A 72,089-nucleotide genomic window follows, 5' to 3' on the forward strand; every position below is an offset into this window, starting at 1 on the left:
TATATAATTCTGACTACAAATCTTATTTAAACATGAATTAAATAAACTAACAAATATCAAATACTAAACAATTAAGGTTTCGTACTACAACTTTGGATTAACTTTTCAACAATATATGCCAACTATTTCTCTTGTTTTTATCGTCCTCGAGAGTCATGTAAGAACATCTATAGAGAATTACTATTTTCTTATTTTAATAAAAATATTTAATTATCAAGTTCTAAATAACTAGAAACAATTAAGATTAAATAAACCAAACAAACTGAAATATTTTTGGCAAAATAAGAAAGAAAAAAATAAAGAAACATTTATTAGATTAAAAGATCTAGCCAAAGCTCAATCGGTTCTACCGGAATCCAAATTTGGAGCCCGGATCCGATTGATTACTCCCCAATTTCAAATCAGACATAACTATTCTCTTGCTCCGGCGAAATCGAGTTTCTAATTACACCGTAATCCATTTTCCGGCGAACTCCTCACGAAATGCTAGGAAAGAGAGTGTGCAGTGGGTGGCGCCCGTTCCTATTATGTTTGCCGTTGTTTTTTGTTTTAGCTCACATGCTCTCAGGTTAATACTGAGTTAGTTAATTCCCTTTTTCAATATTCTTAATCTAGTTCTTTAAAAAAAAGAATGAATGGTAAAATTGTCTTTTTTTTTTCTTTCCAGTTTTAGAACTACGGCAGCACTCAGCTGCAGGAGTTCCACAAAGGAAACAATACAAGAAATCTGATCATCTGGTTTTAGGACCTGCTGCTGGCCAAGGGTTGCCTGATCGACTACAATGCCAAGGTTTACATCTTTTTTTCTTTAATGTTTGTTATTCGAATTAACTATCTTTGTTGTTTCCTCCTATGAGAGGCGGATCCAGAATTGAAGTTAGAAATTTATGGGTTCCTATAACGGCTCAAGTTATTGTACAATAATAAAACTACTGGGTTCACATGAACCATAGGTTACAAGCTAGATCCACACGTGCTCCTAGGATATTTAATATTTCGTAGAACGTTGTGCTTGTGCACCTCTGGTTTCCTGTTGAGCCAGTTAAGTTGCTAAAATAATTTAGGAGAAGTGTACTCGAGGGTGTAGTCTAGTGGTTAATGAAGTGGGAGGAGAACCATGGGGTTTCAGGTTCAAATCACAGTAGAGGCAAAAACACTAAGGCAATTTCTTCCCATCTGCCTAAGTTTTGGTGGGCAGAGTTACTCGGTAGATACTTGTGCTGGTGGGAGGTAGCAGGTACCTGGTGGAATAGTCGAGGTGCACATAAGCTAGCCAGACACAACCGTCATTAAAAAATAAACAATTAGCAAGAAGCTCTAGTTAGTGGTTTAATTTGCTATACATGCATATTTTTTTTATAATCATTTCTAGCTCACAACAGCCTCCCTCAAATTGCAGTGTTTTACTATTGGCTTTCTTGAAGTGCATCTCTGGATTTTAGGTGCATAAATGCGCACAAAATCTAGCTTCTTACTAGTTTGTCTACCATCTAATTTATGTGTATATTCATGCATAAGCTTTATTAATCTAAATGATAGGCAACAAAGCTCTCAGCAAGACACATTTTGGAGCATCTTCTAAAGATTTGAAGGCTGGAGGCAATATTTCCATTGTCACTGTCTTTGCTACGTATAATACTGCTGTTGATCAGCAGGCTAGTGGTAAATCACCAGATTTGGTTACACTTGGGAACGCTTCCTACAACAAGGTGGAGAGGTCGATCGCCATCTTGAATGTCTTCATTAATTTCATTCAGGTAAATCCATGTGCAAGACAACATAGATCAATAATGTGTACTTGTTGAGATTCTCAAGTACACTTTGATGTCATAAGCTCCACATTGCTGATATGTAATGGATAATCGGACAAAAAATCAGCAGAAATAATTTTTAGAAAACTTCTCCTAGAAATGTTATTGTTTCCTTCCTACTTTATCCACAAAAAAGGTTGTTGTTTTCTCCCGATCGCACTTTGAAATAATCGGGAAGAATAATGGCAAAGGTTACTTGTAAGGCCTCTTACATCCTTCTTAGTGGTGTTTGGCTAGGTGTAGGGTAAAAACATCCATGATAAAACATTAAAAAAACACTAATGGGACATGAGAAGGTTGTTAAGAAACATGAAAAGTTATTAGAACTGCATTCTTCAATAGCCTTTAGTTCAAACTCATTGGAGTGAGCTTTTATCACTTACTTGGTGGAGGCAAACAAACATATGTGACAGTTTGCTTTGTCTCTTCTTTTTTTTTTAAAAATTTTATATTTTGATCTTCTCATGATAAGCTTGATATTCCTTCTGGAAATATTGCCATTTCACTTTCTTATTTTATTTCCGGAGTGCCTGTCATACTCCTAAATTAGAGTACCTGTGATAAAATCTCATTGCCAGCAAAAATTTACAAACTGTTACCAAAGGTATTATCTAGAAGTTGATTTCAGTTGAAATTTATTTGACTTGGATTTGATTCATGCAGGAGACCATGCCTCGGAGCAACATCGTCATCCTTACTAATCCATCATCTAAACTTCCAGTGGAGAGAGATAGACTGACCATTCTACCCATTCAAGGTGATTATTCACGAGAAATGTTGATGCTACAAAGAATCAGGTCTTACATTGTAAGAGCACAGTTCATTATTATGAAGGGTATTTTTCTTTTTATGTTGATTTTGGCTTCATAACTTCCCCAATTCCCACTATTTTTTCAGCATGCTAGGCGTGCTTCAGATTATTTCTTGTAACTTGGGAAAATCACCTTTCCACACTGAGATAAGCTAATTGGCAACATGTATATTTGCATTTTCCAATGCACGTAGGCCTTTTCTTCCTTGTACAGTTGAATCATCCATGAACATTTGTTGTTATCTGAGAAAATCATCATGTCCTTGTACTGTTGTATCATCCATGAATATTTTGTTGTATTTCTTTAGTGGAGCTCTCATTGCAGAGTTAATGCAGAATTGTAAATTTGATGCTTTCTTGTCGTGCCATAACATTTTTTTGTGTTTGTTTCCAGTTTTGGTCACTACAGTTTAGTGTCTGAGTGTTTCCAGAAAGTGTTGAGTGATTGCCTATGACAATGGGATGTAAAGATATCGTAAATGAATATAGTTAAAAATATTGTCTTTTGTATTTAAATGTTGATGTCCAGATATTATCTTACTTGGTAAATGTATTGCAAAATATACTATCATTTCTCTATTTCTGTCAATTTGTCGAGTCTAATTCCCTTAGGAAATTTTAGATGATTTGACTTTTGTATCATGCATGGTATTCTTTTTTGCTTATAGTTTCCCAATCCAGGTCTTTCTAGAAACACGAGCTATGGAGCATTCAAAATGGAAGGGGCAAGTGAATCATTACATCTTTACTGACTCGGATATAGCAGTGGTTGATGACTTGGGGCAGATATTTAATGATCACCCTGATTTTCATGTGGCTCTAACATTCCGTAACAACAAAGAGCAACCTCTGAATTCGGGATTTATAGCAGTGAGGGGCACTCCTGAGGGAATTCTAAGGTTTGTTGTTTTATATTCTATTCTCCCTGAATTTATGGGGAGGGTGCTAATAGGAGCCCTCTGTATCTTATAATGGTGCTTGGTTTGTGTGCTTGATAATTTTAGATCATGCATAGCAGCGAAGGGCGCTCCTTTGTGAATTCTAAGCTTGTAGGTGTTATAATCTGTAGTTCTGATATTTATTTAGGAGGACTGTCTAGTAGGAATCCGGTAGATTAACAGATGTTTCTTGGTTCATATGTTTGAAATTTTGAAAACCTGGGATTTTAGTATTGTCTGTTTTCTTAGTCAGGACGTACTTAGTTTCTTTTATTAATTTAACGGCAGAACTTGGAATTGCTTTTGTTTACTCCTCTTCCTAAAGCCATTATAACTCCTTAACTGTACAGAGCAAAGTTCTTCTTGGAAGAAGTACTAAAAGTCTACACGACAAAGTTCATGAAAGCTTCCAGAATGCTCGGGGATCAATTAGCTCTTGCCTGGGTTGTAAAATCTCACTCTTCCTTTGATGTTCGAAGGTTTACCAGAAAACAAGCATTTACGGACCAAATTAGTGGCGCTTCAGTGCTATTCTTGCCGTGTTCCATTTACAACTGGACACCACCAGAGGGCGCCGGTCAATTTCATGGGATGCCCTTGGATGTTAAGGTACAGTTTTGGTTTAAGCTTGTTTTGGGTTTAAGGAATATAAATTGGTAAATTTATAGTGAGAGTTTCCGAAATGACTCTTGAATTTCTATTTAAGTAGTTGTAATTTATTGACATATAAATGTGTAGATGGTTATCAACTAAACATACATATAACTGAAACAAAATGTCCAAGTGTATTCTCCATGTTAGAATTTCAGAAGTCTGATTCTCCATTACTTGATATATGTAGTAGATCTCTTGCAGTTTTATTGTTGCTAAAGTATAGTCAGACTCCTTAATCACTTCCACCTGGACCTCTTTAAGGGAAAAGATGCTGTTTACAGCTATTGAAAATCTGAAAAGAATCAAGAGTTGGTAACCTTCCAGTCATGTGATGAACAGCATACTTCATTAAATGAGATTATCAAAGGATGCCTGGTTTCATTCTGAACTTTCAATTTCATTTTTGGCCACAGGTAGTGCATTTTAAGGGATCAAGAAAGAGACTTATGCTGGAGTCTTGGAGTTTCTTAAAGTCATCGTCATTTTTAGATATTCCTGATATGTTATGTCTAATCCTACGAAGTGGCAGGACGAAGTATGATTTCTAGTTAGATTACCTTTGGTTACACCAGTCAGAGGGATCTATCTTGAGTAAGAATGTCCACACATGCATTCAGAAAAATGACCGGGCTGTTTGAGGTCGTTGGTAGTAATGTACAGTCAACATTCACCAATCATGCCGAATGGAAACTGAGCCTAAGTCAATGGTTCGATATTGCTGCTCAGTTTGTGACTTCAGAGATTCAGATGACTGATGGTTTCTAGCTATAATTATTCTTATGTTTTGTGTAACTATATGTAAGTTCTTGAATGTCAATAGTTCCATGTTTCTTTCTTTCTTCTCTAGAAATTACAACAGGATCAGTATTGATATTTAACTTTTGTGGTGTGTTCTATAGGAACTGCACCACTGAATTCTCCTTTTATGTTATGGAAAAGATACCACTACTCATACAAGTTTTTCACTTGCAACCTCACCTTAGCATTGTCTATTGCCAATTTGCCATACTGGCTTTTGGTTCTCGAGAATCTGTTTCCTAATCACAATTTTGCCTCGAGCATAATTTAGTTCTTCATAAAAGAAATGTACTTTATGTCTCAAGCACAGTTGTTTAGTTCTTGAGCATAAATCATTCCTAAACTTTTGAACTCGAAATATCTAATTAAGGGTTAAAAAAAATTCTTTCATTTAGAGGTAAGAATCTACCTTCAATTAAATGTCTTAAGCTATCTTAGGAATGAAGAACCTTTTGGTAGAAAACTTCTATCGTATGGGATTATAGTGCGAATATTAAATAATGATAATTTTTTTTAGTGGATACACTTTTTATTTATTTATAATTTTCACCTTGACTTTTTAAAAGACCTTGGGAGAAGAGTTTTGGAGAAGCTCAAATGTGTTGTTTCATTATTGGGTATTATCTCTCATAGAGTATGGTAAAAAAATTAATACTAAAATTGTGATATAAACAATTTCTAAATTACTGATTCGGAATAAAAGAAATTCAACCAAATACGAGGTAAAATAATAACACATTTTATTACGAGATTATTATCCCTTATCTTGTAACCTAAATGACCAATTAAGAGACTTTCCCGTGTGAATCAAATAAGTTGAATCCCTAGATTTTGAATATTTTGAATACTAGATGCTTAAAGCAAAATAAAAAGACAGAGAAAAGAAAACTACAATCATTTTTTTCCTGCAGCTCTGTTTATAGTACTCCATTTTTTTCAAATTAATATGACAATTGATGTTCCAAAACGTTTGACACAATTTATTTTTTTTTTTAATTTTTTACCCGATGTTCGGTACCCACATTGGGGACCGACTAAATTCGGATTCGCGCCGGAAAGTCCCACATTGGGGGGGGGGGGGAGGGGGGTAAAACGCTCCCTAACAAAGACGACTCCATACCCAGGGGCTCAAACCCGAAACCTTTAGTTAAAGATAAAGGAGTACTTACCACTCCACCACAACACTCGTTGGTGACACAACTTCATTGGTATGTAAACTTTAACAACTTTCAATATCATCAATCACTAATACATTAATACTATTTAAATCAAATTAACATTTTAAACCTCATTCTTACAGAAACACATAATATTAAGGCCAAATACATGGACATCCCCTCTAATTTGGCATCAATTTTTATTTTGGCACCCTATCCCAGCCTTGTTCCATTTTGGCACTCCAACCCTATTTTGTGATGACCCAAAGGGACATCTTATGTTTTAGAATTCGAATCTACACTCTTAAACCTTAAAAATCTTATTTTTACCCTTCTCGATTTACGTGCGCAGTCCGGGCATGTTTTCGGAAAGTTTTTATGTTGAAAACTAATGAAAATAAGAATTTTTGCCTTAAAAGTTGATCTTAGTTGACTTCGATCAATATTTTTGATAAACGGGTCCGAATCCGTGCTTTAACGATTCCGGTAGGTCCGTATAGAATTATGGGACCTGGGCGTATGCCCGGAATTGAATTCGGAGGTCCCTAACTTGAGTTATGAATATTTGATGAAAATTAAAAGTCTGAAAATTATTTATTTTTAAGAATTGATTGATACTTGGCATTGTTAGTATCGGATCCGTATTTTAGTTCCGGAGCCCGGTACAGGTTCGTTATGATATTTAAGACCTGTTTGTGAAATTTGGTGAGAAACAGAGTTGATTTGACGTGATTCGGATGTCCAGTTGAGAAAATAGAAATTTTAAAGTGCTCTTGAGTATTTCATTTGATTTGATGCTAAATTCGTAGTTCTAGGTGTTATTTTGGCGATTTGATCGCGCGAGCAAGTCCGTATGATGTTTTTAGACTTGCGTGAATGTTTGGTTTGGAGCTCCGAGGGCTCGGGTGCCATTCGGGCGATGCGCGAGTTGAGTTCAAACCTCAACAAGGCTGCTGGTGCACCAAATCTGGTGTGCCCGCACCTGCGAGCCTTTGGTCGCAGGTGCGACCCAGGCCTGGACTTCATTTTTCCGCAGATGCGGGCTTCTCTCCACAGGAGCGGGACCGCAGAAGCAGAACCCTGTCCGCAGGTGCGGCCCCAGTTGGCCCAGTCCTTTTCCGCAGAAGCGCACGTCCTGTCTGCACGTGCGGATGCGCAGGTGCAACCAAAGCACCGCAAGTGCGAAAGTCGCTGGGCAGTGAGTTCATTTAATTCGGACTCTAGCCATTTTTCTTCTCGTTTCAAAAGGATAGGAGGTCTAGGGTGATTTTTCAAAGACATTTTCTTCCCCAAATCATAGGTAAGTGTTTCTTAACTCGTTTCTTTCAATCTTTTACTTCAATTTACAAGAATTCAACCAAAAATCTAGAGTTTTCATTGTAGAATTAGGGGTTAGAGTGGAAACTAGGGATTTTGGAAATTTGAGGATTTAGACCTCAATTTGAGGTCAGATTTCAAAACTAATTATATATTCGGGCTAGGGGGTGAGTGGGTAAGTGCATTTTAGTCCGAACCTCGGGTTTTGACCAAGCGGGCCAGGGGTCGATTTTTGACTTTTTGGAGGAACAATTTGGAAAATCTGTAATTATTCATTAAACTTGATTCCTTTAGCAATGTTTGATATTATTGAGTCATTTTTGAATAGATACGAGTGTTTTGGAGGTGAATTCCAAAGGAAAAGTTGTGATTGAGAATTAAGTGGCCTTCGGAGCGAGGTAAGTGTCGTGTCTAACTTTGGCTTGAGAGAATAGGTATTATGTGTTCATTTGCTACGTGTTTGGTTGTTAAATACGATGTATAGGTGAGGTGACGAGCATCTATGCGTCGTTGTCAAGTCATAGCATGCGAGTGAAATTCTATTCTTATCTATTTTGTGGCCTTAAATTCTAATATCCATGCTTAGCGGGTTATTTGAAATGTTGGGTGACTCATATCTGGTTTCACTGAGATTTGGTAACTTTCGAATATTGATTCAAGGTTGAAATTACATTGTGCTATTGATTATGGGTAAAATACTGGTTTCTTTGTGATACTCTTATCTATCCGTTGTTATTAATTCTGTGATTGGTGAGGAGGAGTATAAAGCACGAAGGGTGATGCCGTGCATGCATTATTTATATTGTGAGGAATAGTATAAAGCACGAAGGGTGATGCCATGTATATTATGAGAGGTTTAAAGCACGAAGGGTGATACCGTGTATATTATGAGAGGTTTAATGCACGAAGGGTAATGTCGTGCCGTTTTATTTATTTATTTGGTGAGGTTGAGAGTAAATGCATGAAGGGTGATGCCGTGCCATTCTATTTATTTATTTGGTGAGGTTGAGAGTAAAAGCACGAAGGGTGATGCCGTGCAGTTTTTCTTGCTGTTTTAATTGCTCAATTTGTTTAAGGATTTTCGATTTAATTCTGTCTTTTCATTATTCTCACTCTTTGTGTTGTATTCCCCCACTGTATGTTCCCTTTCCCATTATTTCTGCATTATTTTTTTATTTACTGTTATTTCCACTAGCATGATTATACTGTTTAGGTTATATGTGGGTGTCTTGTCCTAGCCTCGCCACTACTTCGCCGAGGTTAGGCTCGACACTTACTAGTACATGGGGTCGGTTGTACTGATGCTGCACTTTGCATTTTCTATGCAGACTTTGATACCGGCTCAGGTTGATTGAGATTTCGCTATTGGTCCGCTGTCCGGAGACTCAAGGTAGATTCGTCGGCGTTCACAGAGTGGAGAGGGAATCTTGGCCATTCTGCCAGTAGGGTTATCTCTTATGTGAAGGCTCGGCATATAATCGAGAAGGGGTGTCTAGCTTATTTGGCTTATGTCCGCGATTCTAGTGCGGAAGTTCCTTCCATAGATTCGGTGCCGGTTGTTCGTGAGTTTTCAGAGGTATTTCCTACAGACCTGTCGGGGATACCACCCGATAGGGATATTGATTACTGCATTGATTTGGCTCCGGGCACTCAGTCTATTTCCATTCCGCCATATCGCATGGTCCTGCCAGAGTTGAAAGAATTGAAGGAGCAGTTGCAAGATTTGCTTGATAAGGGCTTCATTAGACCTAGTGTCTCGCCCTGGGGTGCACCCGTGTTGTTTGTGAAGAAGAAAGATGGATCGATGAGGATGTGTATAGATTATCGGCAATTGAACAAAGTCACTATCAAGAACAAATATCCATTGCCGAGGATTGATAATTTATTTGATCAGCTTCATGGTGCCAAGGTATTTTCAAAGATTGATTTGAGATCTGGCTACCACCAGTTGAGGATTAGGGCATCCGATGTTCCTAAGACAGCTTTTCGACTCGGTATGGGCATTATGAGTTTCTAGTGATGTCATTTGGGCTGACAAATGCCCTAACAACATTCATGGATTTGATGAACCGGGTGTTCAAACCCTACTTGGATTCCTTTATGGTTGTGTTTATTGATGATATCTTGATCTACTCCCACAGTCGAGAGGAGCATGAGCATCACCTTCGGATCATTCTTCAGACTCTGAAAGACAGCCAGTTATATGCTAAGTTCTCAAAATGCGAGTTTTGGTTGAGTTCAGTTGCTTTCTTGGGTCACGTTGTATCAGCAGAGGGTATTCAGGTGGATTCTAAGAAGATTGAGGCAGTCCAGAACTGGCCTAGACCCACATGAGCTACAGAGATCCGTAGTTTCCTGGGTTTGGCGGGCTATTACCGTCGATTTGTGGGGGGGAGGGTTCATCCATAGCAGCCCCGTTGACCAGATTGACCCAAAAGGATGCCCCGTTCAGGTGGTCAGACGAGTGTGAAGTGAGCTTTCAGAAGCTCAAGACATCTTTGACTACAACACCGGTATTGGTGTTACCCACAGGTTCAGGATCTTATACAGTATATTGTGATACATCTCGTATTAGTGTGGGTGCGGTATTAATGCAGGGTGGCAAGGTTATTGCATATGTTTCACGGTAGCTGAAGGTTCACGAGAAGAATTACTATGTTCATGATCTAGAGATGGCAGCCATTGTTCACGCGCTGAAGATTTGGAGGCACTATCATTACGGCATGCCATGTGAGGTATTCACTAATCATCGAAGCTTGCAGTATTTGTTCAAGCAGAAAGAACTCAATTTAAGGCAGAGGAGGTGGCTGGAGCTACTGAAAGACTATGATATCACCATATTGTATCAACCCGGGAAGGCCAACGTGGTGGCCGACGCTTTGAGTAGAAAGTCAGTCAGTATGGGTAGCCTTGCATATATTCCAGTTGGTGAGAGACCGCTTGCATTGGATGTTCAGGCCTTGGCCAACCAGTTCGTGAAGTTAGATATTTCTGAGCCCAGCCGTGTTCTAGCTTGTACAATTGCTCGGTCTTCTTTGTTTGAGCGCATCAGAGATCGGCAGGATGACGATCCTCATTTACTTATCCTTAGAGACACAGTGCGGCACGGTGGTGCCACGAAGGTTACTGTTGGAGATGACAGAGTTTTAAGGATGCATGATTGTATTTGTGTGCCTAATGTGGATGGACTTCGTGAGTTGATCCTTGAGGAGGCTCACAGTTCTCGATATTCTATTCACTCGGGCGCTACCAAGATGTACCAGGACTTGAGGCAACATTATTGGTGGAGGCGAATGAAGAAGGACATAGTTGCCTATGTAGCTCGGTGCCTAAATTGCCAGCAGGTGAAGTGTGAGCATCAGAGAGCTGGTGGTTTACTTCAGAGGTCAGAGATTCCTGAGTGGAAGTGGGAGCATATCACTATGGATTTTGTTGTTGGACTCCCACGGACTCAGAGGAAGTTCGATGTAGTTTGGGTCATTGTGGACAGGCTGACTAACTCAGCGCATTTCATTCCTGTGGCAGTTACCTATTCCTCGGAACAGTTAGCAGAGATTTATATTTGTGAGATCGTCCGTCTTCACGGTGTGCCCGTGTCTATCATATCTGATCGAGGTACGCAGTTTACCTCACACTTTTGGAGGGCAGTTCAGCATGAGTTGGGTACGCGGGTTGAGTTGAGCACAATATTTCATCCTCAGACGGACGGGCAGTCCGAGCATACTATTCAGATCTTGGAGGATATGCTCTGCGCTTGTGTTATAGACTTCGGAGGATCGTGGGATCAGTTCTTGCCCCTTGCAGAGTTCGCTTACAATAACAGCTATCAGTCGAGCATTCACATGGCTCCCTATGAGGCATTATATGGTAGGCGGTGTCGGTCGCCAGTTGGGTGGTTCGAGCCGGGAGAGGCTCGGTTGTTGGGCACAGACTTAGTACAGGATGCCTTGGATAAGGTCAAGATTATTCAGGATCGACTTCGCATAGCTCAGTCTATGCAGAAGAGTTATGCCGACCGTAGAGTTCGTGATGTTGCATTCATGGTCGGAGAGAGAGTGTTACTTCGGGTATCACCCATGAAGGTTGTAATGAGGTTCGGAAAGAAGGGCAAGTTGAGCCCTAGGTATATCGGACCTTTTGAGATTCTGGAGAGAGTAGGAGAGATGGCTTACAGGCTTGCGTTGCCACCTAGTTTAACAACTGTTCATCCGGTATTCCATATGTCCATGCTTCGAAAGTATCACGACAATCCGTCCCATGTGTTAGATTTCAGCTCTGTCCAGTTGGACAAGGATTTGACTTACGAGGAGAAGCCGGTGGCAATTCTAGCCCGGCAAGTTCGCCAGTTGAGATCAAAGAGTTACCCTTCAGTTCGAGTGCAATGGAGAGGTCAGCCTGTTGAGGCAGCTACTTGGGAGTCCGAGTCCGATATGCGGAGTAGATATCACCACCTTTTCACCAGCCCAGGTACTTTTCTATGTCCGTTCGAGGACGAACGGTTATTTTAGAGGTGGAGAATGTGATGACCCAAAGGGTCATCTTATGTTTTAGAACTCGAATATGCTCTCTTAAACCTTAAAAATCTTATTTTTACCCTCCTCGATTTACGTGCGCAGTCCGGGCATATTTCCGGAAGGCTTTTATGTTGAAAACTAATGAAAATAAGAATTGTTGCCTTAAAAGTTGATTTTAGATAACTTCGGTCAACATTTTTGGTAAATGGGTCCGGATCCGTGCTTTGACTATCTCGGTAGGTCCGTATCGAATTATGGGACCTGGGCATATGCCCGGAATTGAATTCGGAGGTCTCTAACTTGAGTTATGAATTTTTGATGAAAATTAAAAGTCTGAAAATTTTTTATTTTTAAGAATTGATTGATACTTGGCATTGTTAGTATCGGTCCGTATTTTGGTTCCGAAACCCGGTACAGGTTCGTTATGATATTTAAGACATGTCTGTGAAATTTGGTGAGAAACGGAGTTGATTTGACGTGATTTGGACGTCTAGTTGAGAAAATAAAAATTTTAAAGTGTTCTTGAGTATTTCATTTGATTTGGTGCTAAATTCATAGTTCTAGGTATTATTTTGGTGATTTGATCGCGCGAGCAAGTCCGTATGATGTTTTTAGACTTGCGTGAATGTTTGGTTTGGAGCCCCGAGGGCTCGGGTGCCATTCAGGCGATGCGCGAATTGAGTTCAAACCTCAACAAGGTTGCTGGTGCAACAAATTTGGTATGCCCGCACCTGCGAGCCTTTGGTCGCAGGTGCGAGCGATAGCCTTGCAGGTGCGACCCAGGCCTGGACTTATTTTTCCGCAGATGCGGGCTTCTATCCGCAGGAGCGGGACCGCAGAAGCAGAACCCTGTCCGCAGGTGCAGCCCCAGTTGGCCCAGTCCTTTTTCGCAGAAGCGCACGTCCTGTCCGCACGTGCGGATGCGCAGGTGCGACCAAAGTACCGCAGGTGCGAAGGTCGCTGGGCAGTGAGTTCATTTAATTCGGACTCCAGCCATTTTTCTTCTCGTTTCAACAGGATAGGAGGCCTAGGGCGATTTTTCAAAGACAATTTCTTCTCCAAATCATAGGTAAGTGTTCCTTAACTCGTTTCTTTCAATCTTTTACTTCAATTTACAAGAATTCAACCAAAAATCTAGAGTTTTCATTGTAGAATTAGGGCTTAGGGTAGAAACTAGGAATTTTGGGAATTTGAGGATTTAGACCTCAATTTGAGGTCGGATTCCAAAACTAATTATATATTCGGGCTAGGGGGCGAGTGGGTAAGTGCATTTTGGTCCGAACCTCGGGTTTTGACCAAGCGGCCCCGGGGTCGATTTTTGACTTTTTGGAGGAAAAAATTGGGAAATATGTAATTATACATTAAACTTGATTCCTTTAGCAATGTTTGATATTATTGAGTCATTTTTGAATAGATACGAGTGGTTTGGAGGTGAATTCCAAAGAAAAAGCTGTGATTGAGAATTAAGTGGCTTAAGAGCGAGGTAAGTGTCGTGTCTAACTTTGGCTTGAGAGAATAGGTATTATGTGTTCATTTGCTACGTGTTTGGTTGTTAAATACGATGTATAGGTGAGGTGACGAGCATCTATGCGTTGTATTCAAGTCATAACATGCGAGTGAAATTCTATTCTTGTCTATTTTGTAGCCTTAAATTCTACTATCCATGCTTAGTGGGTTATTTAAAATGTTGGATGACTCATATATGGTTTCACTGAGATTTGGTAACTTTCGAATATTGATTCAAGGTTGAGATTACATTGTGCTATTGATTATGGGTAAAATACTGGTTTCTTTATGATACTCTTATCTATCCGTTGTTATTGATTCTGTGATTGGTGAGGAGGAGTGTAAAGCACGAAGGATGATACCGTGCATGTATTATTTATATTGTTAGGAAGAGTGTAAAGCATGAAGGGTGATACCGTATATATTATGAGAGGTTTAAAGCACGAAGGGTGATGCCGTGTATATTATGAGAGGTTTAATGCACGAAGGGTGATGCCGTGCCGTTTTATTTATTTATTTATTTGGTGAGGTTGAGAGTAAATGCACGAAGGATGATGCCGTGCCGTTCTATTTATTTTTTTAGTGAGGTTAAGATTAAAAGCACGAAGGGTGATGCCGTGCAGTTTTCCTTGCTGTTTTAATTGCTCAATTCGTTTAAGGATTTTCGGTTTAATTCTGTCTTTTCATTATTCTCACTCTTTGTGTTGTATTCCCCCACTGTATGTTCCTTTCCCATTATTTCTTTATTTACTGTTGTTTTCACTAGCATGATTATACTGTTCAAGTTATATGTGGGTGTCTTGTCCTAGCCTCGTCACTTCTCCGCCGAGGTTAGGCTCGACACTTACCAGTACATGGAGTCGGTTGTACTGATGCTGCACTTTGCACTTTCTGTGCAGACTTTGATACCGGCTCAGGTTGATCGAGATTTCGCTATTGGTCCGCTATCCGGAGACTCAAGATAGATTTATCGGCGTTCACAGACCTTGAAGTCCCCGTCTACCTTTTATGTCACTGTTGTTTTCTTTCATTCAGACAATTATATTTCTTTCAGACTATTACTTGTAGTAAATTCTAGAATGCTCGTGAATTGTGACTCCAGATCCGGGTGATAGTAATTAATATACAGTTTTATAATATTCCGTACTTATTATATTTCATCTTAGTTAATTATTGTTATTTACTGAATGGAAATAAGGAATTAGTTTAACGATTTTCTAACGTTAGCTTGCCTAGCAAGTGAAATGTTAGGCACCATCACGGTCCCGTCGGTGGGAAATTTCGGGTCGTGACACATTTAATATGTTTCATTTTAACACAAAAAGCTGACTTGTCACATTGGGTGAATTTTCTCACTCGGTAAGTGCGTGAGGCTCTATTTTAAATGTCCAACCCCCGTTATTTCTTTCATCTATACTCCCAAAATAATTCCTTTGTTGCTTTCGATCTCCATCTCCAGAAAGCTTCAAAGCTTTGCCGTATTTTAGTTCCTTTATGTAGTTAGTTTTTTTTAATTTCTTAAAATTCATATCTTCATCTGGATCTTGAAGTATTCCAAACTTAAAGAATGTTGATGATATATCTAGTGGGTTCAACATAGTGAGAGTTCAATTTGTACTGCAAAAGGCTAGCGTTAAGTCTTGTGTGCCTTTTTATTTATGTACCTTTTCCTGTACCTATTATGGAGGAAATGACATTGGTTTTAGGTACCAATTATATTCCGTTGTAATCAATGGTTTCATCACATACGACCAGGGATTTTGGGAACAAGATTAGAGTTTCATTACCTACGACTAAGGATTTTGGGAACGAGATTAGGGTAGACAAGTTTATGACTTAGAAAAAATAAGCATGGGGACTCTTAATTTACCCAGAGCCCATCTGGGTTATTAGTGTAGGGTTCCAGATATTTGGTTAGACCCGATAGACATGGATTAAAAAACAGTTGGCTACATTTAATTGGATGGTTATTAGACTTTAGAAGCGTTTATACACACGCTCTTTATATTTTACGCTGGGTCAACTTTTTGTATTAAAATAAAATATATTAAAAGGGATTGAAGTGCCAAAATGAAACAAGTATGAGATAAAGTGCCAAAATGAAAATTGATGCCAAGTTAGAGGGGTTGACTATGTATTTGGCCTAATATTAAAGGAAGAAGTGCAATTTTTATTTCTGAAAGAAAAGAAATTCTTAAAAAGATCTGAAATACCAAGAAAACAGAAAAAGAAGAAGAAAAGATCTGAAATACGACAATGTGTTCGATCGGTCCAATCCATAGCCGGGTCAGACTAAACTATCTTTTCAATAATATCTGACGGAAACGCGCAAACTCATACCTTGTTTTGTATTAGAAGTTTAGAACACAGAATATAAAACGATACATTTTTGTAGAAGAAATTGAACAGGAAAAAAAAAGGAAAAAATGGCAAGTAGCAGTACTTGTACATGTTATTGTAGACCCATAATTTCTGCAAAATCAAATGTTATTAATCGATTTGTAACGCCCAGAGGAATGCAACTGATCCTCCAAGGAAACCCTAGATTAAAGCAGATACCCAGAATTTTTGTTGTAAGAGCATCAGCAGTTGATAGTTCATCTAACTTTGTTGAACGCATGGAAAAAGCCTGGTTGATTTCCAAGGTATTTGTTTTTTTTTTTTTTACCTAATTGTATTATGTGTTTTGTTTATCTGTTCATGTTGTCAATTCAATTAAGTGATAAGTCAACTATGTAAACAAGGGTGTCAATAAGCTGAACGGACCATGTTAGATTATGGTTTCAATCTTACATCACTTTCTTAATGCTGAAATTGATATACTACCTTTAACAACCATAAAAGATTAGGGTTATAATCTAAATAGAGGTAAAAAAAATATGTTAGGTGATTTCTCAGCATATAGCATTAGTGGATAGAGTTATGCATTGCTTGTGATGTGAGAGGTAGTAGGTACTCGGTGCTTTAGTTAAGGTGTGGCAAGCTTGTATCAACACCATGTTATAAAAAAAATTAATCAATCAACCACTTAATCCTAAACTAGTTGAGATAGGCTATGTGAATCCCCTATTCTGTTACGTTTCTCCGACGTGAGCTTCCCATAGCCAGTTTCAAATGCAGATTAAGGAAGAGGGTTACCAGAAGTTGACGACCGGTAAAAGAATCATAATATCATGAATGCTCTGCTGTCTTTATAGTGCTTTATGCCCTTCTTTATATCATCTTAGTTCCAGTTATTCTTCTAAGTTTTTCTCGAAGTCTGGTTTCTTTTTAGTTATGCTTGGTGGGTTAAAGGTGGGAACCGGAAGGAAAAGGAAAATGGAGTATGAAGTAGATACATGACCCAAACCATTATTCTTTTTATTACCAAAGCAAATAACCATACCAAATGCAGATAGTGAAAGAGATGAATCCGTTGTTAGGAATCATTAAATCCTATAAGTGATTATTCGGGTATATCGTGGAAATTTTTTGAAAGACAAGAATCAAATAATTTTTTGTAGTGGAACAAAATATCTCTCATCTCCCCCTCGAATAGATTCTTTTGCATTGACACGATCAATACTACTATCGAAGTGAAACAAGGGATCTAAAGAAGACGAGAGGCTAGACTATATTAGTAACAAGCAAACCTTGTATGTGTATCTCCAATCCGGCATAGTTTTATACAGATACTGCCAGGAGATAGAGTCAAAATTGAAGTAAGTCCTTATGATTCAACCAAAGGGCGTATAATTTATCGACTCCACAACAAAGATTTGAAGGATTAGTTTTTCAACTTCACCATTCCTTTCGTGGGAAAATTTATGCTTGTTATTGGCTGGATAATTTGTGCTATATAGACATGTTACCCTAGGGATGTGATCGTTAATGAGGTACTTCTTAAGTTAGTATTCTAGTATCATAAATCCTAGCATGATGCTTCTCATTTTTTAAGAACATACGCATAGTTTCTCTTTTTACTTTGATGGTGATGATTGATATAGGTTATTTTTAGATTGATCTTGACCAATAGGACCTAACATTGTGATACTGTAAAAGGAACTGAGGAGTCACCTATATGTGGCTATGATGCTGAAGTAGCAAAGGGTCATGTAAATATATTCTTCAGATACCTTATCTTAAGTCTAGAACTACAGAGCTATATATCAAAGAGGATAAAAATGATGAAGAAGATGTGGAGTGCTAAAAACTATATGAGTTCGGGGGAAGGCACAATAACTTTATAGTTATTGTTACTATTCTTCTTATTTCAGAAGTAAGATTATTCATATTAACAGGAACCAAGGTGGTTCAGAAGTAACTGCACTTGTAAAAACAGTAAGATATAAGAGAAGCAGAAGAACAATACAACCACAATGTAGTGTACAGGGCCCAACCTGCAAAAAGAAAGGCAGGGTGAAGAGGGCCAAACTTTTTGCCGTGGAGTGCTTATTTAGAGATGAGGAAATAGAGATTTTTGGTGTTACCTCTGAAATATATATAGTGCAGTTTGGTTGTAGTTGAGGTCAGTGAGGTGAATAGAAAAAGGATACCCCCTGTATTCTTTTTCACCTCTTCATGGAACATTGTATTCTTGCAGGTTAGTAGTTAAAACGAAGTTCATATTGTATAAGTAGAAAGAGGCGTGATGATGCACTTTCTGGGATATCCTCAGAAGTAGAATCCTCTTTCATGGAACATTGTATTCTTGCAGGTTAGGAGTTAAAACGAAGTTCATATTGTATAAGTAGAAAGAGGCGTGATGATGCACTTTCTGGGATATCCTCAGAAGTAGAATCCTCTTTCGAACAATTGTGAAAAGTATGGCTTCTACTACAGTACTTCCAGAAGCACAACGTCTGCCATAAGGAGAGGAGTGTGATTTCTTCCAAAACGAAAAGAGTTCACCAAGAATATCATGTTCTCAATCTCATAAAGAAAAGGCAATCCTCTTCTAGTATCTATATTGTTAATAATGCAGGAGAAACTTTTATTTGATCGGTAATAATGAAGGGAAACTTAATCACATCAAGAGAACAGCTGGTGCAGTAAAGTGGTGCATGGACCTCATGGAGTTGGGGATTGGAAGCACATCAAAGAACATTGGGATGCTTTCTTTACTATGACCAAGTTAAAGGTGGGAAATGGACGAAGAATTTATTTTTGGCATGATTTGCATGGATAGGTCATACACCTTTAAAAGATCAATTTCCAGACCTTTATGAGTTTGCTGAAGATGCTAACACTACCATTGAGGAGTCTTGAAATGAATTTTGGTGGAACATTAGATTTAGAAGAGATTATAATGATTGCGAGATTTAGAGGGTGGCACAATAGTTTGGCACATTGGGATGCCCTGAGGAGTTAACTGAACCTAATACATTTGTTTGTCCTGCTAGGAGAAAAGCTATTTTCTCTGTTAATAGCTGCTACAGAAGCTTGGTAGCCTCTTCAATTAACAGAGAAGTGTGGCCAAATGGCCATGGAGAAAGATTTGGAAAGCAAAGACTCCATATAAGGTAGCCTATTTATGCTGGGAGGCTGCCCATGATGCTATTTTGACTCATCAAAATCTGAATTTATGTAGTAGGTGTCAGATGTGAGAGGGATGTGGAAACAACACGACACCTTTTTATGTATTGTCCAGTGGCTGTATAAGCCTGGAGCTTATTTCTCAACATTCTGGGATTGTTGGGTGATCCTTGCTTCCAGAAGGCATGCTTCAAAGGCATGAGATAGCATACCTCATTTTTTTTAACCTATGGACCATGTGAAAAAGCCCTTTTGGTGTCTCTCTCTTTGTCTTTCCGTTTTTAAGTACCTTTTCGTTCTCAACTTTGTTGAACACACAAATCCAGCTAGGGCCTACCCCTGCTTGCTACAAGTGTCGGCAACCTTAACTTTGATATGTCAAGTTAGGTCCATGGTAGACAGATTTATGCATCATTGGAGGTTAGGTGGTGTAGGAAAAGTTTCTAGTTAAAAAACGCTCGCGTGTATAAGTTGAGTGCCTTTGGTCAAAGATAAATGTTCTAAAGGTTGAGTTACTTGTGTGAATAAGAGCATCGATCAATGTCATTGTGGTGATATTTTAGAAATGCTATGATATGGTATATCCTTGAAGGATATATGGAGTCGCTTTCTGGATATGAAAAAGGTAGCCATCGTGGGGCTTTGAACATCTTATTTTTTAGATGAAAAAAGATAGTTTATTGAAGTGGACATAACCCTCACAGACAAGATGTATACAAAAATAAGAAAGTGCTGCAAAAACATAACTTCTACTTAGAGTATCCAACCATCAACGTTGAATGTAATATTGTATGTTCTCCAAAATGTAGGAAGAATAATACCTTTTCGAAAATCATGTGATCCAATGTGCTTAACCAAGTACTTAAGCCTGAGATTCACTGGTCTCTAGTCTACTCATTAACCCAAATCGTTCTCTTTTGCCTTATTTACATATCTGAGTGCTATGTTAAGGCTTCATGTATTTGTAACGGGACTTCTCTTCTATTGATATCTATTTTTTTTCTCTTCCTGGATGTATTCAGCAACCCAGGCCAATTGTATGCTCTACTTGTGACTCAAATGGCCATGTGGAATGCAAGTGGTGCAGTGGTACTGGTTTCTTTATACTTGGTGACAATATGCTCTGTCAAGTGCCATCTCGAAACACAAGCTGTGTCATCTGCACTGGAAAGGTAATTGCCCTGAGCCTATGTTATTCTAATAAGTTACAGGTATTCCAAGTTCCTATAGGATTGCTCGTGTTGCGATAGATAAAGTTTTCTATGTGTTAGATTAGATACAATCCAAGAGCTAATTCTCTACTTTTGTTAGGGTTTTGTATGCTGCACTGACTGTAAAGGAACAGGCCATCGTGCAAAGTGGTTGGGAGAGCCTCCTATTCCCAATCCTCCTATTACCAAGGAGTAATCTTTCAACTGATTGCTTGAATTGTTAATCAATGTTCAGAATGCTACTGAATGTAGCTTATTACTTGTATTCAATATTGAAATATTGTTTTACTCAGTAGAATGTTTTTTTCATCAGTTTCAGGATACCGTCTGTGTATGCAAAACTTTTTCCTTTTTTTTTTTGGGGGGGGGGGGGGGGGGGTTGCTTTGGGGGATAGTGTTGTAGAAATTGACTTTGGGTCTGGTGGAAGCTTTCTGAAAGCAATAAAGAAAGGAGAAAAGTATAGCATTATGCTGCGTGTTTGCCGTATGAATATGTTTAGGGATAATTAGTTAGAAGTTCCTTTTTTCTTAGTAGTGTCAAATTGTGTGTCACATAATTTTTTTATTTTCCTTTTTGTTTAAGAGAACTAAATTAAACTTTAAACAAGGTTATCTCAGGCAACTTTTTGACTTTCATGTATAGTCGGTTGTTTCTAAAGAGAAGATTTTATTCTTTAGATTGACTATTCAGAGTGTCTTGGCTAGTTGAATTGACCATAACTGAGACTTCGTTGGGAGTAGTTTGTAAACTAATTATCTTTTTTAGTGATTGAACGTCGTTTTTGAGGTGTTTGACGATATAATATTCATGTTAATTGTGTTCGTCCATATGCTCTCCTCTAGGCTGTATTCAAAGTACACAGGAATTAGTAGAACATCATTCATCAGTCCGTTCTTGAATTCTCATTTCAAAACGTGTAACAATATTAATTAGAGTTTTATTTATAATAATCTGCTTCAAACTTGGATGTCTAGTGTAGCTTGGGTTATCTACTTTGCAGCTAAACATGCATTCAAGATCAATACCATTTTCTGATGAATAAATGCACTTGGCTTATTGTTATGGTTATAACCGAGAAAACTTCGGTCGATACTACAATAATCTATATATATATATATATATATATATATATATATATATATATATACTAGATGAGTATTGCCCGTGCATAGTACGGGTCCAACATTTTGAATTTTGATGTCGTTTTGTTAGTGTATAATCTTGCATCCACATAGTGACCCTAAAAAACTATAAATGATTTAGAATAGACATTAGTTCACAAAGACGGAAGCACAATTCTAACCTTGGAAAATAGTGACAAACATAGAACAATGTATATTGTCTCCCTAGACTTATTGAAATTGAGCAAATATTTCCTTTTCTTCTACTCCCTTTATATACAAAATCAAACTCAAGCTACGTAATCAACCAAATGTATTTGCTCTCCATTCCCTACCCACCATCCTATGCTACGTAATCAACCAAATGTATTTGCACTATGAACAAAAGAGATAACATAGTCCAACTTGCAAATATTTGTGCATTACTGGAAACATCTACTATTGGGTACTCTTCAAATAACTTCTTTTCCTGTTCCGAAAAGAGAAATAAGAAGTCAAACATTTTTTAGATAGAAAACATTAACTGATAAACGTCCCATAGCAAGAATTGAAAAATATCATGACATAAAGACATGTGCGTGTGCATATGCATGCGCGTGTGTTCGTGTGTGTGTGAGAGAGAGAGAGCACATACACAAACCAATCTGCAAACAAACTACTCAGAGTAAGAATCGAGTTATGGCCCTTTAGAGTAGAGGGCACAAAGTAAGTTGCCAAGACACCGTTACTACAATCTAAATTCTAAAGATTGTATCGGAAATCTAATCTTTTATTAAAACAGTATAGGATCTTCCTATCCTTGAGATTAAACCACTTAAGAATTAACGAAAAATAAATGCGAAGCCTTATGTTTACTTTGATAATCTAATGCTGACAACTATATGAAATGCAAATAATGTCCAGAAAAGTTGGTCCATACATTTACTTGCCCTCAATTAAAGAAACAAAAAATATTAAAATCATATGACTACCAAATAACACAAAAAGTCCATTCGTTATAAAGAACATACACGAATATGAAGTAAATATATCGATATATTTTTTTGTCATTACTGCATAAATAAATATGGAATGATATTAATATTTCTCTTATGTTATTCCAACATTATCTTAGTGGGAGCTTTGTCAATATAAATTTTTTTGATTGCTCATCAAGAAAAGGGAAATATAAAAAAGTGATCCACTTTGTTTTTCTCAAAATTTTCAGACTTTAATTCGAAAGTTTCTTCTTTGCTTCACGACATTGATAAAATGATTTATTTATTGTATTTATCACATAAAGTATCAAATTGAAGTTCCATAAGCCAAATATCCAAAGAAAACTGAGTATATGGTCTAATTCAAGTACAAACTCTTTAGGACAATTACAATATAACACATTTTTTATATCTAAATATATTCAGTGAGCTGATAGTGCTCAAGAACCAATACATACCTCGGTCATGGGGTTCTTTTAAATCTCCCTTTGATGAATAATCAGCTTCTACCAGAGTCAACAAACGAAAATAATTTAGAGTTCACGAAATATTGGAGAAGATATAAACAAACATAAAATTTTATTCAAGATATAGTTAGCTCAAGATGGTACTTACTCTATAACTTCCCTGTCATGACCCAAAATCTCACTCGTCGTGATGTCGCCTATCTCAATACTAGGCAAGCCGAAAATCTCAATAAACCATAATTTCTTTCAAGATTGAAAATATAATATTTAAATACAATACAACACTCCCCAAAACCTGGTGTCACTGAGTACACGAGCATCTAATATGAATATAAGTCTGGAAAATATAATCTATAATAGTCTGAGACCAAATACAGTGAACAAAGAGATAGAGAAGGAGAGACAAGGTTTGCGGAAGACGGCGGCTACCTCAAAATCTCCTGAAAATCAACCGCGCGAAAGGATCAACACCCGCTATGTCCGGGAGTACCTAGATCTGCACACGAAGTGCATGGTATAGTATGAGTACAACTAACTCAGCAAGTAACAATAATAAATAAGGAACTGAAGATAGTAAGGAGCTACACAATTATGGTTCATTTCCAGTAATTCCAGCAAAAGAATAGACATGCTATCAAATCTGGCAGTTTAATGTCAAATTAATTTTTTTTATATAGTTCCTGTTCATGTAATCCGTATATCACCAATATTTCAGAGATTTCACAACAATGACAGATAGCAACTAAGTGCAACAACAAATGGAAATCAAGTACAACCTCTTAGGACAACAATCACTCACTGGGCTCCCAGCCCTCATCACTCACTCTCAATGGGTACCCGCGCTTACTGGGGGTGTACCGACTCATGAGGGACTCCTACAGCCTAAGCGCTATAAGCACGGATAACTCACGTGCCATAATATAAATGTCTGGACCCGCACGACTAACTCATATGCTGCACGGCCAACTCACGTGCAATAATAATATAAGGATCCACACGGCCAACTCACGTGTTGCACGACCAACTCACGTGCAATAATAAGCCAATAAGGTCTGCTGCAGGCGGGCAACCCCGATCCATAAAATATCCTCACAATCAGGCCCTCGGCCTCCCTCAGTCATAAATCTCTTCAGTCTCTTGGACTCTCAATAATCATGAAATCAGCTCAAACAACAATGATATAATGTATCAATAATAATAATAGAAATTGAGATAAAATGTGCAAGTAAAAACTGAGACTGAGTAAATATAGCATTTAGCAGGCAATTCAACATGTACACGACCTCTGTGGGTCCCAACAATACCATCACATAGCCTAAGCATGATTTCTAACATGATTTACAGTCAAATTTTATCAACACATAGAGGGTATACAACTAACAACAAATTATTCAACTTTATAGTTTTCCGGGACGAACCAAGTCACAATCCCCTCGGTGCACGCCCACATGCTCGTCACCTAGTATGTGCGTCACCTCCAAAATAATCACATGATACCAAAATCCAGGGTTTCATACCCTCAGGACCAGATTTAAAACTGTTACTTACCTCAACCCGTGTATTTATTTATTCCGCTATGCCCTTACCACGAGAATTGGTCTCCAAAAGCCTCGTATCTAGCAACAATTAATTCTAATCAGTCAATATAAATTATTGTAATTAATTCCATAAGAAAAATACTAATTTTCCCAATAAAATCCGAAATTAACTCAAAAATCGCCCGTAGGGCCCACGTCTCGGAACCCGACAAAAATTATAGAATATGAACGCCCATCCAACCACGAGTCCAACCATATAAATTTCACAAAAATCTGACATCAACTCGACCCTCAAATCTTCAATTAAAGTCTATAAAGATTTCTACCATATTCAACCTAATCCTTACCCATTTGAACTTAACAATCCTTCCACAATCTTATTGGTATGTATACATAATACTTTTACACCCAAGAATCATACTATAAATCATACATTTTTATTCCAAACCCGAAATTGAAGGATTGAGGAAAGAAATTCTTACCCTTTTGAAGCCCTAGCAAGATCCTTGTGAAATCTTCAAACCTTGAACAAGAATTGATGGATAAATGACTAAGTCTTCACTTTCTCTCTCTAAAATGCTCTCACCTCTCTCTAAAATATCAGATTTTGGCTCAAAATTGAGCTTTAAGGGCTATAAATCGAAGTTGGATCAGGTCAAAAATTAGAATGAATGGAAGCTCCGACGTAGTTATGCGGTCGCATATGCGATCGTATAACAGGTATGCGATCTGCATACCGACCGCATAATTTGGCCTCCAAAGCTGGGCGTTACTGACCCGATCTGCGGTCATTATGCGGTCCGCATACTTATTCTGCGGTTGCATAATGCACCGTAAAACAGTTCTGCGGTCGCATAGTGCACCGCAAATTTTTCTCAAATCTTGCCCCTCTACTGATCCACTTTGCGACCATTATGCGGTCTGCAGAGTGATTCTGCGACCGCATAGTGGTCGCAGAAATGACCCTTTTCCGACAAAATTTTCCTTTACACATCGGTGCATTTTTCAACCAAAACCTTAATTTCCTTAGCAAAATTTCTCCGAGGTCGTTACACATAAGTCAACATCCGGCTAACCTTTTCAACTTAAATTCTAAACCTTGGAACTAAGTGCTCCAAATCATTTCAAAACCTTACCGGACCCAAATCAATTACCCCGACAAGCCAAATAACAACTGTAATTTATAATTTGACTAGTAAATGGGGAAACGAGATTATAATACTCAAAACGACCGGCCGAGTCGTTACATTCCCAATCAAAATTTAATCAACGAACTTCTAATGCTTGATCGGCCAAGTACCATTGACGATTTTGTGTTATTCTGTCTGCAAGATCACCTTATATTTGAAATGACACTCAGCCTAGGTAATATATATTTTTCTTTCTCAAAATTTTGGTTTGTTCCTGTCACTGCTTTTGCATAAACTGTACTTTTTTATAAGTGCATTTGTATATGTAATTTGCAAAGACTTATAATCAAGGAAACAAACAAAGTTATACCATATCACAGTTACCAAATATACTCTACAATAATCATACAAAACTATCCTTGATTCCTTGTTTTATTTGCCCTTAATCTTAGTAGGTGAACTCATAGAACAGAAAATATCTCATGGTAATAATACAGTGCGCTAAAGAGTTATTGTACTTCAACTCACAAATAAAACTCAATATCTAACAATAGTATAATTTTATGAAATATTTAATTCCGAAAGATAATACTACTACATGCTATTGTATAAAAAATCACCCTATCTATTAGCCAAATGAAAATTAAAGAAACTCTTGTAGTAAAAAATAATAAGCAACATCAAAGCTAGAACTTTCAGATATGAATATAAAACCTCCTCGATCACTAGTTATTTCATGCATTAGAATACTATCTTTTCTAAAAAGGAGAAAAGTTTTTGCATGCTAGATTTAGTCACCATATATTCCATAATATTAAAAAGAATATAGCTGATCTTTAAACTTGTAAGTACAGTATGAAAGCGATGAAATATTTTAAAAGCACAAAAATAAGTACACCAGTTGATTCAAGTAACTGAATGCAGAGAGAGCTAGGCCTTACCATCAATAATCATAATGATAATCATAAACATGGAAAAAATAACTTATACCCAAAAAGAAGTGGAGAACAATATGTTGAGGCCTTGAGGGATAGAAAGAAGTGTACCAAGAAACATAGTTCACAACCTTTGCCACTTGAAGCGATGGAGGAGGACCTTTGAGTACGCTTCCATGACCTTGAAAATAATCCTTTTTTGGGTTCTCTATAATAGTTTTAATTTACAAAAGTTAAAAGTAATCATCATGGAAGAATATTTTTTATACATACTATATGTATGTAAAAGCATAGTGCATGTAGGAACGCAATAATATTTTTCATTGATAAATACACAAACCTGATTACCCATGTGCATTCGTGTGCTGAACTAACAAGAGAACAAACCAACTATCAAAAAGTAACCAAGTGAATCAGTAAGCAAAGTATCCAAGATGGCAAGATCAATCTATCACTTGTACTTTTGGTCAAAATATCTAAACAAAATATAAACTTAAAGAATATTCCAATGAAATTGCATAAGTGGAAAACAATAAAAAAGAATGGGTGAAGATAGCATATGCTGATTTAATACCTAGCTACTTGAACACATCAACAGATAATAAGACCATTTAAGCTTAAAGATGGGATAATCAGAATTCTCAATAAGACAAACAACTATAATTTATTGTTGAATACACACTATATTAGCAAATGCCAATAAACAGGAAATAAAAAGTAAAATAAATAAATTAAGCTACATCCTTGGCTCAGGTCTCCTCTTATACATGCCCTTACATCTCTACCCCTCTTGTATGTTTCTCAAAGTTGTTGCATACTGTTGCAAGTTCATACAATCTCTATCAATCATCAGTACTCTACTACTTACTCCTCCATTCCTTTACTTTCAAATCCCACTAACAATAATGAGTCATCATATAAAGCAATCCCATTACATGCCCTTTAAAATACCTTCTATATTCCTTAAATTCCTACCCAGATAAACAAATTTAAATTCAAACAAACAGATGTTGCTCGAACACAACTTCTAAGAAGAGTTCCCAAATCATCTTAAGCCTTATTAACCCTTCCTAAGACATGAAATAATGAATAACATCTGTCAATAAAAATTCACATGCACAAATTATTTTCAATAGTTATTCGACTTAATTCATCCAATTTATGTCAATCTCAACCCATACACCAATTTTAGTGCTTTATTAAAATTAGATTATCATGAGTTCCAATTATTCTTTCCCTCGTCTATGGAGAGTGAGGGGTGTGCAAAGAGGCAGTTATGAAGAACCTGGAAACATACTCGCGATTCACAATTCATGAAAATATAAAATATACAAAAAGAAAGAAAAAAATGTAAAGAAACGGAAGAAGAAGAGATAGAGGCGAATCAACGAGAAGAAGGCAACAACAATGAAATTGGACGGAGAATAACCCTTAAAATGGTGATTCCTCATCATTTGGTTGGAAAATACGAAATTCAAGGAAATTCATCCATAAAATTGGAAATAGTTAAACAGATCAAAAAGAAACAAAGAAAGAAAGAGATGAGAGCAAAGATTGAAAGAATGATACCTGAAATTTAATAGATAAATAAGAAGATGAAAAGAGTTATTGTTGAAAGTTTGAAGAAGGAGAACTGAAGTACTCCTCCGATGTGTTGGAACAAAAGAGATGGAAGTCGGAAGATGTTTCTAGACCCACGTCGTGTATGGAGGATGAGGAAAAAAAAGGTCGGAAGAGATGGAGTTAGATACAAGCACTTTTTCTTTTGAGCAAAATGACAATTTTGCCCCGTGGTCGACCATCTCTCCTTTTCTTTTCTATATAATAGAAAAAAGTTAAAAAAATAGGAGATGAGTTGGCACCTCTCTTTGGCCAAGGATCTTATTTATCTATTTTCTCCTTTTTTTTAGTTTATTCCCAATAACTCTAAATATTTTGGTTTACTTCTCCTTCCTTAATTCCTAAGATTAATGTCTATTAAGGTGTAATAGTGTGTAATTACACTAAATATTACTCCTATTCCATTACTAGGCATTCCAATAGTCACTTTCTCAATCCCCTCCTTAATTACTCTAATTACTCTAATTACTCTCTTCTCCCACTCCAATGTGTTATTTACTTTGTATATATATAAGCCAAACAAGACAAGGGGAGTTGGCCATTCGTTTGATATTCTATTTGATCTTTTGGCTTTCCAATTCTAACATTTTTTACTTCTTCTTAACATATTTTATTTTCTTGATTTAAAACTCTTTATCTTCCTCAATTTTTGTCACCTTATCGTTTGGCTTCTCATGTCACCTTATTAATAGTATTGTGAATTTTTTTTGTTTAGGTGAAGGTGTTTTTGAAGAAAATATTATATTTTGAATGATGAGAGTACGTAGACGAGGCTTATCCACATTCTGGTGAAAAATCTTCATTTGAAAGGTAAACTATATAATATTGATATTTTTAACATAATTTTTACTCCTTTGTGCAATATATACATAGCTATTCCAATTTCTAATTTGACATATATTAGCTTGTAATTTTTCTATGGAAACAGAAGTAAATCAAGCCTAGAATAGTTGTCCAGTTGAAAAAAAAAATATTTTGTCGAGAATAATTTATTGGAACACCTTTATGACCTCTGAATTTTAGCTTGCTGGAAACTGGTTTTCATTATTATTTGTCTTTTAAAGGTTAAGGATGGTCCAAAAAGATATTATACTATAAAATGAGTTGTGTTTTTGCTAAAAATCTTTGTTGCCATTGATATAAAAAATCGTGTTAATGAGCCCTTCGTGAGAATTCGGGGTTTACTCTGAAAATTGTATGGAGTTCTTATCTTCATTTGCCTTCTGTTGGAGACTTGAGTCACTGTAGCACACATTTGTGTGTTGTGGATTTCTTTTTTTAGTAGTATGTGAATATGTACTTCACTTGACATTTTTTTGTTGTTGTGAAATTGGAAGATGCAAGTGTATATAACCAATAATAAGTTGATATTTTTGCTTTCTTTATGTTTTTACTTTCTTTAGTTTTCATTGTTTGTATCTTCAATTTGAATAAGAAAACAATACATACCTATATTTAAAAGTGAAAAGTTTCTTAAAAATCTTTTTATTTTTATTTTATTTTAGAAAAGAGGTTTGATGATGCAATATGCAGTAAAATATATTACCTTTTTTATTTAATCAATATAAAAGAATTAAAAATTATATGCATATACAAGAAAATTGTTATTTATTCTATCTCTGCTAAGTTTATAAAAATATTATTTCAAAATTTATTGCTATCTTTATAACTGCGCGAAGCGGGATCAAATTCACTAGTATCTTTATAACTCTCAAGAATACATGTTCATTTAATATTCAAACTTCTAAATTTTAACACGTTGTTTTTTCTGTCTAACTAACTTTTCAAATATGATTTTAATATTTTCTTACATTACCAATATTTTTAATTCCATGTAACTTTATAAAACGAAGATTGCTATTATATTCCATATTAAACGAACACCATCATCAAATAATAATAGACGAGAAAACATGAAAATAATTGGTGAGTTGTGCAAAAGAATTTTTTCCTTCCACTCATAAAACTTCAAGTTTTATTTTTCTTCTAAATAAACAGTATGTGCAAACACCACTTCAACTTCTAAAAATTAAACCTCAACGCTGACAAATGATGCAGATTCTCTAGTGTAGAATTGCGAAAACATTATATGTATGTTGTTTTGAAGGGCATTTACATAATTAATTAATAATATATCCGAAAGGGCAAATTAGTTGGATCATAATTTTTTAATTAATAAAAAAAACATATTAAAAGAATTGTCACAAAAAAATCAAAATAAGGAAGGTAAGAATAATATCTAAAACCACGAGGAAGATAAGTGTGATGGAGCGAAACACGAGGAGATGTCTCTCAAATTTAATGGTCCATTAACTACATCACCATTTTTTAAATATACTCTTTTGAGAATTGATTGCATTTTTTATATTCCTTAGAAATGCTTCAAACTTTGTATTAAATGACCCATTTCCTACATCTCGCCATGGTATGCGAACAGTTGGAATGGCAAGTTCCAACAAAGCTTTATAAAGAAAAGTAAAAAGGCATTTAATAAGGATATTTCCTATGTGATTTCAAAACAACTTTGATGTGTGCTATACTAATATGAATATCTATAGTGTGCTTGTCACTTTTGTGCACTTTTCGCTTTTAAAACATTAATTGTGTCTGTCTTTGGTTCAATATATTGAGTTTGTGGCCATAGAATTGAAAAACTGAAAGTTGTGGAATATCTTTGGCTGGGTATTCTTGATCATCAATCAAGTCAGCAAACCATTGAATTAGTTACCTGTTTGGTTTCTAGTTAAAAAATGACTTACATAGGATTAATGACTTAGTCTTATTAACTGAAGACTTCCACTTTAGTTAAGTAATGGGCATACTTTTATCTTTAAGTATGATATCTATGCGTGATAAGATTTTTGAGAATAATCATCTTGTTTGACATAGAATTGAGATTAATCTTGATTCTTTTAAACTCTGTTTAACCTAAAAAATACTAGCTTTTATGGTCAAAGCAATTAAAGAAATATTGCGAGTCACTAACAACCGATTTAGTTCACTTTTCCAGATATAAATGTTATGAAAAAGGAATAAATATAAAAAGGGAACAAATTGAGAGATAAAAGAAAATGAAAATCTTATTGATGATTGTAGCCTTTCTTCTGTATGAGCACAATAATAATTTGCCAAAAATAGAAAGCAAAGATTGGATAATGTGATTGAGAGAATAATTAAATAGTTTTCGATAGGGATACAAGATGTGGAATGTGGGTTTAAATAGTAATCCCATTCATAGTTGTTCACCTTGTCTAGCTCATGCCCGTTACTGTTGTTTATTAATTGTCCGTTACATAATTAATTTATAACAGATGAAGTAATGATAGCAAATCGGGGATTGATTGATTCTTTCCTTATTCATACCTATTAATAACCCTTTCCATTAGACCCGAGACTATTCTCTTATATTTAGTTCTGAGACTAAAAGACATAGTATGAATTTGTTCAACCCGAGGGAGTTTCACATATCATCTTGACACGTTATTCTTCACTTTTTTTTTGACACGTGTCGTCATTTAATTAGCCTATGTGGCAACTCTATCTTCTACTAATCAAACACTATTATGTTTTGATTGAATTATAACACTTGATGCCAAGATTAATCGAATATGCACATAAAACATAAAGAAACCCTTACTCTGAAGTGGTAATTTTACATTATGATCATAATCTCCAAAAGGAAAAAGAAAAATAGGGTAGAGATGGTAGAGCTACATTATTAGCTACAAGTTCGGACCAACTAATAAGCTCTAACTTTTTATTCAACTTATCTATGATCATAATCACATGGAGTTCCTAATGAGTAATATTAATTAACAATGAAAGAATTAGGTGTTGTTACTCCCAAACGCACACGCAAGTATACGTGGTCGACAAGTAATATTGTAAGTCCAAATATCGTACGTACAAAGACTTGTAATTAACTATTTACTAAATTAAACTAAGACAATTAATATATTCAAACGATTTTCTAAAGTATGAATATTTAACTACAACTAATCTAGAGTAGCAAACTAAGAGATTAAAGGAAACAAGTCTGCAATCTTAGAGATGAATTCAATGAGAGAAAATATTCTAGAGATATGGGTTAGCTAACAATCTTGTTGAGTTTTCCACTTAAATCGTCTAATTAATTTATCTGGTTTATTGATTGACATGGTTAATATTGCTCGTAGCCTTCTCCCGAAGTACTACTTGCCTATTCAAGCTAACTTAACGCCTACATTCCTATGGAATTAGGATTAACAAGAACGCATTAATAATTCATGTATAGTAACTAAGCAAGGCGATTAGGTATATCCCTATCATAACCGCAAATCCGTTCCCGATGCTCGAGTTCAAGATCTTGCTCTACTCAATCTTATATGCAATCTAGAATTCCCTCTCCCAAGTTCAATCCTAGATTCGTAGATAGTATTCAATTGGTAATCAAGCAATCAAATAATTAAGCGCAAGATTGAATAAATAAACCAATATGATAAAATAATAAAAATAACTCAAGCTTCAAACTACAACGTTCATGTAGCACCCAAAACTCTAGAGCGAATAAACTATAAAGTTAAAGAAAGAGAAGAGAAAGAAAAACTGAGAATCCTTGCTCCCGAGTGTTCCGTGCTTGTCTTTTCCTCTCAAAGTGTCATCTCCCCCTTCAAAATAGGTTTAGACTTGCTTTTATACGAATTGGGTAAGTCTTGGGCTGAAATAACCTTATCACGGGCAAAATAAAAAAAATTCTGCAATGCAGGGTCCAGGCCAGCGTGGGGCGCTGGCCGTGGCGGTGAAGGCACTAAGTTTCCGCATTTTCTTTCAATTCTTCCACCCAGGTACGTTTTTGCCTTCTTTACTATTTGTATTTCTCTTCTTTTTTGTCTTCAACTCGGGGGCCAAACACCAAACGGTGTCCCCTTTTTCTTTAAACTTTTTTTATTCGTTTATTTTCCTTCTTTTTTTCTTCCGTATTTTATTTAATTTTGCTCCAAATCTCTTCATCTTTATATCGCTTTATTCCTATACAGTTAAAATTTAATATTAAGCACAAAGTAATATAATTAAAATTCAAAAGACGATTAAAGTATGAGAATGTGAGATAACAATGGTTAAATATATGCATTTTTCGCCGAACATCACAACCCACACTTAGACTCTTGCTCTTCCTCGAGTAAGCATTAAAATCACTTTCAATAAATCAAGTCTATAAACACCACCACTTCGGTTGATACTAACAATTAGGCTCTATGGCAGCTCAAACCATCAGATATACACTTCCCGATCAACGTGCAAGATATACAAGTCACAAACAAATAACAAATGTCTAACCTCCTAACCTCATAGAGAGACTCTAACTCAGCAAATTTAAGTTCGCTCCCCTACTCTATCGAATAAATCTAATAACATCACCTATCTATCATGAAACAAGTGCCCTCACAAGAATAATTAGTCCATACACTCAAATCAATGAATGAATATACTTTAAGGACTTAGCATCAAAAAATAACTCTCGCACTCACAAACGTATTCATATGTATGCACAAAGAACCTTAGGATTGCCCATTATGTATATCTCTACTAATTAAGTATGCTCGATTAGAATCAAATAGGACTTTAACAGGTTGTAATGTTGGCTAGGGGACGGGTAGGAAAACTATATAATAGTGACTTACCCATCCCTAAGCACTTTGCACTTTTAGACTTCATCACCTATTATTTTCATCTCTTAATTTTATTTTCCAGCCATCTTTTCATCACTTGTTTCACAAGTATTTCCCTTATACCAAGAACGTTTCATTTTTTTTAAAAGCAAATTTTTATTTCATTCTTTTTTCTTTTTTTTTTTTCATGTCACATTCTTTTCAAGAGGGCTTTTTATCACTTTTCAGCTATCGTTGGTCACCATTTTTTACTTAATCATCCCTTTCTTTAAATTTATCAATTAATATTACAACCTAAGCAACAATGCTCAAGGAAAAAGAGTGCAAAAACTAGGAATTCAATAAAAGAACTAAGGCAAAATACGGCTTCCAAACAAAAGGCTACATGCTCAAAGGGCTAACTAGTGGTACAATATCTGAAAAGGCTAAAATTCACAAGATAAATCCAAGAAAGCATATTATCATCTTCTAATAGAGCAACATTTTTATTTCGCTTCAATATGTAGGGCAAGTTCTAGACTAAGATGCAAAATATGGAATATATGTAAGAAATCCTCACCCCATATGACACAAGTATCAATCAAGATGGATCAATTATACTCTACGACAGACAAGATCATAGCGAATGAAAAAATAAGAATAAGCTATATACGGAGTCACAACCCTGAGCCTAGGTGTCAGAGAGTATGCTATTTTATTCATTACTCAAGCACTCAGATGAAAGTACTACTCAAGCTCAGGCCTAAATATGCTAGTATCTAATAGGTCACAAAAGGTTTTCGTCTCCCTCTTTTTTCTACTCCTAAAAAAACATCTAATCCTAAAAATAAAAAATAAAAAATTATCCGGTTCAAGTTACATGTCACGACCCAAAATTCTAACCTGTCGTGATGGCGCCTAACGTGGTACTAGGCAAGTCGACATTACGAAATATCTCCAACACTTTTAACAGAAAATGAATTAAATAGTTTAGATAATAAAAGTTCTCATAAATAGGATAAAAACCCAAAACTCAACGTGAAAGTTCCCAACTATTGGGGTGTCACAGAGTACATGAGCATCTATACATCACAAGTTTGGAAAATACTATCTATGATAGTCTAAACTAAATACAATAAATAGAAAGATAGGGAAGGAGAGGCAAGGTCTGTGAAACGCCAGCAACTACCTTGGAATCTCCAGAAGATCAACTGTGCACTAAAATCAACACCCACCGTGTCCGAAAATACCTGGATCTGCACATGAAATACAGGGTGTAGCGTGAGTACAACCATCTTAGTAAATAACAAGACTAAATAAAGAACTGAAAGTAGTGACGAGCGTCACAGTTAAAGTTCAATTTCAGTGATTTCAACATAGGGAAATAGGTATGCTTTCAAGTTCGACAATTAAGGCCAAAACAACTAATTCATGTCAAGTTCAACTGAAACAGAAGATAATATCTCTCAGAAATTTCAAGACAGTGATATATGATAGTTGAAGTGCAACAAAAATGAAAGTCAAATGCATCCTCTCAGAGTAACAATCGCTCAGTCCTCCCATTCACTCCAACCTCACAATAACTCATTCCTCACAGTCACTCATTTTTATAAATCGCTCAGCACTCGGTACTCACACTCAGTATGTACCTGCACTCACTGGGGGTATGCATAGACTCCGGAGGGGCTCCTTCAGCCCAAGAGCTATAACAAGCCAATTATGACATATATCAGTGAAACATGTTGCAGCGTACAACCCGATCCCATAAATATCCTCACAATCAGGCCCTTGGCCTCACTCAGTCATCAACCTCTCCAGTCTCTCGGGTCCTCAGAAATCATGATAAGCAGCCCAAACAATAATGATATAATGCATCAATAATGAACAATAGAGACTGATATGTAATATACAAGTAAAACTGTGACTGAGTGCAAAATAATAATTTAGCAGATAATTCAACATGTACACGACCTCTGTGGGTCCTTACAGTGCCAACACGTAGTCTAAACATGATTTCTAACATGATTTATGGTTCAATTTATCTAATACATGGAGAATGTATAGGTAACAACAAGTTATTAAACTACACAGTTCCATGGAATTTATGGCAAGATATAAAGCACGACTTGTAGCAAAAGGATCGCAACGACCTGGCATTGATTTTAGGGAAGACATATTCTCCTGCGTGGATGCAATCACATTCAGGTATCTTATCAGTCTGACAATGCATGAAAAACTGGATATGCATATTATGGATGTTGTCACGGCCTATTTATATGGCTCATTGGACAATAAAAATTTTATGAATATCCCTGAATGATTCAAAGTGCTTGAAACATTTAAAGATTAAAGGAAATTTTTTTCAATAAAGTTTCATAAATCCTTATACATATTGAATCAATCAGGGCACATGTGGTATAATCGCCTCAACGAATACCTATTGAAAGAAGGGTACAAGAATGACCTAATTTGTCCTTGTGTCTTTATAAAAGGATCTGGAACTAAATTTATCATAATAGATGTGTATGCTGATGACTTGAATATCATTGAAACTCCTGAAGAGCCTCCAAAGTCAGTAGAATGTTTGAAGAAAGAATTTGAAATGAAAAATCTTCGAAAGATAAAATTTTGTCTTAGCTTACAAATTTAGCATTTGAAAGATGGAATATTTGTCCATTAATCAATGTACACCGAAAATATTTTGAAGTGATTTTATATGGATAAAGCACATCCATTGAGTACCCCAATGGTTGTGAGATCGATTGATAAAAATAAAGATCAATTTCGCCCTCATGAAAATGATGAAGAGTTTCTAGGTGTTGAAATGCCATATCTTAGTACAATTAGGGCATTAATGTATCTTGCTAATAGTTCTCGACCAGATATAGCTTTCCCTGTAAGCTTGTTAGTAAGATTTAGTTCTTCCCCAACACAAATATATTGGAATGGTATTAAGAATCTATTCAGATATCTCCGAGGGACCCTTGATATGGGATTATTTTATTCAAATGGATCCAGGTCACAACTGATTAGTTATGCAGATTCAGGATATTTGTCTGATCCACATAAGGGTCGATTTCAAACAGACTATTTATTCACATGTGGAGGTACTGCCATATCATGGCGTTTAACAAAACAAACGATGGTTGCTACTTCTTCAAATCATATAGAGATAATAGCTATTCATGAAGCGAGTTGAGAATGTGCTTGGTTGAGATCAATAACTCAACACATCCAGAAGATATGTAGCCTTTCATGGGGAGATGATATTCCAATAACATTGTATGAAGATAATGTTGCATGTATAGCTCAACTAAAAGAGGGATATATTAAAGGAGACAGAACAAAACACATTTCACCAAAATTCTTTTTCACGCGTGATCTTCAAAAGAATGGTGAATTATATGTTCAACAATTTCGATCAAGTGATAAGTTGGCAGATTTGTTCACTAAGCATATCGACATCAACATTTGAGAAGTTGAGATATAGGATTGGAATGCGTCGTCTCCGAGATATAAAATAGAATTTTCATCAGGGGGAGAAATACGCGTTGTACTCTTTTTTTCTTAACCAAGGTTTTGTCCCAATTGAATTTTTCTGGTAAGGTTTTTAATGAGGCAACTCTTAATATGTATTACAAGATATGTGTACTCTTTTTCTTTCACTAAACTTTTTTCCACTGAATTTTTCTTAGTAAAGTTTTAACGAGGCACCATTATCTTTCAATGGACATCTAATGAGGAATGTTATAAATCCACTTGCACCGGAGGACCAACTTGAGATTTGGAAATCTTGCCATATCTAGATTTGTCTTCATGTCTAGATTTCTGTTAATTTTGAGACTCATAACTAGATTTAGGAAGTTATGTAACAATGCAATAGTATCTATAAATAGGTTTATTATGAACCTAAAGAAGACACTTTGAAACGAAGAAAGAAATGTTCCTTTCTGATATTATCATTCTCTTCTATTATTAATCTTAATTACATAGTTCTTGCTATATTGCTTTTATTTCATAACAACAATAAGAATTTTGAAAAAATTATTCTACAACCTCGAAATCAAATAATACAAAATTAAAGCCACCTTTAGACCAAAAAAAAAATAAAAAAGATCGTGGCCTCAACTAGTCGGCTAAATGGAGCAACACAAAAAGTGGGATTCATACAGAGAACCTCCACTTGTTGGTATTGAGGCATAGTTGTTGTATTGTACGACCCAACTAGCTAGCTTATATTTAGCAAACAACCCACTTAAGTTTCCGAGTTTTTTCAACTTGCATATGAAAATGCAGCCAAGTCATGAATTCATGAGACTAATCATCACCGCGTTCTGGTGTAGGTTATGGTGCCGTTTAGTTGAACTGGTGAAGTAAACATGTTATTGATAATACGGAATTCCAGAAAGCAAAATGATTATACAATGTTACTATTGTCTCCTTCTAGCTTAACTCATACCATCATCACTAACAAGCCTATTCCCAACTAGTAGATATCACATATATGGATCTCTTTTTTTAATTGTTTTCTATCTTTAGCCAAGTCTGCATTGATTTCAAAAATTTATAGGTCTTTTAAGACAATTTCTTTTCATGTGATTTTAGGTCTACTCCGTCCCCTTTTAACACCTTCACTCACCAGTCACTATAGTTTTACACCTATAGAGTGGAACTTGTAGGTCGACACAAGATATGACCAAACTATCTCAAGCGACTTTCTCTTACTTTATCGATAATGCGTGCTACTTTCACCTTCTGGCAAATGGGATAATTTTTAATCTTATCTAATAATCTTGTATGGCTGTACATCCATCTTAGCATTCGCATCTTTGCGACAATCACCTTGTGGATATGTTGGACCTTAGCAGTCCAGCTACCATATAACTTTGCTAGGCATCCTTTTATCACATCAAACTCCGGTAGCACTTCTCCATTTCAACCATCCGATTTTAATCCTATGAATAACATCTTCATCTATCTTCCATTCTCTTGAAAGCTAGCTGCAATTTCAAATAATCACCACATGAGGCTATAACTGGGAGCCCTGAATGCCTAACTATAGATCTTTTACTTCCAGAACATATCCCCAAGAAGGATCCCAAAAATTTCCCTAAAACGAAATAGATGCACTCAAGAGTGAGACCCACAATAAGTGAAATAAATGAGTCTAGACATCTGAATCATAACGTGAGGGGCAAATGTTATTTCTGGTTTGATGAGTTAATTTATCATAAAGACAAGAATAATGTCCAAGAGAAGTAAACCAAAGGAACTTCAGATGCACAAGAAAGTTGCAGATGTAAACCAAGTTGGGGTGAATACATCGAGGCTGTTTTTTGCAGGCTGGAATAAGAACGCAACACATCAAAATTCTTGTGAAGTATACCTAAGAGCAGTCAATATTTTGTTGCACCCAAAAATGCTAAAAGAGAATGATGGTGAAACTCACAGATTTCGCAATCCAGACTTCAGCACAGTGGTTTAGACCCCAGACATTAACCTCAACACCTTTCCTGATATATCAAAGAAGTCATTGGCTATAGTGCTACTTCCACCATCAATGTATCTCACAGAAAAATATATTCACAATTACTCGCCCACACCTAAGAGCACAAGATACTGCTTGAACCACAAACATTCCACGTGGTTTGAGTACCTTTACCACAAGAATTTTCAAGTGACTTCGGCATTTTAACATGCTTCATCGTTGCTTGTCCTCTTTCTGTGCATGTGAGCATGGTACATGACCTATATATGCATAAAAAAATATACATAAGTAACAAGAAAGAACTTCATAAATGAGCCTAATTTTCTCATGTGTGAGATTTCTCATAAATGCATGCCCCACGTCCGAGGCTATCTTAATCTTCCAAGCCACATGCAGGCAAACAAATAGCAAGAACACCACTTGCAATGCTAGTCACAACCAGTAGTTAGTAACTGATTTCAAACACTATATTGTTCTGATCACCACCCTTGATGATGTTGACTCTGGATATTACGGAATATCAAATGGTTAATCTAGTAACCACAAACTATTCCAATCTCTATTTTTACGACACAATTCAGAGGCTTATTAACTACATTTATGTAGGCATATTCTAAACTAAATCATAAGAGGTTGCTCAAATCATGGACAGCAAATGGAATAAGAAGGGATCAACTCTTATCCATTTCTAGTTCACGTTTGGGCTGCATCACGGGGAAGACCAAAAAAAAAAATCCACATTTAGTTCTTATTTTGCTAACTAGCCAGGGGTCTTGCTAACACACACTAACATCAGAAACAACAATCAAATCTGTCTAGTTTAATGAAAGAATGACCTGTTGCACGATACTCTTAACACTCTTCCTCGTATGTAAACAGATAAAGTCAAGGACAAAGGATGTTTCCTCAGTAAAATATGTGGACATCATAACCACACCTCCTCCAATCCACAAGCCAAATAACTCCAGGGATATGCCAATTCACGAATAAATAGCACATTTAATCAGGATATAGTCTACTGACTACTGAGTGCTGGAAAAATACATGTTTATATGCTTGGATCGCTAAGGAGAAGACCAAGCTATTGAGCAATTTTTTCTTTAACCAAAGGCTAAGAATATATTTACTTCTATTAGTTGATTACTCATGAGGTAACTAGGGGGTAGTTAGACATTCCCTGTTGGTACTCTCTAAACCAGGTAAAGACAATACCTTCAATGTAAACCAACAATGGAATTATCTTCAGGTTCTATATGATTTTGACTTTCATCTGAGATGGATGCACGAACATCTCCATTGACAGGACTAAGACCCTCAATCTGTGAAGTGTTAATGTAGTAAAGGGTGCACAACGAAGGCTCAACATTCAAGAAAAATTACATCAAGATTTTATTTTATTTTTTGGAAAAAAAAAAGCTCTTTAGTACTAATATTTCTAAAGCTAAAAAGGGTATATCTTTATTCGAACATTGTATGTGAAACCACAATTTTTAACATAATACCAGTAATAATATGAAATATTATTGCTAAAAAAGTAAAGGGTTTAAGTTCTATATATTGACATTGTAAAAACTCTGTACACAACCAGGTTATTTGTTCGGTAATTGCAGGTTCTTAATAAACATTAGTTGGTAATCTAGTAATAATGGTAACCAACATGCTATCACAGTTTAAAATCTATTGATAGTGTAAAAACATTCTTCACCTAGTCAATGTATATACAGGTAAATAAATTCTTGATAAGTATAACCTGCTATTATAAGTTATCTATTGATGGTGTAAAAATTTTTTTACACCATCAAAGGATAAAACTTAAATCCATAAAGTAATAATACTAGTAAAAAGAAACAAATCTTCCTGAAACATAATAGTAGCTCAAATTTTTACCTTTAATTGGTCCGAGTGAATCCTCATCTACCACGTTTCTCCATATCAATTAATTACTTGCTAACATTATATTATGACTAACTATACTAGTAAAAAAAGAAAACTTCGTTGAAACATAATGGATAAAAGCTCAAATTTTCTTGATACATAATATGTTAAAGACCAAATTTTTACCTTTAATTAGTTCAAGAATGTCAAAGTTCTAAAAGGAGAGCAAATTTTGGTAATAGAGACCCAAATTTTGGTATTTTTACGTTTAAAGCTTTGAGGCAAGACGTACCTTATGCAAATTAACCATTTGAATCAATCTATCAAAAGGATTTTTATGTTTCACCCCCTTATATTCCAACTGATTGGGTTAATCATTGTGGTTAGATCACACTTTCTCTTTATTTCACCCTGTTAGTTTAATGACCTCTAGCTGAGTTCTATATTTTTTTCTAGTTCTTGCCTTTCTTTTTGTATGCTATTATCTATTTTCATGCAAACAACATCTTTAGAATTATATGTTTGTGTAGCAAAGGCCTCAATTAGCCTTTTTGTTATTTCATCTTTCTGTTTTTCCTTTTTTATTTGGACACTATCTTGACTTCTTTTCTCCTTGCTTTCTTTTTTGTTGGTCACAATTTGGCCTAGTTTCAGTTGAATGATTATGTGTATATAACTTAAAACTTTGAAAATATTGGTAATGCCCAAGAAGGATAAATAAAGTAAATAACTTTTTCTATTCTAAATATTGTACGACTATTTTTCACATTTGTCGGAGTGATTATTATTGACTAGGACTACTCCTTCGGACAGACTTGATTGAAATGATACTAAGAAATGTTCCAAGTTTGACAAAACAAGCAGATGACTTCGGTTGGAATCCTCTTCATTTCGCGAGTTATAAAGGGTGAAATCTATCAGTAAGGGCATTATTAATGGCAGGTAAATAAATATCTTAAGGAACAATTAAAGAAGAAAATATATCACTATTGCATGTAGCAACCATTCAAGATTGGTAAAAGGTTATAAAAGATATTTTAGAGCAATGTCTAGATTCCTTTGAGACAATAACTAGCCAAGGCCAAAATGCTCTTCATATCGCATTCACGATAAAGCATCGAGAAATTATAAGAGACCAAGGACGATATCGTCGCTTTAAAATCTCGAGAATACGTTGATGGGATCCTGTCGCGAAAACCTAAAGGGAAAAGCGTGTTGTGTCACCGTTGAAAATAGATCGCGAGATTTTCAGATGGGCAAAATATATTTTTTATATGATATCAAATTTCTTTTTATTCGTCTCCTTTTAAAAACATTAATCTTGCTATGAGTTAATTTTACAATATGAAATTGCATAGATTTTTTAAATTACAATGAAGATATACACTAACTCATAAAATAACTGAAGCTTTTAAACTACATTTTCAGAAAGAAGCTGATAAAAACTGGTCCAAAAAAGTCACAAAAATATGGAAAGAAAGAGCAAATACACATTTCATAGTGATTACGCTCATACTAACTATTTCTTTCGCGACTGGCTTCACCATTCCTAGTGGTTACGATTACAATGATGGTCCAAATCAAGGGATGACAATCATATGGAAGAAAGCAACATTCAAAACATTCATAATAACAAGATAAAGATATCATTGCCATGATATCTTCAACAGCTGGGGTTTTTCTGCATTTCCTTGCAACTTACCAGGGGGAGAACAAATGGTCGAATCATTATATAGTTGCATGTATTCTTGCCTTGATTGACATGGTAGCACTGATGCTAGCATTCATGACTGGCTTGTACGTTGTGCCACCTTCTGCAGGCCTAACTATGTTTATATGTGCCATATGTTCTTTGTCTCTTGCCATTTTTATGGTTATTTTTGGTAAGAGCTATTATGATTTACATCAAGATTATAAGAAGAAATACTTGTAATTAGCTGCATGGTAGGTGAAAGTTGATTTGGAGAGTTGTTTAATTCTGTTGATGATATTCGTCTGATACGTTGATTCTTATTCAAATTAACTCATAACCGGATTAATGTTTTTAATAAGAAAACAACAAAGAGAAACTTGACATCATATAAAAAGATATTTTCCCATTTGATAATCTCGTCATCTATTTCTTTCAAGCAACGGCAATACAACACGCTTTTCCCTTTAACACTCTAGGGCAGGATCTCACCAATATATCTCAAGATTTTAAGGCGTCGATATCGTCCTTGATAGAAAATCTTATAATTACTCGATGCTCTATCGTGAATGCGATGTGAAGTGTAACGATCCGACTGGTCGTTTTGAGCACTTGCACTTTTCTCGGTAGTTTGAGGGCACGAGTATCCCCGCATGATGTATTATGTGATGCACCGATAGGTCATCTTATGTTTTAGAACCTAATTCTGTGTTTCGAAGCCTCAAATACCTCATTTTATACCTCCTCGATTTGTGTGCACAGTCCGGGTATTTTTTCGGAAAGCTTTTATATTAAAAACTGAAATGTCACGACCCCAAATTTCCTCCGTAGGATGTCGTGATAGCACTAGTCTCTAAGACTAGGTAAGCCTATCAATGCGGAATAACAATAGAAATCTGAAATAAATAATCTTCAAATTCACATAATTTCAACTCCCAAAATTCGGTAAAAATAAGTCACAAGCTTCTAAGAATTAATCCTCAATGTATCTATATATATATATTAGGGTCTAAGGAAAATAAGGAAGCAACATAATAATGATAGAAGGGGACTCCGGAGTCTGCGGACGTTGGCAGATATACCTCGAAATCTCCGTACACAGGTAGCTCACGGATGTCTGGACTGGTAGGATGTACCTGGATCTGCACAAAATGATGCGCAGAAGCGTAGTATGAGTACACCATATCAGTACCCAGTAAGTGCCAAGCCTAACCTCGGTAGAGTAGTGACGAGGTCAAGTCAGACCCTACTAGAATAATAAAAGAGAAGGTGAAATGTTTAACAATATAATAAAAATAAAATGACAATGGAAATGAATCAAGTAAGTAGCATGTCACCAATTAACTACGCAAAATAATGGCAAATAATATCTCGTGGAAACAAAATAAAATTCTTTTCAACTTTAAGAAAATCACCACAATAATCAAAGGCAACTGCGACCATAAATCAATATCAACAAGGGAACTCCCGAGGTACCGCCTCATAATCCCAAATTATAAATAAATTCACAATATCTCATTTTCTTATATCACCGCGGGAGCCTTCACATTTAATTTTAAAGAAAAATATTTTTTCCGAAATAGCATTCCGCATTTTAGCCACCCTTATCACACCGCATGACTTCTAGTAGTTCCCCTACTAGCCACGCGTATCAAGCCACCCTTATCTCACCATATGCGTTTCAACACCTAGACCTTATACCGCCGCATGCGTATCAATATCACAATATATCACAATTTGTACCTCAAGTGCCCAGTTATTTCAACTTGCAAAAATAAATCAATAACAATATTTTTCCACAATAAAGAGCTCATGCCTCATACCAAAATAAATCAATAACAATATTTTTCCGTAATAAAGAGCTCACGGCTCATGCCAAAATAAATCAACAACAGTATTTTCCATAATAAAGAGCTCACAACTCATACCAAAATAAATAAACAGAAATATTTTCCATAACAAAGATCTCAAGGCTCCATCACAATGAGTACAAAAATCTCATAAAATATTCAGCAAAAATAATATTTCACAAATTTAACACTTTGTCTAAATATCAAATTTTTAAATGTAAAATACTTCATTTTTAATAACATTTAAATTAAGAAATCCAATCCTTCAAGTATTACAAAGAACAAAAGAAATTGGGTTTCAACTAAACAGGTAAAACAATTAGTAGAAAAAGGACAAGCAAATTTAAAATATAAAAATTAAATCAATGATGAAGAATATAACAAGGTAAAATTATTTAATTAATATGCAATATTGATCTACACAATTTAAAGGCATAATCTTCCACGTTTAGCCCGTGCACACACTCGTCACCTCCTGTACACGACTTTCAGCTCATTACAATCATCACGTCAATACCAATCCTAGGGAAAATATTTCTCCCACTAGGTTAGATAAGTCACTTACCTCGACTTGCTCCAATTTAATCAAGTAGTATGCCTTTTCCTCGATTTTACGACTTCTATCGACTCAAATCTAATCATAATAATTTGATACAGTCAACAAAAATTATAGGAATCAATTTCATAAGCAAATACAATAGTTTTCAATAAAAATCCAAAATTAAATCAAAAATCGCTCGTGGATCCCACATCTCGGAATCCGGTAAAACTCACAAAATCTGATAAACCATTCAATTACGAGTCCAACCAAACCAGTTTCACTCAAATCCGACTTCGAATCGACACCGAAATCTCAAAAATTCGTTTCTATGAGATTTCTAAATTTTTTTCCAAATTTCCATCTCAATACACTAATTAAATGGTGAAAATAATGATATATTCGTGTATATTGACCAAATCCGAGTTAGAATCACTTACCCAAATATTTTTCCTTGAAAATCTATCAAAACTCGCCTCTCCTCAAGCTCCAATTCATCAAAAATGGCAAATGGGATGAAGTCCCCCCATTTTATAATTCTGTCCAGGCAGCCCTCGGTCCTGCCTCGATCCTGGGCCTCGATCATGGCCCTCGATTCTAGACTTCGATCATGGCCCTCGATCTTGAGCCTTGATCCCGAGCCTTCGATCATGGCCCTCGACCCTGGCTTCGATCCTGGCCATCGACCCTGGCCCTCGACCCTGGGCTCGATTTCTGGGCTTCGATCCTTAGCTCGATTTCTAGGCTTCGATTTCTGCATTTCCAGCAGAAGAAAATTGCAGCAGCTGTTTAAGTCCAACTTTTCATCCGTTAACCATCCGAAACTGACCTGAGGCCCTCGGGACCTCAACCAAATACACCAACAAGTCCTAAAACATCATACGAACTTATTTGAAACCTCAAATCACATCAAACAACGCTAAAATCGCAATTCACACCCCAATTTAAGCTTAATGAAACTTAAGAATTTTTAACTTCTACTTTCGATGTCGAAATCTATCAAATCAAGTCCGATTAGCCTCAAATTTTGCACACAAGTCATAAATGACATAAAAGAGCTATGAAAATATTCAGAACTGGATTCCGACCCCAATATCAAAAAGTCAACTCCCCGGTCAAATTTCCAAACTTAAATTCCTATTTTAGCCATTTCAAGCCTAATTTAGTTACGGACTTCCAATTCCGATCACGCTCCTAAGTCCAAAATCACCATACAGAGCTGTTGGAATCATCAAAATACTATTTCGGGGTCGTTTACATATAGGTCGACATCCAGCCAACCTTTTCAACTTAAGTTTTAAACTTTGGAACTAAGCGTTCCAATTCATTCTAAAATCTCTTCGGACCTAAACCAATTACTCCGGCAAATCATATATCAGTTATAAAGTATAGAATGAGCAGTAATTAGGGAAACGGGGCTACAACTTTTAAAACGACTGGCCGGGTCATTACATCCTCCCCCTCTTAAATAAATATTCATTCTCGAACGAGTTTAGAATTATACCTGGAGTCTCAAATATGTGTGTATATTTATTCTACATCTCCCGCTCAGTCTCCCAAGTAAATTCTCCTTCTGGCTGGCCTCTCCACTGCACCTTCACAGAAGCAATGTTCTTTGACCTCAGCTTTCGAACCTGCCTGTACAAAATAGCCACTAGTTCCTCAACATAAGATAGATCTTTGTCCAACTGAACTGAAGTATAACATATGAGACGGATCGCCGTGATATTTCCGGAGCATAGAAACATGGAATACCGGATGAACTGCAGAGAGATTAGGTGGTAGTGCAAGTGTGTAAGCCACCTCTCCAACTCTTTCAAGAATCTCAAAAGGCCCAATATACCTAGGGCTCAACTTGCCCTTCTTCCCGCACCTCATAACACCCTTCATAGGCGAAACCCGGAGCAAGACCTGCTCACCAACCATGAATGCAACATCACAAACCTTCCGATCCGCATAACTTTTCTGTCTAGATTGGGCTGTACGAAGTCGATCCTGAATCAATTTAACTTTTTCCAAGGCATCCTGAACCATGTCTGTACCCAATAGTCTAGCTTCGCCCGGTTCGAACCAACCCACTGGAGACCGGTACCTCCTACCATACAAGTCCTCATACGGAGCCATCTGAATGTTCGACTGATAAACTGTTATTATGAGCAAACTCCGCAAGTGGTAAGAACTGATCCCAAGCACCCCCAAAATCTATCACACACGCACAAAGCATATCCTCCAATATCTAAATAGTGTGTTCGGACTGCCTGTCTATGTGAGGGTGAAATGATGTACTCATTGTGTACCCCGGTCAGAGATGATAGATACCGGTATGCCATGAAGTCTGACAATCTTGCGAATATAAACTTGAGCCAACTGCTCGGAAGAACAGGTAGTCATCACAGGAATGAAATGAGCTGACTTGGTCAGCCTATCCACAATCACCTAAGCTGCATCAAACTTCCACTGAGTCTGTGGAATCCCAATAACGAAATCTATAGTGATCCGCTCCCATTTTCACTCCGGAATTTCTAACTTCTGAAGCAATCCACCTGGCCGCTGATGCTCATATTTTACCTGGTGACAATTGAGACACCGAGCTACATACTCCACTTTGTCTTTCTTCATCCGCCTCCACCAATAGTGTTGTCTCAGGTCCTGATACATCTTTGTAGCACCCGGATGAATGTAGTACATCGAACTGTGATCCTCTTGGAGAATCAACTCACACAAACCATCTACATTAGGCACACATAGCCTGCCCTGCATCCGTAATATACCATCATCTCTAATAGTGACTTCATTGGCGTCACTGTGCTGAACTGTGTCCTTAAGGACAAGAAGATGGGGGTCATCATACTGGCGCTCTCTGATACTATCATAAAGAGCAGACTGAGAAACCACACAAGCCAAAATTTGGCTCGGCTCGGAAATATCCAACCTGACAAACTGGTTGGCCAAGGCCTGAACATCCAAGGCTAAAGGCCTCTCTACTACCGGTAAATATGCTAAGCTGCCCAAACTATCCGCCTTACGACTCAAGGCATCGGTCACTATATTGACCTTCCCGGGATCATATAGTATGGTGCTATCATAATCCTTAAGCAACTCCAACCATCTCCGCTGCCGCAAATTAAGATCCTTCTGTTTAAACAGATGCTGTAGACTTCGGTGATCGGTTTAGACCTCACAATGGACACCGTACAAATAATGCCGCCAAATCTTTAAGGCATGAACAATAGCTGCTAACTCAAGGTCGTGGACATGATAATTCTTCTTATGTACCTTTAACTGTTTGGACACATAGGCAATCACCCTACTGTCTTGCATCAATATTGCGCCGAGACCAATATGTGATGCATCACAATACACTATATAAGATCCTGAACCTGTAGGTAATACCAATACTGGAGCTGTAGTCAAAGCTGTCTTGAGCTTTTGGACGCCCTCCTCACATTCCTTGGTCCACCTGAACGGAGCACCATTATGGGCCAATTTTGTCATAGGTGCAGCAATAGAAGAGAAACCCTCTACAAATCGGCGATAATACCTTGTCAAACCCAGGAAACTCCGGATCTCCGTAGCTGAGGATGGTCTGGACCAACTCTGCACCTCCTCAATCTTCTTCGGATCTACCTTGATCCTTTCGCATGAAACTATATGGACCAAAAATCCCACTGAATCAAGCCAGAATTCACACTTTGAAAGTTTGGCATATAACTTCTTTTCTCTCAAAGTCTAAAGCACAGTCCTCAGGTGCTGCTCATGATCCTCCTGTCTCCGGGAATACAACAGAATATCATAAATAAACACAATGATGAAATAATCAAGGAACTCATAATAACCATACCGAGTCCTAAAAGTAGTTTTCGGGATATCTGGTTCCCGAATCTTCAACTGATGATAGCCTGAATGCAAGTTAATTTTAGAGAATACCCTGGCACCTTGAAGCTGATCAAATAGGTCATCAATACGTGACAATGAATACCTTTTCTTCACTGTAACCTTGTTCAGCTGGCGGTAATCAATACACATCCGCATAGAACCATCCTTCTTCTTCACAAATAAGACAGGAGCACCCCAAGGCGATACACTAGGCCGAATGAAACCCTTATCAAGCAACTCCTGTAACTGCTATTTTAATTCTTTCAACTCTGCTGGGGCCATACGATATGGTGGAATAGAAATGGGCTGAGTGCCCGGTAACAAGTCAATGCCAAAGTCAATATCCCTGTCGGGTGGCATACCCAGAAGATCCGCTGGAAATACATCAGGAAAATCCCTTACTATAGGAACTGACTCCACGATAGGAGTATTAATACTAACATCTCTCACATAGGCTAGATATGCATCACACCCCTTCTCAAGTATTCGTTGAGCTTTAAGAAATGAAACAACCCTGGTAGGAACATGATCTGAGGTACCTCTCCACTATAGCCGCGGTAGACCTGGCATAGCCAACGTCACCATCTTGGCGTAACAATCAAGAATAGCGTGATAGGACGACAACCAGTCCATTCCCAAAATAATATCAAAATCCACCATACTGAGCAATAATAAATCAGCTCTAGTCTCAAAACCACTGATAACAATTAAACACGACTGATACACGCGGTCCACAATAATAAATTCACCCACATGTGTAGATACATAAATAGAAGAACTCAAGGAATCACGGGATACGCCCAAATACAGGGCAAAATAAGATGACACATAATAATAAGTGGAGCCTGGATCAAATAAGACTGATGCATCTCTCTGACAAACTGGAATAATACTTGTGGTAACAAAATCGGATGCAACGGCCTCTGTCCTAGCAGGAAAGGCATAATATCTGGCCTGGCCTACCCCTCTAGGGTGACATCTACTTGTCCGACCTCTACCTCTAGCTGGCTGTGCAGGTGGAGTGGCAACTGGTGCAGTAATCATGGCCTGAGAAGCCTGAGAGACCTATGGAATAAATGGGGCTTGAGAAATCTGTGTAGGTGCACCCCTCATAAGTCTGGGACAATCCCTCATGATATGACGAGTGTCACCACACTCAAAACACGCCCTCGGAGGACGTGGCTACTGGGACTGGCTCGGGCCTGATCGACTAGACTGCCCGCTGAAAGCACCCCATACAGGAGGTAAAGTAGACACTGGCGGTGCATAATATGGAACATGAGGTCTGGGAGTAGCTGAAATAACACTGGAAGCTAGAAGTGCTGAATGAATAGGATGGCTCACATAGCCTCTACCATGACGGGCTGCAGCTGGGGCACGAGAATTATTATATGTGCCAGAATTTCGGGGTCTCTTAGCTTTCCTCTCTTCTCTCTCCCGAGTTCGCATACCTTCCAATCTCCTAGCAATTGATACCACCAGGTTGTATGTGATGTCCATCTCTAGCTCTCGGGCCATACTGAATCTGATACTAGGGTAGAGACCCTCAATAAATCTGCGAACCTGCTCTCGCACAGTAGCAACTAAGATTGGTGCATGACTAGCCAAATCACTTAATCGGACCGCATATTCCGACACGGTCATAGAACCCTGGCGCAACTGCTCAAACTCCGCGTGCCATGCATCTCTAAGACTCTGAGGAACATACTCCTTTAAGAACTTATCTGAAAATTGAGTCCAAGTAAGTGAAGCTGCCTCAGCCGGACTATCCAACTCATATGCCCGCCACCACTGGTAGGTTGCTGCTCTAAGCTGAAATGCCGTGAAAGAAACCCCACTGGAATCCACAATACGTATAGTACGGAGGATATAGTGACATTCCTCCAGAAAACCCTGAGCATCCTCTAAAGCTAAATCGCTGAAAGTGGGAAGGTGGTACTTTTTGTACCTCTCGAGCCTGAGCTGCTCCCCCTCTGAAACTGTTGTCCTACCCTCATGCCGAACTAAGACAATAGGATGCACTGGTATAACCTTTGGGGCATGGTCAACTTGGGCTTGTGGCTCTGGGGTACGGGCGGCGGGAGTCTGTGCTCCTCCCCCGACCTGAGTTGTGGCAGGAGCAAGTGGAACCAACCCTGCCTGAGCTAGAGTGCCAAACATGCTCAAAAACTAGGAAAGGGTCTCCCGAAGTGCAGGAGTAGTAACAGGCGTCTCAGGTGCCTGCTCTCCAACTGGAGCTACTGGTGGCTCTGTTGCAGCAGCTCGTGCAGTTGCTCTAGCCGCACCACGTGGTCTTCCTCGGCCTCTGGCTCGGCCTCTTGCGGCTCCAAGAGGGGGTGCGAATGTTTGATCTTCGGATCTAGTTGTACGTATCCTCACCATCTGTGAGAGATTAGAAAGACAATGGTTTAGAACTTTGAAGTCAACAGTGAGCACGATAAGGAATCAAAGAAGTGAATATTTTCCTAACAATTCCATAGCCTCTCGAAGATAAGTATAGACGTCTCCGTACTGATCCGCAAGACTCTACTAAACCTACTTGTGACTCATAACACCTATGAACCTAAAGCTCTGATACCAACTTGTCCCGACCCCAAATTCCCTCCGTAGGATGTCGTGATGGCACCTAGTCTCTAAGACTAGGGAAGCCTATCAATGCGGAATAACAATAGAAATGTGAAATAAATAATCTTCAAATTCACATAATTTCAACTCCCAAAATCCGGTAGAAATAAGTCACAAGCTTCTAAGAATTTATCGTCAATGTATCTATATATATCAAGGTCTAAGGAAAGTAAGGAAGCAACATAATAATGATAGAAGGGGAATCCGGAGTCTGCGGACGCTGCAGATATACCTCGAAGTCTCCGTACATAGGTAGCTCACGGATGTCTGGACTGGAAGGATGTACCTGGATCTGCACAAAACGATGTGCAGAAGCGTAGTATGAGTACACCACAGCGGTACCCAGTAAGTGCCAAGCCTAATCTCGGTAGAGTAGTGACGAGGTCAGGTCAGTCCCTACTGGAATAATAAAAGACCAGGTGAAATATTTAACAATATAATAAAAATAAAATGACAATGAAAATGAATCAAGTAAGTAGTATGTCACCAATTAACTACGCAAAATAATGTCAAATAATACCCCGTGGAAACAAAACAAAATGCTTTTCAACTTTAAGAAAATCACCACAATAATCAAAGGCAACTGCGGCCATAAATCAATATCAACAAGGGAACTCCCGAGGTACCGCCTCGTAGTCCCAAATCATAAATAAATTCACAATATCTCATTTCCTTATATCACCGCGGGAGCCTTCACATTTAATTTTAAAGAAAAATATTTTTTCCGAAATAGCATCCCGCGTTTTAGCCACCCTTATCACACCGCATGACTTCTAGTAGTTACCCTACTAGCCACGCGTACCAAGCCACTCTTTTCTCACCGCATACATTTCAACACCCAGACCTTATACCACCGCATGCGTATCAATATTACAATATACCACAATTTGCACCTCAAGTGCCCAATTATTTTAACTTGCCAAAATAAATCAATAACAATATTTTTCCACAATAAAGAGCTCACGGATCATGCCAAAATAAATCAATAACACTATTATTCCACAATAAAGAGCTCACGACTCATGCCAAAATAAATCAACAATAATATTTTCCTTAATAAAGAGCTCACGGCTCCATCACAATGAGTACGAAAATCTCATAAAATATTCAGCAAAAATAATATTTCACAAATTTAACACCTTGTCTAAATATCAAATTTTTAAATGTAAAATACTTCATTTTTAATAACATTTAAATTAAGAAATACAATCCTTCAAGTATTGCACAGAACAAAAGAAACTAGGTTTCAACTAAACAGGTAAAACAATTAGCAGGAAAAGGACAAACAAATTAAAAATATAAAAATTGAATCAATGATGAAGAATATAACAAGGTAAAATTATTTAATTAATATGCAACATTGATCTACACAATTTAAAGGCATAATCTTCCACGTTTAGCCCGTGCACACACTTGTCACCTCCTGTACTCGACTTTCAGCTCATTACAATCATCACGTCAGTACTAATCCTAGGGAAAATTTTTCCCCCACTAGGTTAGATAAGTCACTTACCTCGACTTGCTCCAATTTAATCAAGTAGTATGCCTTTTCCTCGATTTTACGACTCCTATCGTCTCAAATCTAGTCATGATAATTTGATACAGTCAATAAAAATTATAGGAATCAATTTCATAATATTTTTTAATAAAAACCCGAAATTAACTCAAATATTGCTCGTGGATCCCACATCTCGGAATCCGGAGAAACTCACAAAATCTGATAACCCATTCAATTACGAGTCCAACCAAACCAGTTTCACTCAAATCCGACTTCGAATCGACACCGAAATCTCAAAAATTCGTTTCTATGAGATTTCTAAATTTTTTCCCAAATTTCCATCTCAATACACTAATTAAATGATGAAAATAATGATATATTCGTGTATATTGACTAAATCTGAGTTAGAATCACTTACCCAAATATTTTTCCTTGAAAATCTATCAAAAATCGCCTCTCCTCAAGCTCCAATTCGTCAAAAATGACAAATAGGACGAAGTCCCCCGTTCTATAATTCTGCCCAGGCAGCCCTCGGTCCTGCCTCGATCATGGCCCTCGATTCTGGACTTCGATCATGGCCCTCGATCCCGATCCTTCGATCATGCACCTCGATCCTGAGCCTCGATCATGGCCCTCGATCCTGAGCCTTCGATCATGGCCCTCGATCCTGAGCCTCGACCCTGGCTTCGATCCTGGCCATCGACCCTGGCCCTCGACCCTGGCCTTCGACCCTGGGTTCCATTTCTGGGCTTCGATCTTGGGATTGATTTCTAGGCTTCAACCTTGGCTTGATTTCTGGGGTTCGATTTCTGCATTTCCAGTAGAAGAAACTGCAACACCTGTTTTAGTCTAACTTTTGATCCGTTAACCATCTGAAACTCACCCGAGGCCTCGGGACCTCAACCAAATACACCAACAAGTCCTAAAATATCATACGAACCTATTTGAAATCTCAAATAATATCAAACAACGATAAAATCGCAATTCACACCCCAATTCAAGCTTAATGAAACTTAAGAATTTCCAACTTCTACATTTGATGTCGAAACCTACCAAATCAAGTCTGATTGGCCTCAAATTTTGCACACAAGTCATAAATGACATAACAGAGCTATGAAAATTTTCAGAACTGGATTCCGACCCCGATTTCAAAAAGTCAACTCCCCGGTCAAACTTCCAAACTTAAATTCCTATTTTAGCCATTTCAAGCCTAATTTAATTACGGACTTCCCAATAAAATTCCAATCATGCTCCTAAGTCAAAAGTCACCATACGGAGCTGTTGGAATTATCAAATTTCTATTCCGGGGTTGTTTACACATAGGTCGACATCTAGCCAACCTTTTCAACTTAAGTTTTTAAACTTTGGAACTAAGTGTTCCAATTCATTCTAAAATCTCTCCGGACCTAAACCAATTACTCCAAAAAATTATATATCAGTTATAAAGTATAGAATGAGCAGTAATTAGGGAAACAAGGCTACAACTTTTAAACGACTGACCGGATCGTTACATGAAAAATATGAAATCTTTGCCTTAAAACCCATTTGAGTTGACTTTGTCAACGTTTTGAGAAAATAAACTCGGATCCATATTTTGACGGTATCGATGGGTCCATATTTTAATTTGGAACTTGGGCGTATGTTCAGAATCGAATTCGGAAGTCCCTAGCTCGAGTTACCGCATTTTGTTGAAATTTGAAAGTTTAAAGGCTTAATGAATCTAAAGATTTGATCGATATTTGAAATTATTGATATCGGGTCCGTATTTTAGTTCCGGAACCAGGTATAGGTTCATTTATATATTTATGACTTGTCTATCAAATTTGGTGAGAAACAGAGTTGATTTGACGTAATTCGGACGTCCGGTTGTTGTAATAGAAGTTTTAAAGTTTTCTTGAAATTTTTTTTTTTGATTTGGTGCTCAATTCATAGTTTTAGGTGTTATCTTGGCGATTTGGTCACGAGAGCAAGTTCCTATAATGTTTTTAGACTTGTGTGCACATTTGGTTTAGAGCCCCGAGGGTTCGGGTGAGTTTCAAATAAGCTACGGGTGTTTTAAAACTTAGAAAATCTGGTATTTTGCTACTGCTGGTGTTTTGGTACGTTGTGCTTCGCGATCGCGAAGCCATTCTTGCAATCGCGAAGAGTGAACTGGGCTGGGGAAGGTTTTCTTCTTCTCGAACGCCGAGCGATGAGGGCCTTACCTTTCGCGAACGTGTAGCTTTAGGGACCTGGGGGAAGGGTCAGTCATTCTTTTACGTGATCGTGAGCATTGGCTCGCGAACGCGAAGGCCGGGGGGAGCAACCTTCGTGAACGCTAAGGAGGACTCGCGAACGCGAAAGACACTCGAGCTGCTGCACATCGCGAACACGGTAGGACCTTCGCAAACGCGAAGAAGACCTGGCGCCCAGACCTTAAAACAGAACCAAAATAGGATTTTAACCATTTTTCATAAACTCTCCATTAGAGCTCGGCCTAGGTGCGATTTAAGAGAAAACTCAACATCAATTCATAGGTTTGTACTCTTTAACTAATTTTCTTCCATTTCTAACATCACCCATCTAAACCTGAGTCAGCTGCTCCGAAGAGTAAGTAGTAACCACAGGAATGAAATAAGCAAACTTGGTCAATCGATCCACAATCACCCAAACATCATCAAACTTTCTCAAAGTCTGTAGGAGCCCAACTACGAAGTCCATGATAATACGCTCCCACTTCCACTACGAAATTTCAAGTCTCTGAAATAATCCGCCCGATCTCTGATGCTCGTACTGCACCTGTTGACAATTTAAACATCGAGCTACAAACCCAACTATATCTTTTTTCATTCGCCTCCACCAATAGTACTGCCTCAAATCCTGATACATCTTTGCGGAACCTGGATGAATGGAGTACCGCGAACTGTGAGCTTCCTGGAGAATCAACTAACGTAAACCATCTACATTAGGCACACATAGCCTGCCCTGCATCCGTAATACACCATCATCCCCAATAGTGACTTTTTTGGCATCACCATGTTGAACCGTGTCCTTAAGGACAAGTAGATGTGGGTAATCATACCGACGTTCTCTGATACGATCATAAAGAGAAGACTGACAATCCACGGAAGCCAAAACTCAGCTCGGCTCTGAAATATCCAATCTGACAAACTGGTTAGCCAACGCCTGAATATCCAAGGCTAATGGCCTCTCTGCTACCGGTAAGTATGCTAAGCTACCCAAACTCTCCGCCTTACGACTCAAGGCATCGGCCAACACATTGGCTTTTCCGGGATAATAGAGAATGATGATATCATAATCCTTAAGCAACTCCAACCACTTCCGCTGCCACAAATTAAGATCCTTCTATTTAAACAGATGTTGTAAACTCCGGTGATCGGTATAGACCTCACAATGGACACCGTACAAATAATTCCGCCAAATCTTCAAGGCATGAACAATAGGTTCTAACTCAAGGTCGTGGACCAGATAATACTTCTCATGTACCTTTAACTATCTGTACACATAGGAAATCACCCTAATGTCTTTCATAAACACTGCATCGAGACCAATACGCGATGCGTCATAATACACAGTATAAGACCTTGAACCTGTAGGCAACACCAATACTGGAGCTGTAGTCAAAGCTATCTTGAGCTTCTGAAAGCTCTCTTCACATTAATCCGACCACCTGAACGGAGAACCTTTCTGGGTCAATTTAGTCATAGGCGATGCAATAGACGAGAAACCCTCTACGAAGCGACGATAATAACCGGCCAAGCCGAGAAAATTTCGAATCTTAGTAACTGAAGATGGCCTGGGCCAACTCTGAACTTCCTCTATATTATTCGGATCCACCTTAATCCCTTCACTGGATACTATATGTCCCAAGAATGCCACTGAGCTATGCCAGAATTCACACTTAGAGATTTTGGCATATAGTTTCTCCTCTCTCAGCCTCTGCAATACAATACCCAAGTGTTGTGCATGCTCCTCCTGGCTATGTGAGTACACCAGGATATCATCAATAAATACCACGACAAATGAGTCAAGATACGGCTGGAATACACTATTCATAAAGTGCATAAAAGTTGTTGGGGCGTTGGTCAGCCCAAAAGACATCACGAGAAATTCATAATGACCATAACGGGTCCTGAATTCCGTCTTTAGAATATCCGAATCCCGAATTTTTAAATGGTGATACCCAGATCTCAAATCAATTTTGGAGAATACCCTCGCTCCCTCAAATAAATCATCAATACGTGACAAGGGATATTTGTTCTTGATTGTAACTTTGTTCAGTTATCTGTAATCAATGCACATCCGCATAGTACCATCTTTCTTTTTCACAAACAAAACTGGTGCACCCCAAGGTGAAACACTAGGCCTAATAAACCCTTTATCAAGAAGTTCCTGACGTTGCTTTTTCAATTCTTTCAATTCAGCTGGTGCCATATGATACGGAGGAATAGAAATGGGCTGTGTGCCCGACACCAAGTCAATACCGAAATCAATATCCCTGTCGGGTGACATACCCGATAGGTCTGCAGGAAATATATCCGGAAAGTCTCGCACTACCGGTACTGAATCAATAGTAGGGGTATCTGCATCAACATTTCTCACAAAGGCCAAATATGACAAACACCCCTTCCCTACCATACGTTGGGCCTTCAAATAAGAAATTATCCTACTGGGAACATAATCTAGAGAACCTCTCCATTCGACCTTTGGCAACCCTGGCATTGCCAACGTCACGGTTTTTGTGTGACAATCCAAAATAGCATGACATGGGGACAACCAATCCATACCCAGTATTACATCGAAATCAACCATACTAAGCAATAAAAGATCGACTCTAGTATCCAGTCCCCCAATAGTTACCACACACAATCGATACACATGGACAAAATAATAGTATCACCCACCGGCATAGATACACGAACAGGTGAAACTAAGGACTCACGGGGCATATCTAGATAATGAGTAAAGTACGATGATACATACGAATAAGTAGAACCAGGGTCAAATAATATAGATGCCTCCCTGTGGCACACTGTGACAATACCTGTGATCACTGCATCTGAAGCAACAACATCTGGTCTGGCAGGAAAAGCATAAAGTCGGGCCTGACTGCCACCTGATCGGCCTCCTCCTCTTGGGCGACCCCTAGCTGCCTGACCCCCACCCCGAGCTGGCTGGGCGTGTGGCAAAGTAACTAGTGCTAAAGTCATCGTCTGACTCCTCTGCTGCACTGGACCTCCCGGGCAATGAGGACACTGTATCCACATATTCCCAAATTCACTGCACTCAAAGCATCTCCCCGGTACTAGTGGTGGTGCTGATAGAATCGGACCCCGAGAACCAGAATAACTGCTAGAAGCACCTGGTGCAAATGAACCCAGAACTGAAGGGGCACAGGACGAACTCTGGGTTGGAAGGGCACCGAGAGATGGCTGACCCTGATGAGAACTGTATGAACTATGGCTAGATGATGCACCACGATGAACTGGACGACCCGTCTGAGCGTGTCTGTAAGGACGACTCCTACCATGGTAAAATTGATCCCCTGAATGAACACCGCTGAAATCACCTGGTCCACGAGGCCTCTTAGCCTCCCTCTCTCCACGATCTTGGCTACGGACCATCTCTATCTGCCGAGCAATGTCAACTACCTTATCAAAAGGAGCACCTGATACCCTCTCCCGAGTCATAAGTAACCGCAGCTGATATGTGAGGCTATCAATGAATCTCCTGATCCTTTCCCTATCAGTGGGAACCAACCAAACTGCGTGATGAGCCAACTCAGAAAATCTCATCTCGTACTGCACCATAAATATGCCATCCTGACGTAACTGATTAAACTGTCTACGCAGCTCCTCTCTGTGAGACTACGACACAAACTTCTCTAAAAAGAGAATGGAGAATTCCTGCCATGTAAGTGGTACTGCACCGATCGGCATGCGCCTCTCATAGGCCTCCCACCATCTGAAGGCAACCCCAGAAAACTGAAAAGTAGTGAACGAGACCCCACTGGTCTCCAGAATACCTATTGTCCGAAGTATCCGCTGCCACTTATCCAGAAAACCCTAAGCATCCTTTGACTCAGCACCGCTAAATGATGGAGGTCGAAGCCTCCCAAATCTCTCAAGTCTCCTCTGCTCATCATCTACCATAACGGGGACTACCGGGGCCTGAACAGCTATAACCGGCTGGGCTGGTAGTGCCCCCGGTATCTGAAGTCCCTATACTACCTACTCTGGAGTACGTGCAATAGGGGTATGAGTACCTCCCCCGGCCTGAGAAGTGGCAGGTGCGGCCTGAGCCAAAACCACCTGAGCAAGGCCAGTGCAAATTGTCAATATCTGAGCCACAGCCTCCTGTAGTCCTAGAATCTCAATGGGCACATCTGGTGCCTGAGCAGGTCCCGTCGGCTCAACTACATTTGGAATCTGCTCCTGAGCTAGAGCAACTGGTGGTGCTACAGGTGCTTCTCCAATTGTTGTACGAGTAACACCTCGACCTCTACCTCGGCCTCGGCCTCTACCATATCCCCAGCCTCTCGCGGCCCTAACTGGTGGCTGGCCATCCGATCCGGTAGTACGTGTTCTCACCATCTGTGAGAGAATAGAATAATCAGAATATTAGTTTTTCAGAATCAACAAGTTCGCACGATAGAATACAAGAAAGTGAAATTTTCCTAAGGGTCCGGCAGCCTCTCGAAGATAAGTACAGACGTTTCCGTACCGATCCGCAAGACTCTACTAAACTTGCTCATGACTCGTGAGACCTATGTAACCTATGCTCTGATACCACTTGTCACGACCCGAAATCTCACCCGTCGTGATAGCGTCTATCTCATTACTAGGCAAGACGATATCATCAATAACCCACAATATCTTTTAAATACGGAAAACATCATAATTAAGTTTAATAGAAAATCCCACAAATACTAGGTAAAACATATTCCCAAAAATCGGTATCACTGAGTACATGAGCATCTATACATTACAAGCCTGGAAAACACGGTCTATAATAGTCTAAGACCAAATACAGTAAATAAGAGATAGGGAAGGAGAGACAAGGTCTATGAAACACCTACCTCTGAATCTCCAAAAAATCAACCGTGCGAAAGAATCAACACCCACTATGTTCGGGATCACCTGGATCTGCACACGAAGTACAAGGTGTAGTATGAGTACAACTAACTCAGTAAGTAACAATAATAAATAAAGAACTGAAAGTAGTAACAAGCTTCACAGCTAAGTCCAAATACATTACTTTCCAACATAAAAAGGTAGGCATGCTTTCAAGTTCAACATTTAAAACTCCACAGCAATTTCATATCAAATTTATATTGAAACAGAAATAATATCTTTCAGAGTTTTCCAAAACAGTGATATATGACAACTGAAGTGCAATAATAATGAAATCAATGCATCCTCTCAAAGTAACAGTCACCCAGTCCTCCCATTCACTCCAACCTCACAATCACTCTTTCCTCCCAGTCACTCATTCCTCTCAATCACTCAGCACTCGGCACTCGCACTCAGTAGGTACCTGCGCTCACTGGGGGTGTGTACAAACTCCGAAGGGGCTCCTTCAGCCCAAGAGCTATAACAAGCCAATCATGGCATAAATCAATGAAACATGCTACGGCGTACAGCCAGATCCCATAAAAATCCTCATAATTAGGCCCTCGGCCTCACTCAGTCATCAATCTCTCCAGTCTCTCGAGCTCAAGATGTCATGGAAATCAGCCCAAAAGTGATAATATGATGTATCAATAAATAGCAATAGAGACTGAGATATGATATAAAATGAATGAACAAGACTGAGTGTGAAATTACAATTTGAACATATAATTCAACCACAGAAAATGACCCCAGTGGGTACCAACAATAACAACATATGTCTAAGCATGATTTTTAATACGAGTCTCAGCTCAATTTTCTCTAACACGTAGAGAATGTACGAATATCAATAGATTATTCAACTATACAGCTCCATGGAATTTGACCAAGTCAGAATTCCTACGGTGCACGCCCACACGCCTATCACCTAGCGTGTACATTACCTCAAAACCAATCACATAACATATAATCCGGGGTTTCATGCTCTCAGGACCAAATTTAGAACTGTTACTTACCTCAATCCGAGAAATTCTTTATTCCAATAAGCCTTTTCCTCGCGATTCGACCTCCAAACGCCTCGAATCTTAGTCAAAATAATTCGATACAATCAACACGAGGTATAAGAGTCAATTCCATATGAAAATGCTAAATTTCACAAATAAATTCGAAATTAACTCAAAAATCAATAGTGGAGCCCATATCTCGGAACCCCACAAAAGTTACAAAATATGAATGCCCATGTCTCGGAACCCCACAAAAGTTACAAAATATGAATGCCCATTCAACTACGAGTCCAACCATACAAAAATTACTAAATTCCGACTTTGATTCGGCCTTCAAACCCTCAAATCAATGTTTTGGAAAATTTCTATTCCAATCCCCCAAATCATGAAATAAGTGCTGGAAATAATATTAGATTCATGAATAACGGACAAAATCGAGTTAAGATCACTTACCTCAGTCCAATTTGTGAAGTTTGCCTCTGAAAATTGCCCAAGCTGAGCTCCCCAACTATTTTTATGTCAAAAATGGCCAAAAACCCATTTATAGAGCCTCTGACATTTTCGAGCTTTCTTAATTCAACTCTTTAGTGATATTAAAAACTCTCACTACTCTCACAACTTCATTCTACATCAACATAATTCAATATGACCAATATTAATAAACACATTTTCCAGATTTGGTCATTTAGGCATTTTATCAAACACCTAGTAGGCATGAATCTCTACATCTCTTAACCATAGAATTAGTTCCTCCAACTACTACCATTTATCAACAATTTATCCCATCATTATTCTTAAACAATTCATAACTTCCAACATCACATACATGACCATCCATCCACACCCAACCAACAAAATTCCATGAAATATCGCCTTTCAATCTTTACAATGGTTAAGTATTTAAACTGGGAACTTATGGCTTCCAATCATCATACCATAAGTTCAAATACCTAGTTCACACTCATATTCCCATAATATATCCATACATGTAAGTCTAAGGGTGTAGGGTTACCTTTTGGAAGAAATCTTGCAAAACCCTCCTTTGAGTTCTTGAAGAAATATTTTGAAGATCTAAGTATTTTATGTGTAGATTTCATCAATATTAGTGTAGAAATGATAGAATTTCACAGCAAGATAATGGGGATTTCTTACCTTGAAGAAGAAAGGAGTTGGTGGTCTTGAGAGAGTGGAGAAGAGCTCCAAAATTCGACCAAATGAAATGGGGAAAATGAACCCCGAATTGACTTAAAAGAGCTGGAGCTGAGGCGCGTCTACTCTAGCGAAGTGTGCCTCACTTCACTATCCACTGCAGGCAAGGGAAGACAAAATCTGCGTCTGGTTTGGCGAAGCGAGCTTCGCTTTTCTGTCCGCCAAATTAACTGGGTGGTATAACTTTAGTAATTTGATCATAACCTTTAGTTGGAATATCTAAATGATGAACGGTTTGATGTGTTAGAAACTAGACTCAAAGAGTATTAATTTGATAGGTTATACACCATATAACTCTTCATATCTTGAGAGTTATGCTCGTTTGAAATTAAATCTTGTGCAAACTCACTTGAAACTTTATCTCATCATAAAATTTTCAACTTGACTTAGCTTTAGAGCTCTTCTTAGACCCTAAACCATTCTTAATGCACCTCATACATATATTATCATGATCAATTGATAGCATTCAAATTACCAGTCTTGTTCATACCCGCATTGATATAATTAGCACCCTCCAATCTTCTTAATGGTCTTAAAACACTTAGAAATTTTTTCGGGGTGTTACAGACTCATTGCTTGAAAGAAATAAACCAGAATCGTTCATAGAATTTGTATATATTTGATTAATTTCTTAAGACAAATACAAAATTTGAATCAAAGTTACTATGTTCGGTCCTTTAACCCACCAGATCCAGTACATAGGCCGAGAGGAAAGCCAGTAGTCCCTGTCTCTTTTGGCCCCTTACTCTGTGGTCCAGCCCAATTCCAATACCCTTACGTTTCAGTAAAAATAGTACGGGCTAGCCAATTTTCGGACTAGTAATTAAAAAATAGCCAGCGTTTGCAAAGTCATTAAAAAACAGTCACTATTTTGCTGCAATACGGACCGGTCCAGCATAATATACTGGAGATTTGTGCACATGTGTATGAACTTCAACATATTATGCTGGAACTCCAACACGCGGAAAGTTCCAGCATAATATACTGGAGATTGGAGCACCTGTGTATGAACTTCCAGCAAATTATGCTAGATCGGTATATTATACTGGAACTCCAGTATATTATGCTGGAATATTTTTTGGATTTTGAACAGTGTTTTGTTCAGATTTATCTTTACATGAAAAGTGGCTAAATTTCGATTACTTTTGAAACTGTGGCTATTTTTCAATTACCACTTGCAAATCTGGCTATTTTTAAATTTTTTCCTACGTTTCATAGGCCCATGACGGTCCCCCCCAACCGATCCCTTAGATTGAAATAGTATTATATCTTCTTTATGATTTAAAATTAGTATTTTTAATAGGAAAATAACAAAAAGACACATGGCATCATATAAAAAATATTTATTCATTTGATAGTCTCGCATTTTATTTCCTCCAAGTAAGGGTGAGACAACACGCTTGTTTTTACCATTGTATGCCATGATCCGGTCAATGTATCTCGAGATTTTAGGGTGTCGATATTATCTAATTTGTTGAAATAATCTTATAATTTTATGATGCTCGATCGTGTATGCGATGTGAAGAGCATTTTAGCCTTAGCTAGTTAGTGCCTCCAAGGAATTTGTATATTGCTCTAAAATATCTTTCATAAGCTTTAGCATACCTTTAATGATTGATATATGAATTGATGTTATATTTTCTTCCTTAATTGTTTTTTAAGTTATCTGTTTATTTGCTATTAATAATACCCTAACTTATAGAAATGGGCGGCTCGACATAATATGGGGCTTAAGGTGAAAATAAAAGTACAATTTTCATAAGTAATCATAATTTAAAAGAATATATACAAAATTTTAGCACCATTAAGTATAGTTCAATGGTGACAGTGTATTATTTACATAAGTAGTAGAAACCTAAAAATAAGTTGGCATCCCTTTAATGTTCAAGAATATCGCAATTTCCTATCCCAAAAATCTCTCCAAAATATTAGGACTTCAATTTTATCTCCTTAATTCTTGCCAACATCTCCTAATCATATTCATTGCAAACACATCATTCCCCTCCTCCCATAAATCATTTTTAATTTCTCCATATTATGCATATATATCTGTCTATTATATGTACTCTTATATCTTCCATTTCACACCCAAATTCGGCACCCAAGTAGTATACCTAACCAAGTAAATTTTAATCAAGTATAAAATTCATATCATTTTTATACCTAAACAAATTAAATAAACAAAAATATACCATGTATTTTGAAGATGAAGTACACACTATTTTTATGCCTAGACACAATTAAAATACATGGCATATTCTGTTTATTTAATTGTATTTAGGTATAAGTTTTTTTACTTATTTTATCTTCAAAATACATGGTATATTCTATTTATTTGATTGTGTTTAGGTATAAAATTTTTATGTAGTTTGTCTTCAAATATGTGGTATGTTCTATTTATTTAGATTGTCCTTGGTATAAAAATGGTATTGTATGTATGTTCTCTTAAACTTAATTAGCATTTACTTATGTTAGGTATAAAAATAATAATATATATTGATTATTAAATATATATTATTTTGAAATGTACATTATATTTTATTATGTTTGCATAGACATGGAGAAGTCCGAATTTTCTTTATGTCAAATATACACAAAATATATTCAGACTTCATCAAAAAAAATATTTAAATTATACCTTGAAATATATATAATACATGCATCGAATATGTGCACTTTTAATAGGCCATATATACAAACTTATATAAAATACAAATATAAAATGTATATATGAAGAGAAGAAACAGAGTGAAGGAGAGAAAAAAATCAAATAACAAAAATAATGGGTTAAAATATTCTGTGGGATTTGAAAAGATCTTGCATAGATTAAGAAACGGTTCAAACAACCCCCTCCCCATCCCTTACCCCCCAAAAAACAAAACCCAACGTGAGAGAAAGAATAGTAAGCTATTAAATTCCTCATTTAATGGTATCACTTAATTCCTTATCACATAATTTTGAAATATGCTAAATTTGTAAAAACAATCTGCCATTTATGGAATAAAGAAGAAGTGATGCTATTAATAAAAATAATATTAAATAAGTATCAGCCAGGTAAAAATATGAAAATAAAAAGTGAGGCCTTAATTTTGTTTTACTCTTATAACTAATCGAAATCTAAAAAAGTTTTAATCAGTTTTAAATATTGTCAATGTCTAACTAATTTATTTAATCTCTCCTGTGTTATCATGTAGAACTTAACTGATTTAGTTTTGAATTTTTTTTTTCAACTGAGGCAGTTAATATAAAAATTATTTACGGTAATAGAATTAACACTTTTACCTGATTGAATTTGCCAATTAGAGTATTCTTCTACTTATACAGTTTCTCTTAACACTTTTAATTCTAAATATAAATTGAAACAAATAATACTGTAGTAACTACTATGCTTCAATAATCATTCAATGCTAAGGACATATTTTAATAGTTATGTATCAAAATAGCTTAAAACTTTTCTATAAAAGGCACTCAAAGAATTAAGAAATATTATTCTAAACTAACACTCTAAGAAGACTCATTTAAGTTGGGACGAATTAAAGACAGGAAACAACTAGTAACTATAATTTAAGATTTGTAAAACTTTTAGCTATAACTATTTTAACTAATGATTTAAAATTTCTATCAATAAGTGCATAATTATTAAATATTATATATATTATTTATAGATTTTGGGGCCCTAATTATTTTGGGGGCTTAAGGCCATTGCCTTAGTGGCCTTAGGCTCTGGCCGGCCCTGCTTATAGATTATATTCTTTATGTCACGACCCAAAATTCGATTAGTTGGTGGCACCTAACTCACCCGCTAGGTAAGACACTTAACCACTAATCAATTCGAATAACAATTAATAAAGTAATTTAAGTAAATAATTATCTTAACCTTATACATTCCCCAAGAATTGGTAGTACAAATCATAAGTTTTTAAGAATAGAGTTCACAAAGCTGGTATGAAGTAAATAAATCATTTGTTTGAAAAGTATATAAACATAGTTTTATGAATCTAAGGCAACCATGAACAAGAGGCAACTACAACCAGAACATAGATACGTCTTCAGATCCAACTCCCAACGAACACAGTAATATCAGCAGCCAACATCTGCACGCAAGGTGCAGAAGAGTAGTATGAGTACAACCGACTCCATGTACTCAATAAGTAACAAACCTAACCTTAGGTTGAAAGTAGTGACGAGCCTTTACCCAGGTCGGTTCCAAAACCAATGGTCCACAACAGTCTATAACAACATAAATCAATAATACAAGAAGTAACTCAGAGACAAAATGCTCAGCTAAATCATGATTTCTAAATATAGTTCTTCCTTTCAAGTACATCAGTGAAAATCCAAATCGTTTACCGAAGTTGCCAAAAATATGAATAGGTTTGAAAATAATAATTTTTCCAAAAATCTTTTCAATAATAAAAGAGATGTTTCATTTTCTTTCTAGATAACCCATGTAAAACAAATGCATCACTATGCCCATCTGTCAACATGTGTGAGAAATCATGAATGATGTGATGCTGTACAGCATGAGGAATATACATCTCTATGCCTGTATGTCATGTGTGCATGTCAATGCGATGCAACTCAGTGATAAAATCATATGCATACTCTCAGAGTATCATTTCACTCAGTCCTTCCAATCACTCAGTCCTCACAGTCACTCAATCCTCCCAATCGCTCGGCACTCGCACTTGGCACTCGCACTCAGTAGGTACATGCGCTCACTGAGGGTGTGTACAGACTTCGGAGGGGCTCCTTCAGCCCAAACACTATAATCTGTACGGACAACTCACGTCCTGTACGGATAACTCACGTTCTATAATATCAATATCTGTATCCGCACGGACAATTCACGTGCTATAATAAGTCAATCTGGCCTGCTGCGGTGTGTAGCCCAATCCCATAATAATAAAGTATATAAAGCCAATATGGCCTGCTGCGGTGTGCAGCCCGATCCCATAATTATCCTCACAATTAGGCCCTCGGCCTCACTGAGTCATCAATCTCTCCAGTCTCTCTCTCACGGGCTCACAATATCATAAAATAGCCCGAAAATGATGATATGATGTATCAATAAATAACAACAAAGACTGAGATATCATATGTAATGACATGAATATGACTGAGTATGAATTCTCAATTTAAAATAAATAATTCACAGCAATATGACCTATGTGGGTCCCAATAATACTGGCACATAGCCTCAACATGATTTATATTATGATTCCCAACTCAATTTCTTTAGCACATAAAACTACATAGAAAATGCCAAGATTATTTGACTACAAAATTCCACGGAGACAATTATGTCACAACTTCCATGGTCCACGCCCACACACCCGTCACCTAGCATGTGCGTCACCTCCCAACAATTCACATAATAAATATATTCAGGGTTCATACCCTCTGCTCCAAGTTTAGAAGAGTTACTTACTTCGAACAAGACGAATACAATGTCGAGCAAGCTAAACAATGCTCCAGAAATCCCATTCTGCATGTATCAACTTCTAAACGGCTCGAATCTAGACATAATTAATTCGATTCAGTCAATACCAATTATTGTAATAAATTCCACAAGAAAATACTAATTTTCCAATAAAAATTCGAAATTAACTATAATTTTATGTCTCTATGATGACCCAAAAGGTCATCTTATATTTTAGAACTCGAATCTACACTCTTAAACCTTAAAAAATATCATTTTTACCCTCCTCAATTTGCGTGCGCGGCCCGAACGTGTTTTCGAAAAGCTTTTATGTTGAAAATTAATGAAAATAAGAATTTATGCCTTAAAAGTTGATTTTAGTTGACTTTGGTCAATATTTTTGATAAACGGGCCCAAATAAGTATTTTGACGGTCCCGGTGGATCCGTATCGAATTATGGGACCTGGGCGTATGCCCGAAATCGAATTCGGAGGTGCCTAGCTCAAGTTATGAATTTTTGATGAAAATTAAAAGTCTGAAAATTAATTATTTTTAAGAATTGATTGATGTTTGGCATTGTTAGTGTCGGGTCCGTATTTTGGTTCTGGAGTTGATTTGACGTGATTCGGACATCCAGTTGAGAAGATATGAATTTTAAAGTGTTCTTGAGAATTTCATTTGATTTGGTGTTAAATTTGTAGTTCTAGGTGTTATTTTGGCGATTTGATCGCGCGAGCAAGTTTGTATGATATTTTTAGACTTGTGTGCATGTTTGGTTTGGAGCCCTGATGGCTCGGGTGAGTTTCGGGTAGGCCACGGGATGTTTTGGACTTTGAAAATCTGGTATTTTGCTACAGCAAGTGTTCTGGCAGGTCCTTCTTCGCGTTCGCGAAGAGTAAACTGGGTAGCTGAAGTTTTCTTCTTCGCGAACGCGAAGGCTTAGTCACGAACGCGAAGCAATGGGGGCGTTACCCTTCGCGAATGCGACAAGCTCCTCGCGAACGCGTAGTGTTAGGCACACCTGGGGGAGGGTTGGTCGTTCCTTCATCGCGAACGCGAGCAATGTCTCGCGAACACGAAGGCCAGGGGGGAGTAACCATCGCAAACGCCAGCAGGGTCTCACGAACGTGAAGGCTTGGAAGCCAGTACCCTTCACGAACGCGACAGTGGCCTCGCGAACGCGATGCACACTGTCGCCCAGTGCATAAAACGGAATCAAACACGGATTTAAGCCATTTCTCCAACATTTTTCAAGAACCAAACGGGTAGAGGCGATTTTCAAGAGTCATTTTCTCCCCCAAAGTGTTGTTAAATGATTCTAAACTATTTTCTTTCAATTACCCATTACATTTCTTGAATTATCAATCTAAAATCTAGAGTTTTCATGGTAGAATTAGGGGCTAGGGTAGAAACTAGAAATTTTGGAAATTTGGGGATTTAGATCTCAATTTGAGGTCGGATTCCAAAACTAATTATATATTCGGGCTCGGGGGTGAATGCGTAAATAGATTTTGGTCTGAACCTCGAGTTTTGACCAAGCGGGCCCGAGGTCAATTTTTTGACTTTTTGGAAGAAAAAATGGGAAATTTTATTTATGCAATATAATTGATTTCTTTAGCAATATTTGATATTATTGAGTCATTTTTGAATAGATACGAATGGTTTGGAGGTGAATTCCAAAGGTAAAGTTGTGATTAAGAATTTAGTAGCCTTCGGAGCGAGGTAAGTATCGTATCTAACTTTGGCTTGAGGGAATAGGTATTATGTGTTTATTTACTACGTGTTTGGTTGTTAAATACAATGTATAGGTGAGGTGACGAGAATCTATGCGTCGTTGTCGAGTCATAGCATGCGAGTGAAATTCTATTCCTGTCTATTTTGTAGCCTTAAATTCTACTATCCATGCTTAGCGGGTTATTTGAAATATTGGGTGACTTATATCTGGTTTCACTGAGATTTGGTAAATTTCGAATATTGATTCAAGGTTGAGGTTACATTGTGCTATTGATTATGGGTAAAATACTGGTTTCTTTGTGTTACTCCTATCTATCCGTTGTTATTGATTTTGTGATTTGTGAGGAGGAGTGTAAAGCATGAAGGGTGATGTCGTGCCGTTCTATTTATTTATTTGGTGAGGTTGAGAGTAAAAGAACGAAGGGTGTTGCTGTGCCATGATTTCTGAGTGATAAAGCACGAAGGGTGATGCCGTTTATATTACGAGAGGTTTAATGTACGGAGGGTGATGTTGTGCCATTCTATTTATTTATTTATTTGGTGAGGTTGAGAGTAAAAGCACGAAGGGTGATGCTGCACAATTTTCCTTTACTCTTTTATTTGCTCAATTCGTTTAAGGATTTTCGGTTTAATTCTGTCATTTCATTATTCTCACTCTTTTTATTGTATTCCCCCACTGTATGTCCCCTTCCCATTATTTCTGCGTTATTTCTTTATTTACTATTGTTGCCACTAGCATGATTATACTGTTTAGGTTATATGTGGTTGTCTTGTCCTAGCCTCGTCACTACTTCGCCGAGGTTAGGCTCGACACTTACCAGTACATGGGGTCGGTTGTACTGTTGCTGCATTCTGCACTTTCTGTGCAGATTTTGATACCGGCTCGGGTTGATCGAGATTTTTCTATTAGTCCGCTGTCCAGAGACTCAAGATAGATCTGTCGGCGTTCACAGACCTTGAAGTCCCCGTCTATCTTATCTGTTCTACTGTTTCTTTCATTCAGAAAGTTGTATTTCTTTCAGACTATTACTTGTAGTAAATTCTAGAATGCTTATGAATTATAACTCCAGATCCGTGTGGTAGTAATTAATACAGTTTTATAGTATTCTGCACTTATTATATTTCATCTTAGTTAATTATTGTTATTTACTGAATGGAAATAAGGAACTGGTTGAGTTATTCTCTAACGTTGGCTTGCCTAGCAAGTGAAATGTTAGGCGCCATCACGGTCCCGTCGGTGGAAAATTTTGGGTCGTGACAGTTGGCATTAGAGCACTAGGTTACCTAGGTCTCACGATTCACGAGCAAGCTTAGTAGAGTCTGGAGGATCGGTACTGAGACGTCTGTGCTTATCTTCCAGAGGCTATGAAGTTTAGGAACAAGTTTTACTTCTATTCTTCTGTGTCTTGTGATTTTGCTTTCTCAATACTGATTGAACTCTTTTATTCTTATTCTCTCGCAGATGGTGAGAACATGTACCGCTTCCTCAGCTGAGCAGCAGCCAGAGCCTCTAGTGGCAGCTTCTACGCAGGGCAGAGGTCGAGGCCGAGGCAGGGGCAGGGCTCAGCCTAGAGCCCGAGCAGCAGCCCTAGCAGTAGAGCCTCAGATAGAACTTGACGAGGAGGTTCCAACCCAGATTGTTCCTGCTGGACCAGCTCAGGTTCCGGAGTGGTTCATTGCCACCCCAGTACTTCAAGATGTTTTGGTCCGTTTGGTGGGCCTTATGGAGAGTGTGGCCCAGATTGGCGCATTTCCCATGGCATCAGCAGTCTCTCAGGCTGAAGGAGGAGCCCAGACTCCCGCCACTCCCACTCCGGAGAAGATAGCTTCCCATTATCAGGCTCCAGCAGCTCAGCTTGTCGGATTAGTTCGGCCGGTTATTGCAGCGCAGGTCAGAGATGGGCCAGCTATGTCTTCTGAGGCTTTATGGAGATTGGACAGGTTTATCAAGCTCTTTCTTATTCACTTCAGTGGTGCTCCTTTAAAGGATCCCCGGGAGTATATTGACAGTTGTCACGAGGTTCTATAAAACATGGGTATAGTGGAGACCAATAGGGTCGATTTTGTTGCATTTCAGATGACTGGTTCCGCCAAGAAGGGGTAGAGAGATTACTTGTTAACCAGACCAGCTAGGTCGCCTGCTCTTACTTGGGACCAGTTCTCTCAGCTCTTCATAGAGAAGTTTATGCCTATCACATTGAGAGAGGAGCGTCGCCGTCAGTTTGAGCATCTCCAACAGGGCAGTATGACCGTTACTCAGTATGAGACCCGTTTTGTGGATTTGGCCCGTCATGTTATTCTTCTGCTTCCCACCGAGAGATAGAGAGGGTGAGGAGGTTTATTGATGGACTTGCTCAGCCTATCAGATTGCAGATGGCTAAGGAGACTGAGAGTGAGATTTCTTTTCAGACGGCTGCTAATGTCGCCAAACAAGTCGAAATGGTTCTTACTCAGGGAGGTTAGGGGTCTGATAAGACACCTCATCATTCCGGTGAGTTCAACGGTGCCTTATCTAGAGGCAGGA

General features: G+C 37.5%; 2 protein-coding genes and 2 long non-coding RNA genes across 13 annotated transcripts; 3 read left to right on the top strand and 1 right to left on the bottom strand.

Moving 5' to 3' along the window:
- Positions 1-313: 313 nt before the first annotated feature.
- On the top strand, positions 314-5,191 carry LOC104097181 (uncharacterized). 2 transcript variants are annotated; one of them, XR_011412747.1, is made up of 7 exons: positions 314-568; positions 668-790; positions 1,540-1,757; positions 2,475-2,618; positions 3,304-3,521; positions 3,911-4,526; positions 4,628-4,824. XR_011412747.1 is itself a non-coding variant. In XM_009603709.4 (7 exons), the coding sequence occupies exons 1-7, from the start codon at positions 484-486 to the stop codon at positions 4,760-4,762; spliced, it is 1,182 nt and encodes a 393-aa protein (XP_009602004.1). In that variant the 5' UTR covers positions 314-483; the 3' UTR covers positions 4,763-5,191. The 2 variants fall into 2 exon arrangements, 1 of the variants encoding a protein (XP_009602004.1); XM_009603709.4 differs by having other exon boundaries at positions 3,911-4,169; positions 4,628-5,191.
- Positions 5,192-15,738: 10,547 nt separating this feature from the next.
- LOC104097180 (uncharacterized) lies at positions 15,739-20,543 on the top strand. Its single transcript, XM_009603708.4, has 3 exons — positions 15,739-16,151; positions 20,043-20,192; positions 20,332-20,543. Exons 1-3 carry the CDS (start codon positions 15,933-15,935, stop codon positions 20,425-20,427), a joined length of 465 nt encoding a protein of 154 aa, XP_009602003.1. The 5' UTR covers positions 15,739-15,932; the 3' UTR covers positions 20,428-20,543.
- Positions 20,544-21,467: 924 nt separating this feature from the next.
- On the bottom strand, positions 21,468-28,492 carry LOC104097179 (uncharacterized). 9 transcript variants are annotated; one of them, XR_011412974.1, is made up of 8 exons: positions 27,970-28,492; positions 26,741-26,790; positions 26,512-26,608; positions 24,346-24,413; positions 24,216-24,256; positions 22,946-23,293; positions 22,789-22,836; positions 21,468-21,822 (listed from the first exon to the last, which is right to left on the bottom strand). It is a non-coding gene; the product is annotated as an uncharacterized lncRNA (long non-coding RNA). The 9 variants fall into 9 exon arrangements; XR_011412971.1 differs by having other exon boundaries at positions 22,946-23,101; positions 23,227-23,293; positions 24,216-24,413; positions 27,970-28,491; XR_011412976.1 differs by having other exon boundaries at positions 24,216-24,413; positions 26,741-26,770; positions 27,970-28,491.
- A 41-nt stretch (positions 28,493-28,533) lies between these two features.
- Positions 28,534-40,475, top strand: LOC138903640 (uncharacterized). Its single transcript, XR_011412979.1, has 3 exons — positions 28,534-28,830; positions 32,765-32,843; positions 40,015-40,475. It is a non-coding gene; the product is annotated as an uncharacterized lncRNA (long non-coding RNA).
- The last annotated feature ends 31,614 nt before the right edge of the window (positions 40,476-72,089 follow it).

The sequence above is a fragment of the Nicotiana tomentosiformis genome, chromosome 12, assembly GCF_000390325.3.
Source record: "Nicotiana tomentosiformis chromosome 12, ASM39032v3, whole genome shotgun sequence".
Classification (NCBI taxonomy): Eukaryota; Viridiplantae; Streptophyta; class Magnoliopsida; order Solanales; family Solanaceae; genus Nicotiana; species Nicotiana tomentosiformis.

Bases quoted from the DNA above. Each gene is read 5' to 3' on its own strand.
- LOC104097181 (XM_009603709.4), top strand. From the start codon at position 484: ATGCTAGGAAAGAGAGTGTGCAGTGGGTGGCGCCCGTTCCTATTATGT. The intron at 791-1,539 runs GTTTACATCTTT...TCTAAATGATAG, and splicing joins TGATCGACTACAATGCCAAG to GCAACAAAGCTCTCAGCAAG. The intron at 4,170-4,627 runs GTACAGTTTTGG...TTTTGGCCACAG, and splicing joins GGATGCCCTTGGATGTTAAG to GTAGTGCATTTTAAGGGATC.
- LOC104097180 (XM_009603708.4), top strand. From the start codon at position 15,933: ATGGCAAGTAGCAGTACTTGTACATGTTATTGTAGACCCATAATTTCT. The intron at 16,152-20,042 runs GTATTTGTTTTT...GGATGTATTCAG, and splicing joins AAGCCTGGTTGATTTCCAAG to CAACCCAGGCCAATTGTATG. The intron at 20,193-20,331 runs GTAATTGCCCTG...TACTTTTGTTAG, and splicing joins GTGTCATCTGCACTGGAAAG to GGTTTTGTATGCTGCACTGA.